General features: G+C 41.1%; 1 protein-coding gene and 1 long non-coding RNA gene across 4 annotated transcripts; one reads left to right on the top strand and one right to left on the bottom strand.

The window, feature by feature from the left end:
- Positions 1–20,317: 20,317 nt before the first annotated feature.
- On the bottom strand, positions 20,318–45,655 carry LOC103097115 (uncharacterized). Its single transcript, XR_001626107.2, has 3 exons — positions 45,529–45,655; positions 31,077–31,186; positions 20,318–24,798 (listed from the first exon to the last, which is right to left on the bottom strand). It is a non-coding gene; the product is annotated as an uncharacterized LOC103097115 (long non-coding RNA).
- C1H16orf78 (chromosome 1 C16orf78 homolog) lies at positions 32,686–52,171 on the top strand. Of its 3 annotated transcripts, none has more exons than XM_007474832.3 (6): positions 32,686–33,017; positions 35,824–35,961; positions 36,257–36,415; positions 37,034–37,169; positions 45,547–45,790; positions 51,823–52,171. In XM_007474832.3, the coding sequence occupies exons 1-6, from the start codon at positions 32,730–32,732 to the stop codon at positions 51,968–51,970; spliced, it is 1,113 nt and encodes a 370-aa protein (XP_007474894.2). In that variant the 5' UTR covers positions 32,686–32,729; the 3' UTR covers positions 51,971–52,171. The 3 variants fall into 3 exon arrangements, with proteins under 3 accessions (XP_007474894.2, XP_007474896.2, XP_007474895.2); XM_007474834.3 differs by having other exon boundaries at positions 32,686–32,959; XM_007474833.3 differs by lacking the exon at positions 36,257–36,415.
- Positions 52,172–72,089: the final 19,918 nt, after the last annotated feature.

Here is a 72,089-nt window from a genome sequence, read left to right on the forward strand (position 1 = left end):
TTTATATATATGAAGAAGCCAAGTCACAATAGTTTGTCACAGTCATTTGGATAACAACTAGCATAGCCAGGATTCAAAGCTAAGTCTCCTGAATGTCTAATATTCTTTGTACTACAATATTCTGCCAGAAGATAAGTTAATATGGGTGAAAAGGAAGGCCTTTGGCTTTCAGTCATTGAAAATGCCCCCTTTCCAAGCAAGTACCCCATCATATATTGTTGGATACATATTCCTCAATTGTTAATCATCTTTCTCCAGGCAGACATCATACTTCTCTCACACATCTATTAATTTTTATTCATTTGGCATGTCTGATTTTGCATTATAGTTATCCCTGAATATATAATCTACTCATTAGACTTACACCTTAATGAAGGTAAATCCTTATCCCCTAAATTCTCATCACTTATAGTAAGCCTTTCTTACTTGAAAATATCAAGGAACTCATATAATTGGCATGTATACCCCCCTCCACCAAAGTAGATCACAATCCTTATGAACAATGGATTAATGGTAATTAATCAATGGTAATAAATCAATGATAACAGAATTTCTATAGCCAAAACTTATCAACCTATAGTCAACCCACTGATAGGCCTTTCTTGAATAGAAATAGGCTGAAACCTTTGGAGAGCCTGTCACTGAAGCTCTTCCAGCTTTCTGGCACTGCTGGATCTCATGTTCTATTGGCATAAACTTTTGAGAACTCAAGGTCCCTACCACACCATGATAAGGCATCAGGGCAGAGTTTTAGTAAAGGAGAACTCTACACAAAGTAGATGCTTAATAAATATTGGTTAAATTAAAATTAACAAATAACCTAATATTGAGAAGTGAAATGGAACAAGACATCAAGGAAATCACAGAGGAAAAAATCCAGTCAGATGGATTTACAAGTGAATTCTTCCAAACTTAAAAAAAATTAATTCCAATATTACATGAACCATTTGCAAAAAGAGGAGGAAAAATAAATCCTTCCAAACTCTGTGATGCAGCTATGAGCTTTGTAGGATTTAAATTAATATCCAACACTCCGAGAATTATATTTTATAGAGTTTATTAATAATCTACTTGAAGTAGATAGAGTAAAAAGGAAATAGAAGTAAAAAAAAAAACCTAATTATCTAACAAAATTAAGACCACATGAGCAATAGTCTCCTGAATCTCACCTCACACCACTTCCACCAAACCAATCAGATCAAGAAAGAGCAAGAGGCAGGGCTATACACAATTTATAACCTCCCTAGTCAGCATGTAATGTGAGAAGGAGAGTGGGATGCTGGGAATTGTCGTTTTTAGGGTAATAGATTCTAATTACATAATTCCCCCTGTGATGAAAAATGAGCATGTAGAAATCTCTCAGATTTACATGCCTAGTTTCCCCTTGGAATCAGTACACATAGCCAACTTATATCTCTAAAAGATCTATAACTAGAGGTACATATAATATTGCACTTTCTAAGGGCAAATTACAATAATTTGGGGATAAGAGGGAAATAAAAAAGAAAGAGAACAAAACCAATGATTGCTAGGCTCATTGACAAAAAGTCAATTGGGGCACTCTCCTTTTCATAAGAGTGTACATTCAAATAAATGTGTTCAACCCCCCATAGTTCAATTTTACTACATCCCAAAATTCATTCTGGATCCTTTGGTGCAGTGTGAGGTTTCTGCAGGCATCCCCATGGCACCTTCTCCAAACCTTTCAGGGAGGTAGCAAGTTTCTTATCCTAATTTACTCTCAAATTAGAAAAAATTTTATAAAACTAGAATTTTATGACAATTATACAATCCACCCTGAAGAGGGTATTGACAAACACACAGATCATGCTGAGTTATGAGGTATGTGAATAAATTATAAAAGGAAGTCAAAATCATAAAGAAAATCAAATGGAAGAAAAGAAAAAAATCAAAATTAAATAGTATATAAAAATTCTGAGGGGGGCAGCTGGATAGCTCAGTGGATTGAGAGCCAGGCCTAGAGATGGGAGGTCCTAGGTTCAAATCTGGACTCAGACACTTCTCAGCTGTGTGACCCTGGGCAAATCACTTGACCCCCATTGCCTAGCCCTTACCACACTTCTGCCTTGGAGCCAATACACAGTATTGACTCCAAGATGGAAGGTAAGGGTTTAAAAAAAAATTCTGAGTAAGCAAGAATAAGCCCATAACAGGTCCTAGAATCAGGGCCTAATAAAGTGATTTAAGTCCCACAAACGTGTAGGACAATTACAGCAATATGCACTTACCAATCAGAAGCCAGGACTACAGAAAATTGCCACATTTATGAGAGACAGAAAAAGGACTAGATTTTTGCAGTAAATGGAAAATATCGTTCCCTGGTCTGATTTTACCTTCACAAGGTTATGGTGAGCCAGAATTATAGCTAAGTAGAGGTACTTTGTCTGAAACTGGCAGAGGGAAATCCTGCATCTGATGTTGTCAAACAGCTGTTTCCTCAAACCCAAAAAAAGTCCTCTGTCTTGGTGCAGATTCTCATCAATCCCATTGGAATTGGTTGGTCTCCTTTGACCTTGTGCTTCTTGACACTGTATAATGGCTCTTTTGTGGTCCCTTCTCCTGGAATCAGACATAATCATTAATCAAAGTCCCATAATATTTAACAATCAATGGCCAGTTTCCATAGTCTAAAGCTTTTGGGTATGCATTAATATTAGAGCTAATGGATATTGTAAATAGTGAAAAATCAAAAAACCACTAATACTGGCAAAGTGCTTCAAGAACAAAAAATGAGACAAAAAAGAAAACTCAAATACTCTATTGTACATACAAGTGAAAACAATAATTTTTTGTTAAAAATCAAAAGCATATAGTTCACAATCAGTGACACACTGTGTTTATCCAGGAGAGGTGCAATACATTTCTTACCCCAAAATAAGATCTATTTCCTTTTTAACTTGGCCATGATCTACAGTGTGAGTGAAAATTATTTTCACTAAGTAACAGCTTTATAAAACAATAGTATAACAGATAATGCACATTAAAATAAGTACCAAAATCCCCAAATCACAAGAGTCCATTTAATGACAGTAGAAAACAAACCCACTATTATACAGGATTCACATGAGTTGCTGTATGACAAAAAAAAAAAAAACTTTGAAGCTCATGGATATTTGTCACAGGATCTCTAGATCTAATCAATCTTTCAACCTTGGCTGAGATATTTTAACAAAGTCTGTTACTGCCATCATTCCAAAATGTGACTGAGGAGTCCAGAAAAACAACAACAAATTCTGTACTCCTTATGAAAATCTTTTGAGTCTAAAATGTCACCAAGATTCTAGATCATTTTGGTGGAAGTGTAGAGTACGCTGAAGATTTACAAATATTTTTTTTAATCTAGTGGTTACAAAGCCCCCTGGGAAAACCTTCCTACCTCCCGGATGAGATTATAACCCATTAGGTAACCAGGCCCCTTGGGAAATCATCCCTCCTTTGATATGAGACTGTAACAGCTGTATAAGGTATGTCTTTATATGTTCCATCTATTGCAATGTGGAGTAGAGGATTACAATAGTGAAAAATCACTTCTGATGTCTCATCCATTACATTTTTGTAAATGAGGAGGTGGGGAATACAATAGTGCCATTGCATTTTACTTCAACTACTAAATGGACATTTACCTTTTGTTACAAACAACTCAAAGGCAAGCAAATGATCAGTCAGAGGTAGTGGCGCTCCTAGATATCTAAAAAAATCACTTATGAAAACCCCTTAAAATCAATTTAAAATTTTAGGTCATTAAATTCTCCAAAGGTTGTATACAGATTGCAACCAATTTGTTGGAGTCCATCCATCATCATCTATGTGACAATTAACAAAAACAAAAAGGAACAAAATGCTGTTTAGACAACATGTGATCTCAGTGGATCTGGTGACAAACCCAGCATCCATAAGGACCTATGATTTTGCCACTGAAAAGGTTTGTCCAAGTAGACCATGGGCTTTTACAATGGTATTTTCTCTGGGCTAGTCTTAGGGGGAGGTACAAATAGAGACAATGTAAGAGCACAAATAGCTAATGGCCAAAACACAGTAGCAGAAAATGACACAGTATAACAGAATATATTAGATTAGATCAATATGTGAACTTAAAAAACAAAATTAAATCATAAAACAATCAGAAATACAATATATGTGACAGGATACAGGCACTGAATTCAACAGTCCTTTTCTCCAAATTTATTTACAAAATGTAGAAAGAGTAATGTAAGAAAACCAGAAAGAGGATAGAGTAAGATATCTAGCTTAAACACTAAGTAATTTACTCCCAGCCCAAGGCAGGGAGAGTTAGACCTTAGGCTTACTGAGGACCTAGGGAAATCTCTCGCAAGAAGTAAGTCTCTACTGATGTTAGTTGTTTGTTTTTTTCTTTGTTTGTTTTCAGAAAATCCAGCAGGTAAGAGTCAGCTTTTCACTCACCACGTGTCAGTTCAAAGGAAGAGATTTTAGAACAGCCTCACCAGGAAACAGGGTCTCAGGGTCCAGTCAGCACATTCTTCACCAGCCTCCATTTCAAAGAATGAATGACTGCCAGTAGAACTCATTCAGGAATTTGTAACTCCCTTTTAAAGACACTTTCTCTTGTGTCACTTCCTGTGCTTCCCCTAATTCTACCTCTACAAATCACAGTTGAAGTCCTGCTTTAGGACTGCCCAGTAGGCAGTCAGTCAATTCTGATTCATCATCCTCTATCACACACTTGGGTCACAGACCTCCCACTTAATGATTAAATGGGATGTTTACACTTTTGGTGATTAGATGTAAAAATAGGCAGATCTCCATACTCAACTTTTAAGTAGGGTGTTTACACTTTCGGCAATTAAATCTAAAAAATAGAGTTACAATTTTATTATGAATTATGAAATCAGGGGAGAGTTAATTTTAATCTTCACAAATTCCAATAGCTGTGTTATAGAGACTTCTTTACTATTTGGAGGGTGTTATAAGGAAATGAGCGGGAGGCAGGAGCCGCTGAATAGGCAGAAGCAGGAAGGTTCTGGAATTCTGAAGAAGTGACAGGGATAATCTTCTTCTAACAGACAGTTAAGCTGGAGGTTGAGTTTTGTCTAGTCTCCTAAGGTGGACCTGGTGGACTAACTATTCTCTCTCCTGTGACTTTCCTTGTGATCCATCTTACCAACTACCTTTCTTACCATCTTACCAACTACCTGTATATCATGTTGATGCTGACTGAGAGATATTTCTACAGAGCTGCTTGAGACATCTAAAGCTATCTGTCAGTAAGACCTTTCCTTTGAACCCTGTTCCTGCCTACCTTCTAACCTTATTACCTCTATCACTATCTAAGTGGGGATTTGGGTTAGTGAAGTGTATTTTATTATAGGAACTGGGACTTTTAGGTAGAGAGGTAACTGACAGTGAAGATACCATATTTCTGAAGCTACCAGCTAGATTTGGTGGGAGGTTTATTTATATTCTTTAGTTTAGATATCCCAAACCCCTTTTCATCTTTCCCTTATTTATTAAACCCAAGCTGTCTTGTGATTATATATTGTCTGGGTTTGACTCTGACTTCCCTGGGCTAATCTACCCTTTCCAAACCAGATTACTGACCCTAAAATACCATCCCCTGAACCTACAATTATCCCAAATAGTTATATAAGTGGAAAAATAGTTATATCAAGGGGAACAAACTGAAACAGTTAGCAATGGAGTCTGAAAAGCTAAATATTCACCTCCAGACTCTTTAAGGTTCCTTGCCCTCTCAAGTATCATCATCCATTTAGATTCCTTTGGTCTCACCCCTGGGGTTCCCCTTACCTGCATTGGGCATAATGTGGACAAACCCCATATTGGAAGTGTTACAGAGGTTGGGCAAGCCAAAATGGCAAGAGGGTACTCCCCCCTGAATCTCTGGATTACTGAAGCTAATCGCAAGGACAAGGGCACCCAGGAACACTAGTAAGAAAAGACACCCCAAAACTTTGAGCTGTGCAAGCTCTGTAATACTCTCCCAGAATGGGAGTTGTTTGAGATAAGTAGGAAACTGGGCCATCCTTGCAATTCTACTTATTAAATTGGTTGCATATCTACTTCCTGTCTGTAGGTAGTACTAACCTAGTTATGGGCTAGCTAGGAATAAAAACTTCACAAGGCTAGTAGATAGTGACATGCCCTAGTCAGCCTTTGTATAGAGGGCTGCCAAAAGGCTTTAGCCCAAGGCTAAGTTAGTGAGGAAAAACAAAAACTTTCTATGTTAGGCACAATAGAGGTAAAACAAAATAAAACAAAACAAAACAAACAAACAAAACTCCTCAGAACACCTTAGCTGAGCTGGTCTAGGAGAGCAAAAGGGTATTTGAGTATAGAATACAGGCTGCACCTGATGTTTGGGTCAGGAAAACAGAGCCTAATTTTTAAAAATCTGGCTTCAGATTTTAACCCAGGACTTCCTGTCTCTGGGACTGGCTCTCAATCCACTGAGCCACCTAACTGCCCCTATGCTGTGCTGGGTTTTAGGGTCTAGAGGGTGGCACAGGAGACCTCCGTGTGGGTTAAACCCTCAGTTTTCAACCTCTCAGGGAGGAGTGTGAAAACCCCCAGGGTCGGTTTAAAATCAACCTTGGAGGTAAATAGGGTAGACAGTGTCTATGCTGCATTGTTAGGCTGTTGTTAGTCTAAAAGGTTCTCTTAGCCCTAAGTTACTACACACTTAAGACCCACATGGGCAGGGGAATTAAGAGGGTGGAAGCCTCTTCTCAGGTAAAAACCTTTAGGAGGTCGATTGTTGCCTAAAAGAAACACCTGAGCTTCCAAGGCACTCAGCTATGGCAATGAAGGGAAACGGGTTTGTACCAGCCAGAAAATTAAGGAATTAAGGGTTCTAAACCCCACTTCTGGTCACCATAAATGTAGCATTAAAATTAATACCCAACACTCCAAGAATTATATTTTATAGAGTTTATTAATAATCACTTGAAGTAGAAGGAATAAAAAGGAAATGGAAGTTAAAAAAAACCTAATTATCTAACAAAATTAAGACCATGTGAGCAATAGTCTCCTAATGACATCTCCACCAAACTGATCAGATCAAGAGAGAGCCAGAGGCAGAGCTACACAACATTTATGACCTCCCTACATCAGCACATAACGTGAGAAGGAGAGTGGGATGCTGGAAGCCGTAGTTTTTAGGGTAACAGATTCTAATTATATAGCTTGTACCTAAAACAGGAAAAAACAAAGTAGAAAAAGAAAACTGTAGAACAGCATTCCTAATTAATATTAATGCAACTATATTAAATGAAAGGATATCCCCCAAATAAAAGGATACATGTAATAATATTTTTTAAAGTTTATGCGTTATGACCAGTTTATATTTTTACCAGGAATACAGACCTGGTTTAATATAAGAAAATGAATATATTGTTAAAAATATTTTTAAACCATATTATATCAACAGTTGCTGAAAAGTTTCTTTTTAACTTTTACAGTCCTTAGAATCAGTACTGTATATTGGTTTCAAGGCAGAAGAAAGTAAGGGCTAGGTGATAGGAGTTAATGACTTGCCTAGGGTCATACAGCTAGGAAGTATCTGAAGTCAAATTTGAACCCAGGATTTCTTGTCTCTGGAAAAGCTTTTGAAAAAATCCAGTGTTCCTATTAAAAACATTAGAGAGTATAAGAATAAATTTGACCTTTCCTTAATATGTGGTAAGTTGTATCTCTCTAAAAACAAGTTGTGATTATAAATAACAGAGGCCTTTTAATAACATTAAAAGACCCATTATCACCACTATTATTTAATGTAATGCTATAAATGTTAGTTGTGGGAATATAAGTAGAATAAATTGAGAGAATAAACATAAGTGAAGAAAAAAAAAACAAAGCTATTACTACTGCAGAAAATATGAGATTGTATCTCAAGAATCAAAAAAAGCAACTAAAAATTAATCAAAATAATTAACACTTAAGCAAAGTCACAAGATATCAAGTCAATACACATAAATGGTCACCAATTCTTTATATTACCAACAAAACCCAAAAGAAAGAGATAGAAAGAGAAACTACATATAATATATAAAATATTGAAGAGTCCATCCACTAAAACACACTCAATAACTGTATGTGTACAAATTCTAACTATTCTTACAGAAAGCCTTAACTGGAGAAATATTAATTGTTCATTGGTAGGTTGTATGTCTATAATAAATATGATGATACTACCTAAATCAATTTGCTTATTGAATACCATACCAAACTACCAAAAGCATTATTTTACAAATTAGAAAAATATTAATGAAATCCACATAGCAGAATAAGAGTCAAAAATCTCTAGCAAAATACTATAATGAATAAAGGGAGGTATCAACACAAACTGGAAAAGAATATTGGGCTTAAAAAGTCAAAGGATCCTGGTTTAAATCCTGCCTCGAGCAAATTCCTTCTCTTTTCTAGGCCTCGGTATCATCCCCTGTAAAACAAGCAGGTCAAACTAGAGGATCTATAAATTCCCTTCCAAATATGACAGTCTGTGATTTTGTTTAAAGGGGAAAGGATTCATTACAAAAAGGTAAGAAGGAAAGGTGCCTACTAATTCTAGATCTCAGTCTATACTACAAAGCATCAATCATCAAACTATTTAATACTGCTTAAAAAATCAAACTAATTAGGTACATGACATTCAGAAGCACAGAAACACAGTAGCATAGTGTTCAGTAAACCCAAAGATCCAAATTCCTGATCTAAGGATTGAACAAAAACTGCTGGGAAAAACTGGAAAGCAGATTGGCAGAAATTAGGCAGAGACCAACATCTCATACCATTTTCCAACATGAGTTCCAAATAAATACATGACTTAGACATAAAAAATAGATTAAGAGAGTAAAAGAATATATCCTTCAGACCTATTTATGGGAAAGAGTTCGTAGAAAAGAATGAATAGTGAGTCAATCATTTTTCTTAATGTGCAAAAAAGAACAGAAAGCCTGAAAGCATCATAAACAAATAGCATAGCTTTGAAAGTTACATGTTAAATTTATTATATACCTAAAGGTACATAAAAGTAAGCTCTACATAATATTCATTTGCAATTTCACATTAGTCTTTTTTCTTCTATATGGAAATGTCACTTTTTTTTTTAATTTGGAGCTTCTATAGTTGTAAAGTTCAAAATAAAAATAATAAAATTCTAAAAAAAAAAATGCTGGTACACAGGTGCCTCCACTGATGTTGTCTCACAGGTGCAACCAACTCCTTTAATAGATCCCTTCCCTTTAAACAAAATCATAGACTATGAGATTTGGTGCTTAATCTGCCCATTTTATAGAGGAGGGGAGAAAAGAGAAGGGGTTTGCTTAAGGTAGGACTGAACCAGGAACCTCTGACTTTGAGCCAAATATTCCTTTCCCTTCTACTTTGATGCCTCTCTTTACCCCCAGTCTGGTTTATATTACCTTTGCCTGAAAATGTGCCTGATATATTTTAGGACTATTTTAGACAAACTTATCAGTTTCCACTGAAGTAGCCAGAATGGCTCAACCATTCCACTATTAAATAGACCCAGTAAGTGTCATTTGAAGTAGACCTGGTAAACTCCAGATGTGAAAGAGGCCATGTCAGAATGGCCTGTCATGAGCAGCCCTAGATAGCTGTGGGTGCTGCAAGGGGAATTATAAGGAATGAGTCACTCCTGTGAGTTATTATTAAGTTGCATTCAGAGTGAGCCATTTACTGGGGCTTTTCTGAGGAGGCCAGCAAGGGGGAAGGATGCAGAGGATCCTGAGTAGTGTGTGGGCCAGAGAAGCTTCCAGAGTAGTCTTAACACCTTGAATGAGGTCTTCACAGTGATGGATGAGGGAAGAAGTGAACAATAATTGTCTGAGTAATTTTTTTATTATAATTCTGATAATAGGGATAAAGATGGTGATTCACTTCCCTTCCCAGGTTGTGAGGAAAGTTCCTTTTAGAATTTAAAAGTTATAGAATGAACAAATATATTTATCTCACTGAAGACTCTATGAGGGTCCCCATGTCAGGGTTATTTCTGGACTTAGTGAGTAGACCTACCTTGAAAATTCAGTTAAAGCTAAAAATTTGGAGATCAGTAATGAAGGAAATTCATCTTTCCTCAAAGTGGATTCCTTCTGGTAAAGACGTCACCTGATACATACACCTGCCTCCTCCATTTGTCCTAGACTGATATTAAGTTAAAAGAAAAAGAAAAATCTGATCAAGATATTAATCTCAGCTCATTAGGAACTGAGGTAGTAACTGATCTGGCCTCTTGTCCCTCAGCAAAACAGCCTAGAAGACAGAAGCCCACCAAGAAATGTCTCAATAATGGAGTGGGCTCAGACCTCAGGCAACTGCAACTGATGGGACTAATTAAGATGAATTGGTCCTGGAGGCAACACAAAACAATCACCTTCTGCATCCAAATCAGAGGCCTCCTCCCTCTCTTATCCACACTGCCTAGAGTCCAGGCATAATGCATTGCTGGAATGGCTAAGAGGTGTCCTAACCTTCTCTTCTCTTAGTAACAGGAAAACTACAGAGACTGACCACCCCAACCATACACTAGCACTGGACATCAGGGGACTACCCAACCACCAGGAGAAACCAGTGGCAACCCCAGCAGATGCAAACTTGCTCAGCCAGGTAGATGGAGGAAAAGAGAAACACCTAAGGCCACAAGATAAAACAAGAAATATGACAGAAAAGATCTTTAGGATTTTAGGTGGGAAGTGAGGATGAGGGCCAGAGAAGGAAAGGGAGAGGATGGAGGAGCCATCCATCAATCAATCAATAAGTGAATGGGGTAGAAGACTGAGCAGGTGATATTGTAGATAGGGTTCCTCATTCCTCAGAGGAAGAAGCCAGATGAAAGAACCCAGGAATGCTCAGCGCCTAATCTGTCTTTTTACTGTCACAACTTGGGCAGAAATTTAATCCATTTGTTCAGTTGTTTTCTGTTTTATCTAGCTCTTCATGTCCCCATTTAGGGTTTTCTTAGCTGAGATACTAGAGTGGTTTGCTATTTCCTTCTCCAGAAAAATTTTATAGATGAGGAAATGGAGGCAAGCATGATTAAGTGACTTGTCCAAGTCTTGGATAGCCAGCAAGTGTTGGAAGAAAGAGATAAACTCCAGACTTCCTAACATAAGATCTAACATCCTATCCTGTTTACCCAAGACTCTCTCCTGCATTCTGCCATTTTACTTGGCTGCCTACCTCTTTCCTTATCCTTCTCCTGCACTCAAATGAAGTTTTCCTCCAATTTCCCAACATGCATATTTCTACCCTGTGCATGAAACTTCTCTGGTCTCTCCTACTCACAAAAACCTGATTTTTCACTTACCTTTTCAATTAAAAAAACATACAAACCCTTACCTTCTGTCCTGGAGTCAATACTGTGTATTAGTTCCAAGGCAGAAGAGCAATAAGTAGGCATTGGAGGATAAGTCACTAGTCTGGGGTCACATACCTAGAAAGTCTTTGAGGTTAGCTTTGAACCCAGGACTTTCTATCTCTAGGTTAGCTTTCAATCCACTCAGCTACCTAGCTGCTCCCTTCAAAATCCTTCCTATGCATTATTGTGTGCTTTAACTATAAGCTATTTCTGATTGGATCTTTAGATAAAGGAGGGCCAGGGACTGAATCCTTTCTGGAGTGGGCAGGATCCTTTCCTGGGACCTGTACAATTATTATGAGTATAGTATGTACTTAATAAATGTTTGAGCAGCAGTTAAATGGTACCATGGATAGAAGGCCTGGAGCCAGAAGACCTGAGTTATAATCTGGCCTTGGACACTTACTAGCTATGTGACCCCTGGACAAGTTACTTCACCCTGTTTGCCCCAGTTTCTTCATCTGTCAAATGAGCTGGAGAAAGAAATGACAAAGCTCTCCAGTATCTTTGCCAAAGAAAACTCCAAATATGGTCACAAAGAGTCAGACACAACTGAAAACAACTTAATAACAACAAAATTAATGTTTAATAAAATGTATATAAGGTTCTCTTTCACACACACACACGTACACACTGAAAATGAACTTAGAAGTCATCTAGTCCAACACCCTCATTTTGCAGATAAGTCCAAAGGGTCCTCTTCCAAGATCCCTTCTAGTTCTAAACTTATGATCCTATGATAATGAATGATTGAATGAAAATTCATTCATTAAAAATTTAGTATGCACTAATCCCTAGGGATATAACTACAGAAGTGTAGATAGGTCATTGTCTTCACTTAAAAGGGCTCACATTCTACTAGGAGAAGATCATACATATAGGGAGTGACAGCCAGGGAAGGCAGCTGTGCTCTGGGAAGCCACAGGGATGGAGAGTTGGTCCATGGGGCAGTCAATTGACATGCTTTTTCCAAAAGCAATGGTATTGATTTGATTACTACATCAAGAGAAAGAGATAGAAAGGGGGGAAGAAGAAGGGATACAGGGGTAGCTACAGGGCAAAGTACACAATAGGCTGGGTGGCCATCTGGATGAGGTGTGAAGTATCTGGTGGACTAGATGACTTTGCTGTCCCTCTCCATTCAAGACATCTCAGCCCCAAGGCAGATGAAGGGCATCTACTATGACTGAGAACAAGGAAGAGAAGGAAGTACTTGAGACCCAGACCCATTCTTTTTTAATGGTTAAAATAGTTAGATATAAAGCACTCATTAGGTGCTTCCTATGTACTGGGCACAATATAAAGAACTAGGAATACAAATTCAAGCAAAAAGAAGACAGTGCCTCCCCTCAAGGAGCTTTCATTTGTTATATTTAAAGGAATTGTAGGGATTGAAGGACAGGGGATAAGAAAGGTTTTGTAACAGGGAATGGAGTGGTTGAAGGGCTAGAGGCCAGTGAGGTAAAAGGAGAGAGACACCCCTGCTGAGAAGCTACCTTTGAAAATTGGGGTTCCTGAGAAATGGACCACTATGATAGGCTGAGTGGATGTCTTCTCTGTTGATTGATGTTGAAGATACCCCAGAGCAGGCAAACCCGAACCCCCTGAGGGGCAAGGTCCCTCCCCAACAAGGTCGCCCAGCAGGGGTCCAATAAGGACCATTTATGGTTGAATCGCCATCCTTAGGTTCAGCTCCCTATATGTCCCCCTGAAATAATAGTCCTCTTATCTGACACTGGTTATTTAAATAAAGATGAATTTTAATAACAAGTTTGGATTGGGCAGGTATCAGGGAAGAGGAAATAGGGATTTCCCTAGATTGGGTTTGAGTCTCTCTCAGCTTTTAAGCCGAGGCCAAGCCTTGCAGGCTGGTGGAGAGTTTCTTTTATTCCTGTCTATGCTAATCTGTGCTAGTTTTTAATAAGTTCAAAATCTTTAGCAGTAGACAGCAAGAGGAAGAAACGGTTCTGATCTTCAGTGCTGGTTGGGCCTGTCTCTTTAGGCTGATGCCCCTAAAGACTGGCCTTACAGTTCAAACTGCTCCCCTTCAATCCTTTTGTTCTATGACACAGATCACAGGAATCCAGGTAGAGCACACAGTTGGGAAATATCCAGGAATAGAGATACTTCTATCCCGAGACAGAGAGAGAACACTCCTTCCAGTCCAAGGGCCAGGAAAGAAAGTCTCCTCCGAGAGCAACTATCACTCCAAGTTGCCCCTCCCCCCACCAACTGCCATTGCTGTTCATCAATTTCACTCTAACCTTCCAGCTGCTCTTTGCTCCACTTCAGTAGCAGAAAGTCTAGAGCTTGATTCAGTTATCCTTTCCACACACTCTAGGGGGAAAGACATATTTATAGGAGCTAAAAGGGAGTTTTGATATACAATCAGTCATTTTTAATTGTCTCTGACTTTTTGTGATATCATTTGGGGCTTTCTTGGCAAAAATACTAGTTTTACATATGATTGATCACATGGTTTGATGGGGATATGACTGGGGAAGTTGATTTTAAATGATCACTCTATTGCAAATATTAATAATATGAAAATAGGTTTTGAACAACGATACATGTAAAACCCAGTGGAATTGCTCATCGGCTCTGGGAGGGGCAAGGGAGGAGGGGAAGGAAAGAACATGAATCATGGAATCATGGGAAAATATTCTAAATTAATTAATTTTTTAAAAATACTAGTTTTAAAATGGCTTACCATTTCCTTCTCCAGCTCATTTTACAGATGAGGAAACTAAGGCAAACAGAGTTACTTCTTACTTGCCCTGGGTTGTGTTTCATGGTGGCTAATAAGTAGAATGAACTGAATTTGAACTCGGGTCTTTCTGACTCCAGACACTTTATCCATGGAGCCATGTAGGTGCCCCATGAGTATGGCATGAGAGAAAAGTCAAAAACGTGGAGAGTCAGGAACAGAAGTGAACACAGATATACTGGGCTCTTCTTGAAATGACTGTCCCCGGCAGAAACTCCTCAGTTGTCAGAGAAACCCTAGGGGCAGATGTATTCTACATTTAGCCTGTGTGTTGACTCTGGTGGATTGGATCAAATGCCTCCCAGTACCATGTGCAAGCCTTACCCATCTCCTCCATGCACTTGAGGCCCTGTTAGGAAGACTGAAGCTGTTATCTTTGGCAGCTCTGGTCCCTAAAGCCAGACGAGGAGGCTCAGGTGCTGAAACTGGCGAATCTAGTAGGTCAGATTCTCTCTGCTCTGTGGAGGAGTCCCTCTCCACATCTGAGTTTCCCTGTAAGGTCACTGAACTAAAGAAAGGAAGTAAAATTCTCTAATATCTGCCTGGCCTACCACCTCCACCAGACTTCAGAGGCTATCTAATCTGACCCTCCATTTTAGAGATGAGGAAATTGAGGCTCAGGGAGAAGTGATTCGCCTAAGATGATACAAAGGAACATTAGCCAACAAGAGAAATTCCTAGAAAATAGAACAGAGGGCTAAACACAGAGTGAGAGAAAAACATGATTATCTCTTATCAAAATTTGTAAGTTCAAGTTATTTCAATAGAGTCATAGTCAGCCCATAGGCCTGTTCAGTTTATGCCACAAGCCCAATTCTGTTCTGAGCTGAAAAAAGAGGTCAAAACCCTTCTAACCAGGACTGCCCAATAACAAAGACTCCAGGCCCAGGCTGATAGAACACCTCATTCCAAGCATCCTTTAGATACCACAAAAATCTAGCACTAGGAAGGACTTCAGGGAGTCCCTTAGAGTTCACTCTGATAGGATATGAGCTGCACACCCATGATGACCAACACACCAATATAATGGGGAAAGAATCCTGATCCATGATCACTGGATCTGGAGGCGAAAGCCTTTTAAAACTTTTCTCTATTATTTTGTGACCTCTCTGGATCTCAGTTTCTTCAAATGTGGTGATTAGATTAGATAAGATCAACAATTCTCAAAGTATGGTTTAAGGACCATGCCTTAGTCTGAGGGACTTTGGGGTCTCTGAGAACTTTCCTGAGGTCAAAACTATTTTCATAACAATTTTTGTTTTTCAATCACTCCAGTTGTGTCTGGCTCTTTGTGACTCCATGGGGCGGGGGAGGGAGAGCACATTTCCTTCTCTGGTTCACTTTACAAACAAGGAAACTGAGGCAAACAGTGTTAAATGACTTGACCAGGGTCACACAGTTAATAAGTGTTGGACTAGTCAGGTCTCTCTGACTCCAAGCCCAGTACTTTATCATCTGCCATCTAGGTGCCCCCATATGATACCATATTTCATAAGAATAATACCAAGACATAATTTGCCTGTTAAAATACTCCTCTCTTTTCTAGCTGCATATTGTGTGTCCAGATTTTTTTCATCTGCATCAACCAAGGCAACATACTGAATGTAGAAGCAGATACAGAAATCTAGCTATCTTCCACTAATCCAGACTTCAAAGAGATTTGTAAGTCTATAAAAAACAAGGCCATTTTTCTCCCTGATTCTTTTTGTTTTAGAAAGTTATTTTTTCATAAAATATATTATTACCTTAACATTTAATGGGTTTATTATTACTTTAGATGGATTAATAAATATTTTTTAAAATTTATCCATCTTAATTTCTAATACAGTAACTATCAAGAGAGAGTAGTAGTAGTCTCGGTAACCGAGGATGACGATTGTCTTTGTGCGTTTTCATCTATGATGAGTGTGCACAAAGACACTTGTGCGTGAAGGAGATTTACAGATGCACAGAGACAGTCCCACTCTCTCGGCGTTGGAAGCCTGGGTCCAGTGGCATGAAAAATCATTACACCTGGAGACTTCCTCAGCTGCAATGGATGGCCGTGTTGTCCTTTGTGCTCCAACACGCCCTGAGCACTCCACAGTGCTTTGCTGCGTCGCCATCTCAGCTGTTGAACCTTCTTATTGGTTTCTTCCTTCTGTTCAGCCCAAGCGGTCTTCACATGCTGGGTGAGCAAAGTCCTGGTTCACCAGGGGTCGATGACCCGATGGCTACCCTCACAAGGTTTGGCCAGCCTGTCGAAGCCGTTGCCTGGGGTGTGGCCGCTGCCGCATGCTAGCAGCTACTGGAAGCCACAAGTGAGAGCTGGGTGTCAGGTGGGGGTCAGAGGCTGGAGAGCAGCCCTAGGAGGACATGACAAACTCCTCCCTGAGCACCCCATACACCAAGAGATACATGCATCAAGAGATATATGCACCTAAACACAAATTATTTGGCATCCTCAATAGTCTTAATGCTGTGGAGGAATTCTGAGAGCAAAAAATTTGAAAATTGCTATCCTGGATAAAGCCTAAGGTCCCCTCTAGTTCTAATGTGCTGCATATGTGACTTTAACATTATTTAAAATCAGAGGTCATTACCCAAGGCTTAGAGATAAGTGTGAGGGGTTAGGGAAAGGGGCCAAGATTATGATCCTAATAGGTTTTTGAGCTGAAAGACATTAGGTGGAAGGACTTACCCAAAAGGTCACAACAAGTCAGTGGCTACACAGGCCAGGAAAATCCCTTAATGAAATGTTTAACAACCAGTTCTCTGAAAATGTAGGGCATATTTTGAAGTTTAATCTGAATTATTCACATTTTCTTCACTTTCTTGAATTTAGAGAATCAACAAAACAATAAATCAAGCCTTGATTTGTATCATTTCCCAATTTCCAAGATAAAAATCCTCACTCTGGAAATTTAACAGTTGGGGACTGACTCCTTACTCTCCCTTACCTTCAAGTCTTTATCAATTGTCAAGTCTAGTCAATTCTACCTCTAGGCCAATTCTCTCAATTGATCCTCTCTACTCAAATGGCCCCCTCCTTAGTATGTTACAACAGATGGAGCATAGACTGAGGCCAAACTGGCTCCACCCAACACAGCCCTGTATATATCCTAGGCCAAGGTTTTTCCTACCGCATAGATTAAAGATTAAACTGTATTTACTTTTTGGAACCAGGCCAATTTCAGTTCAAAGTTCTATGATTCTTAAAGTCCTGGGTTCAACTCCTTGCTCTATTTGCTCTAGCACTCCCATGGGCCTCAGCTTCCTCATAGGGAGGAATTCAGGGTAAATAGATGGATGATCCCTAAATTCTCCAGAATAGAACTTAGGTTCTATAATTCTCTTTTCACCCACTCAGGTTCCCTACATTTGTGACATCTCTGTTCAGAGTCCCTCTGAATTACCACTTACCTCAAAGGACTATGGATCATAGGTTTATAGATGTGCAATACCTTAAAGCTATCTAGCCAGATTAATAAACATTTATCAAAACCTACTCTTTGCCAGGTACAATGTACTAAGGAACACAAAAATGAAAATGAAACTGTCTCTGCCTGCAGTGAGCTTATAGTCCATCAGGGAGAAGCGTGAGGGCATAAAATACCCAAGTTAGAACCTTGAGTGCACCCCAAATTCATTAATAATGACAGGGCAAAGGAAACTGGAAGAGCAACCAAAGAGATAGAGGGAGACCAAGAGAGAAGAGTGAAGATGGCTTCCATTAAAAACCAGAGAGGAAAAGTCATTTTGATAGGGTGGTACAGGTTCCCCCCTTGATGCCCCAAACTCCAGAAGTGTTCCAGGTCAAAAGGGACTCGGGAAATTCCTTTCTGGTCCCAGTGAGGAACATCCCCCTAGGACTTTCCCCTGGATCTTCAATTAACATTGATATGTACCTCCCAGTCCCACCCTGAGAAGCATTGGGTGGTACCTAATCTAATCATCCTTTGAATTCCACAGATCATCCCTTATACCCCACAACCCAAAGAATTACAGTGGTCCCCCACTCTACCACATTACACTTATTGCGGCTTCACTGTATTGTGGGTTTATATATATATATATATATATATATATATATATATATATATATATATGCTACTTGAACAAATTTGCCTATATGAGATTGTACACTGTTGGCTGATGGAATGAAAGGTGACCAACCACAGCACTGTGTTCTGTATCCCAGATGCTGATTGGCTCAGTAACTGTAGCATTGATCTGTTTGCTCTCCTACTACTTTGAGGATTTTCACCTATTGTGGGGGTCTCTGGAACATAACTCCCATGATAAGTGAAGGATCACTGTACCTCATTCCTGATTCACTCCATCCCCCTTTTCTTATCCTATAACCCCTGTTGTCAAAGGAGTATAAAAACTCTAGACCCCATCTCCTTGAAGAGGCAGTGTTCCACCTGCACACTGTCTCCCAGCCATTCAACATTACCTCCAAATTAATAAAATTCTCTTTTAATTTTTAAGCTAAGTTTTGGAGTCTTGAATTCTTGCAAAGGATAACCTGTCCCAAATTGGGTTTTCACCTCAAAGCTCTCCCACAACAATTTGAGAGGATAGTGTGGCCCAGCACCTTTATTTTACAGATGAGAAAAGTAAGGTTTTTAAAAAGTCAATAATTGGCCCAAGAACACAAGGATAGTAAATAGCAAAGCCCGGATTTGAACCCATGTCCTATGACCCCAGATCTAGCACTCCTACCAAAACATCACACTCTCTCAATATCTTCTAAACTGACTATTTATTGTAGGATCACAAATTTAGATCCAGAGAGGATTTTAAGAAGATAGGGATCTGGGAAAAGCTGCATGACTCAGTGGATTGAGAGTCAGGCCTAGAGACAGGAGGGCTTAGGTTCAAATGTAGCCTCAGATAAGTCCTAGCTATGTGACCCTGGGCAAGTCACTTAACCCTCATTGCCTAGCCCTTATCACTCTGCTTTGAAACTGATACACAGTATTGATTCTAAAACAGAAGGTAAGGTTTTAAAAAGGAAGAAGATAAGGATCTGAAGGAACTGATGCAGAGCAAAATAAGCAGAACTGGGAGAACATTGTATATAATAACAGCAATATTGGTTGATGATTATCTGTGAAAACTTGACTTCTCTCAGCCATGCAATGATCTGGCACAGTCCTGAAAGACTTATATTGGGAAATGCTCCAGAGAAAGAACTGTTGGAGTCATCTTTCACATCAATGAAAAAAAAAAAGAAGATAGGGTCCAAGTCAGGCCGAGAAACAGGAGGTCCTGGTTTCAAGTGTAACCTCAGACACTTCCTAGCTGTGAGTCTCTGGGCAAATCACTTAACCCCCAAATGCCTACCTTTTACTCCTCTTTTGCCTTGGAACAGAAATTTAAAATTCATTCTAAGATGGAAGATAAGGGCTTAAAAAATGATACAGCTCAACGCCTAATTTTACAGATGAGGAAATTGAGGTCTAAAAAGGTTAAATGGCTTCCCCATCGTCATTGAGAAGTTAAGGGGCAAAGCCACTGAGGGGTCCCATGGCTCTGAATCCATGATCCCCATTTCCCCGAGTGATCTTGCCTTCTCAGCCAGCCCTGCTCGAGCAGAGCCTCCCTTGCAATCTCCTAGGCTCCTATTTGCTTCTCCCTCTTTAAGTTTTAACTAAGCCAGGCAGTCGGGAACACGCTAGTCAAACCACTCCCGTTGTCTCTGCTGGTGTTGCTGAAACAAACTGCTCCAGGCCGCCCGAAGGCAGACATTCGGAGTTTCTCGGTTGAATCCAGCAGAGAAGTTTCTTGCATCACTGTTGAATGCCATCATGCTGTGATTAGTTAATCATTAAGTACATGGTGCTTTTAATTAACTGCCAACCCATCTCGGGCAGCTGTTCTGCGAATCACATTTGATCACGCTTCCCCCAGTCTGTGGTGATGGAGCACTTCAGAAACACAATTGGTGCTTTTGGCTCGTGCTGCTCCGGCTGTTACCGCTGCGACTGCCACCACCGCAGAGCATCTATCCCGGCCCCCGGTGCCCAAGAAGAAGGGAGACATGGGATTGGTGAGCTCTGGCGGCGGCGGTGGCTGGTGCTGCTGCCGGCTGGTCCTGGTGCTGCTGCTGCCCTGGAGCCCGCCCGTGGAGGACTGCTCAGAGCGGGGCCTGTAAGGCATGTGTGTCGTCCAGTCCCGTCTGGCTGTGCCACAGGTAGAGAGACAAACAGAAGACAGACTGACAGACGACAGAGACAAGACGGCGAGACAGGGAGACAGGAGGGATTTCTGGGTGCCTACTGGTTTTGTGTTTGTGTGGATTGAGTCACTAATGGTTACAGTGGAAAGAGTCCCAGATCTGGAGGCAAAGGACCTGGGTTCAAATTTCTACAAAGCACATGCTGTTGACCTCAAGCACATGACTTAACCCTCCTGAGCCTCATTTTCCTTCTCTGTAAAATGAAGTTGGACTAGGTCGCCTCTAAGGTCCCCTCCTCCAGAGAACCTGTCATCCTAGATTTAGAGCCAGAGTACTTGGGTTTGGGGCTTGGAACGGCTAGTAAAAATCAACCTCTTAACTGCTTCTATGTACTAATATCACCTTCAACTTCTAAAATAAAGGCAGATCACCCTGATGGCACTGAACCCCTGTAAACAGGGGGGGGGGGGGCCAGGCCATCTGATCTCAAATCTCTCTAGCCTAGGAATCCTCAGAATGTGTGCGCACAATGGATATGTGTGTTTACAGGGACAGTGAATGCCCTTGTGTGCAAGGCTTTGTTTACTTGTATGCATGGATGTTCCTGTCTGAAGACTTTGCAGCACTAAGATATATAGCAGGACCACGTGTGTGTCTATATGTTAGCACATGGTTGGTGCTTACGTCTTCATTACTAGGTATGTGTCAGTGCATGGGGTCTCTGCATGGTCCCTGAGCACCCAGAATTCAACAGGAAGTGATATCAATCAACATAGTTACAACTTGGCCAAGATCACAACAGAGAGCAAGTAGCAAACTCAACATTTGAACCCAGGCCCTCTGACTCCAAATCAAGCATACTTTTCCAGGATGATATATCCCACCCAACTCTGTTTTTTCTCAGAGATATTATTATCCTTCACAGTCCTAATGCCTAATTTTCAAACTGAGAAAATCTCAGAGCCAGATAATGAGAATTTGCTTCCTTTAAACACCCATAAATTACATATTTAAATGAGGAAGTCAATGAAGAAACTTGTATTAAGTCCTTACTGTGTGCTGGCTCTAGGCTAAGCTCTGAGGATGCAGAGGTAAAAGTGAAATAGTCCCCACGTTCTCATGGGGGAAGATAGCAAACAAATAACTATATCCATGACATATAACCAGTCAGTTAGTCAAAGCAGCATTTATTAAGTCTTTACAAGGTGGCACTTACAATTTATTAAGCACTTACATGGCACATGCTATGTAATAGAGATAAAAAGAACATTTCTTAAGATAAAATAAAACAGTCCCTAATCTTAAGAAGCGGACAGCCTAAGGGAAGACATTTGCAGGCAAGGTGGGAGGTGGTGAGAGAATGGTGGAGACTGAGAGGAGGCTAGGACTGCAAAGATGGGGAGAGGGGCTGCTAGTCAGTTTGTCCTCAGGAATCTGTTTAGTTCTGGCCCATGGAAAGACAGCCAGTCTCTGCTAATTCTCTCCCTGGGCTGTCAAGGGCAGCACTTCCGCAAAAGGACCCAGATCCTGGGCCAGATCTGTAACAAGTCTGCAGAAAAGTGCGCTGTTTCTCAGGCAGTGTTATAATTGAATCCTAGAGGAAAAGGGGTGCCATTGGAACTCCCAAATGAGAGAGTGAATAAGACATTCCTGGGCTAGCAGGGCTTCACTAGAAGAAGGTCTCTATGACCACCACCAGCAGTAGTTTATAGGTATCCAGGAATTTACAAACATTATTACATGGATATGCGTGTCAGAGGCAGCTGGATGGCTCAGTGGATAGAGTGCTAAACCTGAGTCAGGAAGACTTCACTTCAAATCCAGCCTCAGACAATTCCTAGCTGTGTGACTCTAGGCAAGTCACTTAACCTCCGATTTCCTGACAAAAAGGATCCACTGAATCCACCAGAGAAGGAAATGGCAAACTACTCCAGAATATTCTTGCCAAGAAAAAAAACCCATGCACAGCTACAGTTCATGGTGTCTCAAAGAGTCAGACATGACTGAACCACTGAATAACAGCAACAGATATCATTTGTTCCTCTCAACAGCCCCATAATGTGAAAAGTGTATATGTATTATTTCTCCTATTTTAAAGGTTTGGAAACCAAGGTCCCAAAAAGGGAAATGACTTACCCAAGCTAACAACTCATAAATTAAGCTAGAAATTTGATGGATAGATCATCATATTTACTGTTGAAGGGGATCTAATACAAATCCCTCACTTTACAAATAAGAAAATTGAGGACAAGAGAGGTTAAATGATTTGCTCCAAGTCACATGGGAAATAAGTTAAGACTAGAACACAGGTTCCTTAGACTCCCAGTCTAAGGCTGTTTCCATTATGCCACTGTAAATTACGTCTGACTCTCAAGCTACTCCTCTCTTTATCATTCCATGGTCAATCAAGGCTAGAACAAGATAACAAGCTAGAGAATAACTATATATGGTGACCCAAAAGTCATCATTCAGTTTTAAACTCTCATAACTAATTAAACTCAAAATATTTAAGTTATTAAAGCTGTGATTTATGGGACACTGTGTTTCTAAATCTTTTATCCCATCATCCTAAATATAGATAGGATAAATATAGATATAAATATAGATGGCATATATATAGATAGCCTATATATTAATACACAGATATTATCACCTGGGTTCTCTTCATCTCCGTTTCTCTCCATCCCCCAAAAAATACACACGTGTGTACTCTCACATACATACGGGGCCCCTATAATTTTATAAATGTCAATATCTTCATTACCAATTGAACCAGAGAGCTCTGACCATTTGAAGAGTACATTTAAGGTTCGAGTCACCTCTTTCCTTTACCTAGTCCCCCACCAGAGAGGCCTTTTCCTAGAGAGAAATGCAGCTTCGTTCTCCAGCTTTTTAAGAATGGAGATGCTACTAGGACAATCTCCTTCTGGACAGAGGGAAATTAAATCGTCTCTAATTATCGTTCTCAGAGTGCCGTGTCCTCTTTCCTACAGATCCACGCTCTCCCTCCTCTGGCCCCTTGAGAGCTAGGGTTTTATTCCTATTTAAATTACAATTATAATAATTAGGCTGGAAAGGAAGTTGGAGCTCAGGGGCTGGGATGTGCCAGACGGCCCCCTGGAGGTATGATTTGGGACTAGCTCATTATGGTCAGTGCTAAACTTTTCCATTTAATCGAGTCACTCTGTTCTTGAGGTCAGGAAACCTAATGTCCTTAGACTCTATTTCCTACAAGGCTTAAGCCTACCCAGGGAGGTCTGGCAAAGGTAACTAAGTCCTAGTTTGATATTTCTGGGCAGTTGTGGCAAGTAATACATGATGGCCCAACCAGGCCAATGTGGTACATAGTTACTCCTTTGCTGTTCTCCCCTCAAAAATCAGTTTATGATCTAAAAATGCAGAGGGGAGACAGTGGAGAAGGTGTAGTGCAACAAGATCTGGCAAAGCCCTCCCTGCCCTGGTCTAGTGATCTTAGAAGCCTGGTAGGCATTGGTAGGTAGAAGGCCTGGAAGTTACTACTCATTCTTTAAGCCACACATACCAGTCTTGGGCATTGTCTGAGACCAAAACCACTCTCTTGTTATAGCAGTCCCTTATGAACTTTTTCCCTTTTGCCACACACTTTCAAATCTATTATCTTGTTAGATTGGCACAATATTTTCTATGAGGAAGACTGGAGAGGTAGCATAGCTTCTTTTAACAAAGGAGGAAACAGAAGCTCACAGAGATGAAATGACTAACTCAGGCTCACACATCTTATCAAATTCAAGTCTGGTTTCCTGACTTTAAATCAATTTTAGGGCTAAAGGGGCCCTTAGCAGATCATTGATTTCAATGTTCTCATTTTAGAGGTAAGGAAACTGAAATTCAGAGATCTTATCTTGCCCAAGGTCATACAGGGACCTATATGTTCTTGAATCAGAATTTGAACCTAGGTCCTCCAAATCCAGCCCTCTCAACCACAGTATACTGTACCCCACATAGAAAATATCACAGCTAGAAGGAACCTTAGAAACCATCTAATCTGACCTCATTTTGTGGATGAGGAAAAACCGAGGCCCAGGGCAAGGTTCTTTCAATATCCACTGTTGTGTCTCAGCCATACCCACCTCCAAAATATCCAGTTTTCAGTCTTGACCCTCCTCTCTAGCAGGCAAGGAGCCTTTGGTGCCTGTCCTCCCAGAACCCCTCCAAGGACGCCAGCATTCTCTCTCTCTTCCCAGAACTAGAAGAGATGTTCCCTCCAAGAAGAGACTGTAAGTTTCCGAATATGTAAATTGTGGAACATTCTCTGGCACATTCATTCAGTGACTTAATTGAGACATTTGCTTGGTGTGTCCTCAAAATCTAGGGCAGATACGGTGCTTGGAGTGTCTGTCAGCAGCTCCACTGACTCAGGCTCCATGCTGTGACTTCGGGGACTTAATGGGTTTTCGATGGAACTTGGTCCAGCAACAGGGAAGTCAGTTCACTCTAATAAGATAATATATATTTTAAATGACCCCTGTGAATTGCAATGATATTGGGTATTAAAATACCAAAAAGTAGGACAAAATAAAAACTCCCAACCACCATCCTTCCAGTAGCTACATGGAGAGAACAGAAATCTCGGTAGATTTCACCCACATTCTATTGCCTGGCAGAGCACAGGCCAATCCAGGTGAGTTTTGTACTTTTTTGTCATCCCTAGCATTTCCTCTGGGCTTCAGGAATGGAGCCTCTTTCCTCTAGCCAAAGGAGAAAAGAAAAGGCACCAAGAAAGGCACTAAGTTTTGTTTTTTTAATCTCCTCTGTTACTAATTCAATGTATGACCTTGGACAAGTCACTTATCTCTGTGACTGCTTCATTAGCCATCAAATGAGAGATAAGACCATCCTATATAACTCATAGCTATGTTCAGGTTTTGAGGATACATTTAGTAAACACTTATAAATAGCTTCTGTTTTAAAGCAAATTGTTAGACACAATTGGTTGACAAAAATCCTAAAACATAACGGGTCCTGATCTCAGATTCCCTTTCATCCAACCTCCTGTCTTACCAATGAAAAATCTGAGGACCAAAAGGCTAAGTGACTTTTCCAAGGTCGCATAGGTAATAAATAACAAGAGATGGGATTCAAACTCAGGTTGCACTAACACCAAATTCTTACAATCTGATAGGTCAAATAAAATAATGAATATAAATGCATACTATTTATGTGACCCTGGGCATGTAATTCCCCCTCTCCAGTGACTTAGTTTCCTTTTCTGTAAAATAAGAGGTTTAAACAAGAAGTTTTCTAAAGTTTCTTTCAACTCTATATGATATAAAATGTTTCAAAAAGTTTACAGTTCATTTCAACAAGGCTTTTTTAAGACTTTTTGTGTCCATGGAACTGTAGTAGCCAGTGAGGATGGCAAAAATGAAATAGCCCCTGCCCTCATGAAGCTTACTTCTCCCATGAGGATACAAAATGTATCCAAGTAAGTAAATACAAAGTAATATACATTTGCACAAAGTAAAACATAATAATTCCAAGAGAGAAGGATGGGGGAAGACTCCATGTAGGAGCTGGCACCTAAAATGTCCTGTTTTTGTTTTTGTTTTTCTAACCCTTATCTTCCATTTCAGAATCTATACTGTGTATTGGTTCTAAGGCAGAAGAGTGATAAGAGCTAGGCAATAGGGGTAAAGTGACTTGCCCAGGGTCACATAGGTAGGAAGTGTCTGAGGTCAGATTTGAGCCCAGGACCTCCCGTCTCTATGCCCGGCTCTCAAACCACTGGGCTATCCAGTTGTCTTCCTGAAATGTACTTTGAAGAAAGCTAGAGATCCTACATGCAAAGGGAAGGAAGGCTTACAGATGTTAGGGATTGCTATTGTTAAAGGAGCTACTTTGCCTGTCCTTGATCAGCACTTGGAACCTGTACTCTGGATTCTGAAAGAAAACTCCTTAGCTCTGCACTTCTGAGATGCATATTCACATTCATCCTATTCTGTGCTGAATTGCTAGTCACTGTCCCCTTGGCCCTTCCTGCCTATTCTTCATACTCAATGTGACCTCCAGTCCCTCTACCCCTCCATCATTCCCCAAATCATCAACTGCAGTGCCCTGGCTACACTCTCCTCTCTTCCAATCGACCCATTTGATAAATAAGGTCAACTCTACAATGCCCTCTATTGTAAATCCCTTTCCCCCCATTCTGATCACCAGTCATAATTTAGCAAATCCCAACTCTGGATTGCTCCTACCATCTTGCCCACTTTGTTTCTACTCAAAAGCTGCTGAATGAAGCTGGAAGAAGTCATAGAACCATGCTGGTCTGGTCCACTACAAATTTCTGTATCTAATCTCAACCAGGTCCTCACCGAAACAAAACAATCCTCCTCCTCTTCCCTAAATGATTCTCTATCCCACTCAAAACAGCAGTTACTTCAAACTTTCTCTTCTCTACTCAAGCATCCTGTGGTACCCCCTCCCAGGCATCCTCTGACCTGAAGACTGTGCCTCTTCATCAAAAAATGAGCACCTTTGCCAAGATCTCCTTCGTCTTCCCCTTTCATCCTCTGAAATCCTCCTCCCTTGCAGCATCTGATGAAGAGGTAGCCCTTCTCCTCACCAAGGCCAACCTTTCTACCTATAATATACCCTTGATGCCATGCTCTCCCATCTCCTTTAGCAGATTTCCCTCACCATTATCCCTACTCATTCTCTCTCCATTCAATCTCATCTACCTACTGGCTTCTTCACTGCTACTTACAATATGCTCATGCAAATGTCCCATGAATTCCCCTTGCTTAAAAAAAAAAACCATCACCCAATCCAGATATTTTTGCTAGTTATCATCCTATATAAGAACCAATCTTTCTTTCTCAGCTAAACTCCTTCCTCTCCTCACTGTCTTCTCAGTCCTCTGTAATTTAGATGGCAACCTTATCATTCAACAGAAACTTCTCCCTCTAAAATTAGCAATGTTCTCAGAACTGTAAAATCTAATGGCCTTTTCTTGATCTTCAAAGCCTTATTGACCCCTGTGCTGCCCTTCACCCTGTTGATCTCTCTCCCTCTGGATACTCGTCAGTATTTTTGCAACATTGGCTCCCCTCCTGTGTGAACACTTCTCAGTTCCATTTCTTGGAGCTTTATTCATATCACACAAACTAACTGTTGGTGCCCCCCATTCTCTGTCCTAAACCCCGTACCCTTTTGCCTCTGTACTATCTCATATGGTGATCTCCTCACATGCCATGGGTTCAGTTATCATCTCTCTGCAGATGATTCCCAGATCTATATACTTGACCTTAGACACTGTATTATCTGGTCCTTGACATGCTCCTGAACTGCAGTCCCACCTAACCTAATGACTATTGAACATTTAGAACAGGATGTCCTTAGAGGAACCTCAAATTCTATATCTTTTACCCCAAACCCACCCCTCTTTGGAACTTCCCTATTACTATCGAGAGTACCAGGATCCTCCCAGTCACCCAAGCTTAACTGGGTGTGTTACCAACTCTTTACTCTCACTAACTCCACATATCCAACCCATTGTCAAATCTTGTTAGTTCTACCTTTATATCTCTCATAATACCCCTTCTCTCCATCTCAGTGCCAGCCCTCATCGCCTCCATAACTCTTGCAATAGCCTTCTAGTTTATCTCCTTGCCTCAAGTCCCTCTTCATTCCAAGCCATACTCCACAAAACTGTCATAGGAGTCATCCTAAAGATTAGGAATGAGAACTGATGCAAAGTGAAGTGAGCAGAACTAGAAGAATATTGTATACAGTGAGTGAACTGCTTGATGATCAACTATGAACTGCTCAGGGACAGCTAGGTAGATCAATGGATTGAGAACCAGGAATAGAAATGGGAGGTCCTGGGTTCAAATCTGTCCTCAGACACTTCCCAGCTGTGTGACCCTGGGCAAGTCACTTAACCCCCATTGCCTAACCCTCACCACTCTTCTGCCTTGGAACCAATACACAGTATTGATTCTAAGGTGGAAGATAAGGATAAAAAAAAAGGAAGAAAGGCTTAGCTGCTCTGATCAATGCCATAATCCAAGACAATTCCAAAGGACTTATGACGAAAAATGCTATCCACCTCCAGAGAAAGAACTGATGAACTCAGAATGCATGTTGAAGTGTACTTTCTTACTTTATTTTTCTTGCCATTCCCAACCCCACAACATGGATAATATGGAATTTATATGTTTAATATAATGCTTGCCTTCTCAAAAGGTGAGGGAGAAGCTAAAAAGAAGAGAATTTTGAGCTCATTTTTTAAATAGATGTTTAAAAGTATTAAAAAAAAAGATTTTGTATTGGCCACGATACCCCCCACTACCCAATAACTCTAGGAGCTGCCTATCACCTCTATGATCCAATGTAAAATACTGGGGTAGGAAGAATTTGAAGCATTTTACCACCTGGTCCCTTCCTCTCCTAGAATTCATACACACCTCCCTAGACTCCTTATATGCTATACAGTCAAGGCTACTTGCTTATCCTTGAACATGATGCTTCATCTCTCACCTCCATGCTTTTGCATTGGCTGTGTCATCCCCCCGTCCACCACCACCCTCTATCCCCCCTATTCCTGGCATGCAATCCCTTCTCACCTCCATCTCTTAGAATTCCTGAATTTTTTCAAGATTCACCCCAAAAGTCATCTTTTACAGGAGGTCTTCCCTAGCCCCCTGACTGCTAGAGCCTTCCACTCTAAGGTTACTTTTTATGTTCTCTATATGTAGCTTCTCAATACCTATTTATATAAACATTTCCCCCTTTAGGGTATAAGCAAGAATTGGGATGATTTTTCCCTTTCTTTGTGTCCCTAATTCTTAGTACCGTGCCTGGCACATAGTAAGTGCTGGACTGACTTGATTTATTGATTATTGGGAAAAGGACCAATGAGGGACTTAGAGACTTCCTGGCCCCCTGCAGCATAGAGGAAGATGCCCTAGACTGAGCCTCCTCACAGTCTCCATCTGCTTTCCCTCTCCAAGATGACACATAGAGCCCTGAAGTGGCCCAGTGGTAGCAGGGTATTATTTGTGAAGCTATGTTTCTGTGGTCCCTCATGTGCTTCTTTGGACCAAACCACCCATTGTCCCCCTTTCACTATCAAGGTGAGACAACTGAAGGAATTGAACTCTGTTCTCTGAAAGGCAATCACTGGTTATTTGGCTCCCCTGCCTCATCGTTAGATTAAGTTTAGCCTCTGGTTCTTGGGAGGGAAATAATAGGAATCACCAACAGGAAACAAGGCAGGATCAAAGAATCAGTTCTCTGTGTCCCTAACTACAGGAAAGGTAGGCCCTGCAGAACAAAATTGTGGTGTTCTACATTAATGACAACAATCCTAAATCTGGAATCAGGCATTTTTGCTATTTAATACTTATCTGACCTTGGATAAGGCACTTCAGCTCAATCGCCTCATCTGAAAATTAAAGAATGGCAATAGATAATCTTTAAGGTCCTCTCCAGTTCTAAATCCTATGATTTTCAGGTTTTCTACTGTTATCCTCAAATTTCCTATTCACATGTTGACTTCAGTTCTGTTACATTTGAGCCCTTGGGTAATTTCTTCATTCTGCAGCTCTCATGTGTGGTCATCCCATGCCACCACCTAAGCCCAAGAGAATTCCAGGTCAATCCTACCCTATTTCCAGCAACAGACTCCTGAGCGTAGCCTAGCAGAGTGCAGCTAAACTTTTCCTTTCATTCTCTTGTCAGGCCCATTAGAGAACTATTTGTAGGTTAGTGACTTTCCTGCTGTTGCAGAGATTTCTAGTTTTAATTTAATGCAGTTGTGAACTTGGCATCAATTTTCTGTTCCACAGAATGAGAACATCTGGGAAAAGAACAAAAGTTGGGGGGGGTTATCAATCTACTCCCCTGAACTTGCCAGCCAGTATAATCACTTGACAATGACACCAAGCCCAAAATCTTTGAAGTACAACATTGCCTCAGAGCAGTCTTTGGTTTCCTTACGAAGACATGTGGCACAGTGAAATGAGCATTAGACTAAGAGTAAAAAGACCCAGGTTCAAACCCAGAGTCTGACACTTGTGGGCTCTTAAAACAATTGCTTCTCTGAGTCTCAGTTTTCTCATCTGAAAAACAAGAATACTTCTTGCTCCATGTGGTTATGAGGTCATTATGTGTCCTCAGCATCACTGAGATCACGTATGCAAAAAGTGCTCTATAAATGCTACCCATTAACACATTGAAATCAGATGGTCAGGGTCCATATCCCAGCTCTGCTGATTACTTAGCTATGAGAACATGAGACTTAACCTCTCTGGACCTCAGTTTGCTCCTCTTGTAAAATGAGATAGTTGGGGTGCTCTCTGAGGACCCTTCTGGCTCTAATTCTGTGAACTCATGAAATCTGTGGAAGTGAACTTAGAATTCATCTAATGCAATCATTTTTCAAAAAAGCAAACAGATGCCCAGGGAGGCAAAGGGTCTTGCCCAACATCCCACAGGTAGGAAGAGTCAGGATTTGAACCAGATCCTATTTTCCAAATCCATTTTCCAAATCCATTACTCTTTCCATTACACTGATCTCTTAGAGACCAGCAAGCTTAAAATCATGGATCTTCAAAATAGCAAAGTATTATTGTTATTATTAATGATTCTTTGGGAGTCCAAGTTACAAAACCTCTGTGGGTCTTGGTTTCTCCATCTAGCAGTACTTAATGAAAGATTCATGATCATGTAGTGGAAGAAACTTCTAGCTATTAAGTACCTAGAGGACCTACCTCAAGACTGGTTGTCTTCCTCCTTGTTATGTCAGATCAGTGCCTTGTACATAGCAGCTTAATACATATTTTCCATTGAAAAAATAACCTAAACTGGAAGCCAGGAGGATCTATGGATATGAAGAAGAGGAAGAACAGGTCTGAGCACTGGCAAAATTATGAAATGAGTGAAGTTTTTCTTTGGTCCTCCCCATCTTCCATTTCAAGGCCAGCAGGCTCTCGGTATCTTTTACCCAGAGTCAAGTGCTCAGACACCCTACTGTCCCCCAGCAACACAATATCCTGCCATAATTTGCCTTCTCTGAGCAGTTCCCAAGCTCTATTCTCCTTGCTCAGAAACAGGACTGTTATATTCATCTCACTCCATTATCGGATCTAAACAAACTGCCCCTATGAGAAATGATCTGAGAAATTAATGCAGTGCAAAGTGTTAATAGCCTTAAGGAAACCACTATATACCTTTGTTTGAAAGCTGTTCTGATTGTTTATATTTGGTTTTAAGATATTCTGAGGAAAAGGCCCTGGCCCCCTTAGGATTTAAAGGCTGGTTTTTATTGGCAGAAAGGCTACAAAACCTTCCATGCCAAACAAAGAAGGAATTCACTGCTAATGGAATATTGAATACTGATCAAGGAGGAGGAAGAAAACTGAGCAGCAGAGGAGGAAAGGTTTAAAGGATCTCAGAGTTGGCAGGTCCTGGTTAGAGGCCATCCAATCCCAACTGTACCTTAGCATCATTCTCTCCCATCACATTTCTGCTAGCAGTCATATGGCCTCTGCTTGAGAGCGCCAGTGACAAGGCAGCTTGTTTTATCATCGGACAACACCTAGCAGACTATCTGGCACATAATAGAAAATATCTGATTGGATGAGGGTGATACAGTGGAAAGAGTACAGGAAAATTAGGAAGCTTTGAACTCAGAACTTGGTTGTACTGATTCTATCTAGAGACTGAGCCAAGCTAAGAACCTAATCCCCCTCCCATCCCAAGAGACTAAGGTGGTATAAGGGGGATTACCTTTGCCAGATGTTGGGAAAAATATTTGAAGATTTGTTGCCATAGCTTTGAAGTAAATATTCCTTCCTAAAAGCTAATCTGACTGTTAAGTAGATAAATGAAACTGGGATACTTGGGCCACACAAATGGTGAGGACTTGAGCCAGTGATAGAGACTAGAGACCCACCCCTCTTCAGCCTCCTTAAGGGTACTAGAGAACCCTAAGGGAAGGGTAGACTATTCACAGACCTGGCATTCAGCCAACAGGGGCCAGGGTCATTGATCTGAGATTACAGACTAGTGCAGGAGATAATACAGCCTAATTTTGCATTAACCCTAACAAACCCTAATTTTTTCCTAGAAATATTTTTTCACAATCCATCATGATGCATCTACTCACTGTCCCCACTCCTACAGATAACACTGAGCTTTGGGGAGAAAATGTTCCTCAGAGAAGAGACTGATTAAATGACCTTCACCACCAGGATGTCCTGTCCCAAAGGATAAATAGTGAGGAGGTTTAAAGTCAGTTTCAACTTTCTCTCTATCCAGGTTGCTGTCCCAAAAGTGACCTCACAATTCCCTCTCATGTTAGTCTACCTGGCCATGAAGGCCCCACACAGTAGGCAAGAGGGATTGTTAGCTGATTCTCCAAAATGTCAGGTATGGCACCATGGTCTTCCCGCTCTCCTAACCCTCACACCACTGGAGAAAGACCTAACATTTCATCCTGGTCAGGAAAAGAAAAAAAAAGAGCAAGTGTCACTCATGGAAATGCAATAGAAGGTTCAAAGAAGGTGTTACACTGGGAGCCTACAATAGAGAAGACAGGATGGAGGGCATCCAAGGAAAGGAAACAATCAGATTCAACAAACTTCGTGGAGAGGTTAGAAGGGAAGCATGGGAAGTCCGTGGCTGTCGCTCACAAGAAAGAGAACCACCAAGTATGCAAATAGGACACATAGAGGGGAAGCCTCTTAGAGGGCTTGCATTCTAAAAGTTATGAGATTGGGACTCCCTTTCACTTAGAACACTCTCTGACTTACATGTGGTGTATATGGGATAGACCCGAACACAGGGCTCCTTGGCCTTGAATGGCCATATGCCTATGAAATTTGATCTTTCTATGAAGGCTGCTGCCTCCTTGCCCATTCACAAAACTCCCGTGGAAAAAGGCCTTACAGTTCAACCCCCTGATTTTATAATTGGAGAAAGCAAGGTCCAGAGAGGCAAATGACTTGTTGGAAGTCACAGAGTAAGTTTGTTCCAGGGCAAAGATTAAATCCAGACCTTGGACCCACACTTACATCATCTTATCACTGCACAAAGCTGCCTTATTCCATATTCCATATTGCAGATCAGTGAAGTGTGTTTGTACCTCTGGCTATTGTTTCTTCACTCCTTTCCCTCCCATGAGCACCCTCTCCTCTTTTTAGACAAGCAAACAGTACTCTCTTGCTACCAGACCTGTGAGAGAGGAAGGTCTCTGTTGAACTCTTTCACAAAAACTTAGTGACTTGATGGTATCATGAGGTTGGGAGTGGAAGGTGGTAAGGGAAAAAAGGAAAAATGTCATTTATTTAAATTTCATTTTAAAAGAGAGCTATTCTTGGGCTCAAAGAATTTATTGTGAAGAGGATGCTTGCAAGCATCAGCTAGAGATATGTTGGGGTAGAGAAGCCTCTTTACCATCTCTCAACTCATATTGAAAGCATGGCAGAATGAAAAAAGCATTGGTCTAATTAGGGTCAAGTAACTCAAATTGGACTGTCTTGATTCTATTATGTCCTAACTGTGGACTATGAACAAATCACCTGCTTTCTGTAAGTCTTAGTTTCCTAATCTTTAATATGGGAATTGAGATAGATAGTACCTACCTCTCAAGGCAATTAGGAGGATACCTTCAAAGACCATAGAGTGAAATGGAATTATGAACTCTTATTATTTGTCCTCTTTCTCCTTACATTCTGTCTTAAAATCAATACTGTGTATTGGTTCCAAAACAGAAGAGAGTGGTAAGGGCTAGGCAATTAAGATTACGTGACTTGCCCAGGGTCACAGCTAGGAAAATTCTGAGGCTAGTTTTGAACCCAGGATCTCCCATCTCTAGGCCTGGTTCTCAATCCACCGAGTCACCTAGCCTCCCTTATACTGTTTTCAATCCAGCCAATCCTAATAATCAAGTACTTTTTCCTGTCTTATGTTTATGTTTTCCTAGCAAATCACCTCCTGGTATATTATTCAGGAAGGTTTTTCAAACTGAACAAAATTGGTATTTTCTGTAACTGATCACTGGAGCATCAAAGAAATTCAAATGGGCCCAATAAGATTGAAAAGGCCATAGTCACAGAGGTTCAGAATAACTAGAAGCTTAGTTGTCAGTCTTGCACTGTAGCTACCCATTAGCCAAGACTTCACAACCTTCCAGGCTTACGGAGACTGATAGTTCAAAAGGCAGTCTATCCTTCACATCAATGGAGTTAAAGTTTGGTTTTCAACCTTGGTGATCTGACTACATTCACAGAATCTCTAGATACCCACTCAAATGTTATTTTACATTGTCTAGGTCAGAGGCAGCACTTAAACCCAGCTCTTCCTGATTTTTCTATTCATCTCATTCTACACCATCCAGGTTCAACTTCAGCCACTGCTACATATAAGCTACTTGAAGCCTGGGTAAATCACTGCTTCTTGGAGCCCCAGACAAACTCATTCAACTATATTTATTTTTTAAACCCTTACCTTCAGTTTTAGTGTGATCCTAAAACAGAAGAGTAAAGGGCTGGGCTATAGGAGTTAAGTGACTTGCCCAGGATCACAGAGCTAGGACCCAGACTATATGTTGCAAAACAACAGATGGATGGATGGAGTGAAACAGACACTTCAAAGTATCCCCTGTTACAAATTGAATAGCCTGAGGTAGCCACTGAGAGTCAGTCAAGTTAGATTGGTCCACTCACTAAGGTGGGCATCAAAAAATCAAAGGTATTTTGGGTCATGTCATTCTTTTGGTTGATTCTTCCTGGGTGTCAAGGACTCAGGGAGCAGAAGGAATTGAGTTGCTGCCACATAGAAAACAGTTTTTTTTTTTTTCTGGGTTACTCAAACTCAACATCTCCTATCTTTCTGTCCATGCTCTTCTCATTAATCCACATTAAACTCCCCCCCCCACTCCCTTTCTGAGGGGTACAGATGGGCGATTCTCTCAGTGGACTCAGTTCTTCCATGGGCAAATTTCACAAGGGAAGGCAACGGCTCAATGTCCCCTTTGATAAAGGAGAATGTTTGCTCCTGCTCTGTAGTGAAATGGAATTCCCTCACTAAGTTTCCTATACTAATAAAATCATAAATCTGATACAAAAAAAAAAAAAAACTTAAGCTCCTACACTTAGAAGCTCAAGGAGCCTCAGAGGCCACCCATTCCAACCCTGTCATTTGACAGATAAGGAAACTAAGATGCAGAGAAGTCTCAAGGTGCTAAAAATAGGAGAACCAGAATTGAAAGCCAGGTCCTCTCACTCTAAATCAGGATTCTTTCCATTATACCATTGCATCACCAGTCAAATTTATATGTTGCATCATTGCAGCAGAATACAAATTCCTGGAGGGCCGGGTCTGTATAATTTTTCTCTGTGTACTGCCAGTACCTTGTACACATTAAACTTTTAAGAAAATGCTTATTGAATTGGCTTGAATTGGGCTGCTTCCAAGCCTTATGACTGCCCCTACTGTGTTCTCTCTTTCCCTTAGCTCACTAAAACCAAACAGTCACTGGAAAATCTGAAACACCTTCAAGACCACAAGATAGATCAAGAAGAAAAAAAGCTCAGAAAATTATTACTGAAGCCCTCAGCAGATGACGAAGTGGAAAATTTGACCTTTGTCCCGGTAATTCAGTTCCTTCTGCTTCCCGATTCCTAGGCACTAGCCAGAGAGAGCAAACCAAGAGAAACACATGGTCAGTTCTATACCACTGGCTTCTTGGAGCCCGCCTCAGTGAAAGACTAAATGCTCCAACTTGACTCTTTATTGGCTCTCAGTGGCTACCTCAAGCTATTTGATATGTAACAGTGTGCATTTATTTAGAAATGTCTACTTTATTCCATCTATCTCTCCATTTATTTTGCCCTTTTCCTTCTGATATCACAGATACCCTTGTCTAACTTCCCTTCTTATCCCCCAGATCCTCCCATCCTCTCCCCCAAGACGACCATCAGCAGGTAGAATTTCATTCCTGATACCATCTCACACAAGTATGCCACAGCTCATTTCTCAAAGCACTTCGACACTTTATTTCCCAGCATCCCTTATAAGGTATCCTGTTATAAACCCCATTTGGCAGGTGAGTGTCAAGGCCTACAGAGGGAGAATGATTCATTCAAAGAGTGATTCATTTAAAGTTATTCAGCTAATAATAGTGACTCAAATCCATTATCTCCTATCTCTCAGCTTATGCTCTTTCCACTAATCCACATTCAAACCCTACTCCTACCTGGATGGGCAGTACTCTCAAGTGATTCAGTTCTTCCCTTGGCAAACTTCAGAAGGGAAGACAGAGGCCCAACATCCTCTTTGTTAAAAAAGGATGCTCTCTTCTGCCCTACACACCTTGTATGTTTATCATAGATGGTTCAGACAAGATTCTGACTGTAAAAGGGTTTACAAATAGTTTCTTCTTCAAGAGAGGGAAGGGCCCAAGTTCCCTGGGTTTGTAAAACTGAAAAGGATTAAAAACCATCCCACTTTCCTGGTTCCAGTGGAGACATCTCTTGTTCTGAACCCCTCTGGTATTTCCTGGAACCCCTGTGAACTTGTCTTCCTAAGATCATAACTTTGAAATTAAAGGAACAACCAAGGGCATCCTGCTTAGCTTTACTTTTGAATAGGGGCAAAGTATGATCCTTCTGGGGCATCTCTGCCCCCTGACCAGAGTCATGATTCCATTTTCTTTTGTACTCAGTCCTTCCTAAAGAATGCCCTGAGACAAATCAAAAGATCCTCAGATGATTTTTCAACATATAGAGATCCTGATCTTCCAAGGACCTACAGCAACTACCTCAACACTTTGAAGGAGGCAAACAGAAGGTTAATGTCTGGTAAGTGTGAATAATGTTCTTGCCTTTTTCCACAAACTTGTAGGGAAGCTCTTCCTATTTCCTAAAGAATGCCAACAGTTTCCCTGAGTCTTGCCTCTATCTGTGGATTTCCTTGATCTGAAGAAGTGAGGGTTCAAGTACTCTGCTCCCCTTTAGCTCTACTGCCTATAAGCTGCCCACCTTATCCTCTGTGCACTGGGCTGCTGGGAAGAGGGGCAGAGGATGTGAAAAATGTCATCAGGCATGGTGGAGGGTGCAGCTCTGACTGAGTCCCTCTGCCTTTCTAGTAACAAACTTAGGAGGGAGGGGTGATGTGCATGCCCACAGAGCGTAGATAGTAGCCTACATCATTTGGATGATAAGAGATTAGAAGAAAAACGATCACCTTTGGTGGATGTCAAAGTTCTCAGTTGAGAGTATGAGCAGAGGGTTTGAAGAGAATTGAAAAGTTTTGAAAGGGCTGCTCTGGTGAGTGGGATAGAATTAATTAAGCATGAGTAAAAAGGATTGCCTTGCAACAGGGAGAGCCCAGTTAAAGTGGTACAACAAATTTTTAGTTAATCTAGTCAGTATGGTTTGCTGATTTTTTTTAGCTTCATTCATTCTTTAGTATCTCATGTGTAGGAGCAAAGGCAACAGATGAAGAAAGTCACCTAAGATTTTCCATTCAGAAAGGCAAGATACAGCAAGGAATTCATAAGGATGGTATAAAGTTGGACTGGTTTCTCAAGGGGTCAAGATGAGGAAAAGAAGAGCATGTAGCTAGTGCAGAAATGATCGACTGAGAAAGAACTGAGGGTTCTAGGGATTGGAGGTCATGGTGAGGATGAAAGATTAATGATTGCAAGGCAGAGGGAAAGTGTGATGACAATAGACCAGTGATGGTGAACCGATGGCACTTACCTCTCTCTACTCCAATCCATCCTACCCCTCCCAGGTGCTCTTTGTTCCAGTGATACTGGACTCCTTGCTATTCTTTGAACAAGATACTCAATTTCCAGAATTAGGGCGTTTCCACTTGATCTCTCCTATTCCTGGAATACTCTCATCTTTATCTCCTGACTTCCCTGAGTTCCTTCAAGTCTCAACTAAAATTCTACCTTCAACAAGAAGTATTTCCCATTTCTCCTTAATTCTAGTGCCTTCTCTCATTTTTTTCCAATTAATCTTGTATATAGCTTCTTTGAATGAAGTGATTTTCATGTGGTCTCCCCCATTAGACTAGGAACTCTTTGAGATTATTTGTCTTTCTTTTTATCCTGAGGATTTAGCATAGAGCTTAGCACATAGAAGACACCTAACAAATGTTTATTGGCTGTTTGATATACCATCTATACATTCATTCCTCAATTGATGGACTCTCAATTTGTTTCCTTTTGGACTACTATAAATATTTTTGTGACTTGTGGGACCTTTCTGTCTTTGACCTTCTTGGGGTATCAGGGTCAATCACTCTGTTTGAAAGAAATAAAAACCAGGGGTCAGAGAAGAAAAGCTAGGATCAAACAGTGAGTTTAGTAACTGAACCAGATCCAAACTCAAGTCAGATACCAAGATTCCTTCTACTATAGTAAAGTAAATTTTATCTCATGTTAGCATTCTCTCTATATATTAACTCTACGAGCTCCAACCTTGTCTAGAAAAATAAAACTGATAGACATTGTTGTTGTGAAGAGATGGTGATAAAGACAGAGGCCAGGGAATATAGCACTTGAGTCCTGAGGACTCATTATGGTCTGGGTCAAGAACTTGTTAACAGTCAGGAAGCTTTGCCCATCCATCAAAAGGTTGAGTTCTTGGAGATGGCAACTCACTTCTCTTTTTTTAAGTTTCAAGTTCCTTATCTGTCTGGGATTTGGTAATCTCCAAGATCTCTTCTAGCTCCAGAGCCTATGAACCTATGCTCCTTAGGGTCACTAGCCAAAATTACAAGAAATCCAGAAACTGGAAAGCCCATGTTAAGTTACAGTGAGATGAGGCACCAAAGAAGAATGGAATAAAAATAATATAAAAACTGACTGACGAAGGAGCCAACATGCCTGTGTTCTAACTTCGGTTCTTCCTCTTAACTTAGTGTAGGAGACCCTTCAAGTAACTTCATTTTCTGGACTTCAGTTTCCTCATCTATCAAATTAATGCATGTATCCCTTCCACATCACTTTTACTTCCCCCATCACAGTTTCAATAAATTATTAGTTGGCATAAGAAATTAAATGAGAATTTGGAGAGGGTTTTGCTGAAGCTGCAGATGACACACCCGAGGCTCAGCAAATGACACAAGAAAAGTTTAGAAACTCAGAAATGCATAAAATATATGCATAGTATTATATAACATCAACATATTTTATTTTTAATACCATAAATATATGTGATTTATTTTTTAAAGTTAAAATAATTAAAAAGTTAAAGTTTGTAAAAAGAATGCAAAAGCCAAAAACTTTTTTTTTCAGATTTTCTATATCCCAAAGATGCTGTGCTCCTAACCCTACAATGTAGAAGGAATACCTATAAAGATTAGTTGGTTTCTAAATTCCCTTCCAGCTCTGATATTTTGTATCTTTGAATCTACAAGAACAAACCCAAGGATTAACACATAGTTTTAAAAGAGTTCAAAAAAGAATGGGCAAATAGACCACTGTATTCTTGTTGGTCAACACCTTACCCCCAAACACTGTGATACAATGACACTGGCCTCTGTACTGTCCCTCAAACAAGACACTCAATTTTTCTCACCAACTATCACCTATGCCTGGAAAGCTTTTCATCTCATATCTGTCTCTTGGCTTCCCTGGCTTCAAGTCTTGGCTAAAATCACATCTTCTGGGAGAAACCTTCTTTTCTGATCCCTTTTAATTCTAGTACCCTTCCTCTGGAATGATTTCCAATTTATCTTATTAAATTCAGAGTTTTCAAGTTGATTCCTCCATTAGAGCTGCTCCTTAGACTTCACCTTAAGAATAGGAATTTTTACATTTCTTTATATTCCTAGAACTTAGCATAGTGTCTGGCAAATGGTAGGTACTTATTAAATGTTTATTGACTTACTGATCAACAAATGCTGGCTCTTCTACTCTTCTTTTGAAACCTTCTTTCCCAGTCACCAAAGCCCTCTCTGTCTACATTTCTTTATGATTAACTTGGTACTTTTTCTAAGCTATATCTTCCATTGTAAACAGCTCATTTCTCTTTAAGGGAGGTCCTTTCATCTTCAGAAAGTGCTCCTATCTTATCCTCATCACATTTACAAGCTGTCTCCAAGGGAGGATGACTCTTGTACATGGCTACGTGGCTAATCTCAGTCATTTCAGGATGATTTTTATTGCGAGAATATGATAACTTTCTGATTTCACTACTCATTTCTGAGGATGCCTCTCACTCAGAGCTTGGAATTCTCAATGTATTACAGGGCACTGTATCTATTTTATTCATCCCTTATGTTCCCAACCCTGGGTCCCACTACATGCCAAGAGTCCCACCAATTGTCAAAAAATATTCAGCACACTATGAGCTAAAATGGACCTTAAAGATCACCTTGTTCAACCCTTCACCCTCATTTTACAGATGGACTGTGACCCAGAAAGGGACAATGATTTGCTCAAGGTCAGATAGGTAGCAATTATTTGAGAAAGTTTTACAGATGCCTTTTAGTTTTCAAATGCATTTGCAAAAACACCTAAAAGAAACATCTCTCCTATTTAACTTTCCCTTGTAACAAAGAAAAACAGTTAAATAAAATCAAGTAACAAAGATATGACAAATATGAAGCATTCTAGATTCCTAACCCTCCAACTCATGAAGAGAAGGAAAGGGTATATCATCATTATCTCTTCTATCTGATTGGTCACCATATTTCATTGCCTTGAAGTGCTGTTTTCATTTACATTCGTCTTTTTCTATATTTTGTTCTCCTGATTTTTCTTTTTTTAATTTTTTATCAGCTAATACAGCTTCCCATTTTCTGAATTCCTTCTGTTGGTCATTTCTTAAGATATTTTTCACTGTATTTATATATCACAATGTTTTTCAGACATTCCATAAATCATGTGCATCCACTTTGATTTCATTTTATGTTATCATTGAAAGTACTGGTGCAGATATTTTGGTGTATATGGGATTTTTCACTCTATCTTTAACTTCTTTGGATTATATGTGCCAGAATGGGATGTTGGGTCATGCGAGTGATTTTGTGATTTTCTCCAATTATTCTCAATTGGTTTTTTTAGAAGTTGAACCAATTCACAATTCTACCAAAAGTTACATTAGCGTGCCTTCCATCTGCAGTCTCTCCAACATTGACTGTCTCTCTCTTACATTATCTTTGCCAGCGTGCTGGTATGAGGTGAAACCCCAAACTTGTTTTAATTTCCTATTTCCCTTACTATTAGTGGCAATGCATTTTTCATATGATGATTGACAGTTTGCATTTCTTCTTTTAAAAACCTCCTTTATATCCACTGACCATATATCCATTAGAGAATGATTGCTTAGTCTTACATATTGGTGTCAAATCCTCATATATCTCAAATATCAGACTTGTCCAAAGTCTCAATAGCATTCTTATTCTAACCAAAATAATTTTTCTTTGTGAAGAGGTTTTTCAATTTTGCATAAATTAAAACTGTCCATTTGATCTTTTGTGGTCTCTTTTGCTTGCTTGGTTTTGAATTCCCTTTCTAAACATAGTTTTGAAAGCTCAGAGATAAAAATTCACAGAATTAGCATTGGAACTCAAGTCCTCTGGCTCCAAATCCAGTATTCTTTCCAACACATTCAGACAAGTGTTGATCTAGAGAATCAGGAGACCTGGCTTACCTGTCCTGGCTCTGCCCCTAACCGTAACCTTTCCTCACTTTCCATTGATTTGTAGTTACAAAACTTGAGTTCACATTTTGGCTATGAAATTTACAGTCTGCATGAACTGGAGCAAATCCTTTCACCTCCCTTGGCCTCAGTTTGTTCACCTGGAAAATGAAAGTATTAGAACAGATAATCTCTCATTTCCCTTCTAGATCCAAATCCTATTTTTTTTATCCCTAAATAATCTATAATTAGGCTATAAGTCTAAGTCCCTAAAAGACCCAGGGACCTCGGCATAGTTTCCTCTTGAAGTGTAGGACATCCAAAAAGAAATGAGTCCAGAGGAGTCCTAAGGACTATTGGGGGTGGAGAGAATGCCAAAAAAAAACCAGAAAACTGCCTCCCTTGACTGACCTCTTCCTAGCATCATCGAGAAAAGACAGACCATAAGCAGAACAGATTCCTTAGTCTCTCGTAGTCTCTCATCCCATCTCTCAATTTAAGTCTCTGCATTCTAAGGGAAAAGACTGGGGCATATAACATTTTTAAAAAGAGAAGACTCAGGGGTAAGGGGAAGGGGGAGGGGACCACACTGCAATCTATAAATACCTGCAAGGTGACAATATAAATGAAGGAAGGGAATTCTGCCACCTCAGAAGGCATAGGATAAGGAGCTGACAGCCTGGGGCCAGAGGCAGGCTGAGTAGGGAGACTGGAATGAGGGCCAAAGGGACCCACAAGGCAGGAGCCCTTGGGCATTAGGGAAGAAAGCTGGAGGCAAGAAGGCAGGTGCAGTGGCCGCCTCCCTCAGCCACAGGGAAGGGGGAGCAGAAGTTTGTGAAAACAGGGGTGGGAGTAAAGCAGCCACAGTCCTCCTGAGAACTCACAGGGCTCCTCTGACTTGACCTATATAGCAGTTCTCAGCCCTTCCAGCTGCCTCCATCTTCAAACGCAGGGAGCCACGTGGGCTCAGGAGTGGGGAGGCCTTTCCTATGCCTTTAGAAATGATGTACTCTGTGGGTTTGGGGAGGTACTGGCAAAGATAAGGGCAGATGCTGCTTTCCTCCTATCGTTTTACCTTCGCTCTCCTCCACCCCCTACTCAAATGTTCAGGCAAGAGGCAAAGCCAGTCAGAACCTTCTATAGTAAACATAAAGAAGTTACTTTCCAGAAATAAAGGACTCAAGTCATCAGGAGAAAATCTGAATTGGGGAGAAAAAGGCCTGTTTCAATGGATTCTTTGGGGCACTGAGTTGTGAGTTCTTAATATCAAAGAGGAAATGACCAGAGAATGACTTCTAGACTTAAGGAGTAGAACTAGAACAACCACATGATCCTCAAGGAGGAAAGCAATATGATATAATAGAAAGAGGACTGTAAGAAGAAATATATTCAAGTCCTTCATTCTGTCACTAACTCCCCACATGACTTTGGAACAAATCACATCATGCTCTCTAGGTCTCGGGTTCCCCCTGTGTAAAATGAGGGATTCTGGGCTAGATGACAAAACATTTGAGTTGGGAGGGACCTAGTAGCTGTGTAATTCAACCCAGCCACCAAGGAATACCCAGCATAACGCACTGTCAAAGGGTTATCCAGCCTCTTCTTGAAAACCACCAAGGAAGGTAACCCACCTAGCTCTCAAGGCATCTTGTTCCACTCAGGGCCAGGTACAGTTAGGATGTTTTTCCTAATATTAAACCTAAATTTACCTTTTTTGCAACTTCTACCCATCATTCCTGGTTCTGCTCTGGGGAGAGAGAGAAGAAATCTAATTCCTTCTCCACATGACAGCCCTTCAAATGCATGAAAACAGTTAATAATCATGTGTCCTCCTAAGTCTTCTCTTTTCCTGGCTAAATATGTTCCTTTAACTGGTCCTCAGGTGTCATAGACTTAGGACCCTTTTCTGAACATACTCCAGTTTATCAAGGTCATTCTTAAACCACAGCACCAGGAACTGAGCATATCATTCCAGATGAGGTCTGATGAGGGCAAAGTACCATCATGACTTCCCTGTTCCTGGAAGTTCTACCCCTCATAAGAAGTCCAAGATGACTTTAGCCACACTGCATTAACTTCAAGATGTCTTTAGAAACAACTGTTATCTATCCATGATTCTCCTCTCGTACATTTAGGAAGCTATTTTTTGGCACTCAAAGGCAAGACTTAGCATAAATCTTTTTGAATTTCACCTTCTTATTCATCAGCCCAATACTCTAGATTATCAAGATTCTTTTGGATCTGAATCCTTGGCATCCACTATGTGGTCTATCTCTTCTTAGTTTTGTGATCATCTGCAAGTGTGATGGGTATTTCATCTGTGTTTTTATTATATAAGTTTATAAAAATGTTAAACAGCTGAGGGTCAAGCACAGAGCCCTGGGACACTCCACTAGAAACCTCTAAACATGCTCACATTGATCCATTGACAGTTTCTTGTGGAGTCTAGGCATCCAACCAATTCTAAATCCATCTGATCATATTATTGTTCAATCCACATCTGTCCATCTTCTCAATAAGAATAGTATGAGACATTTTATCAAAAGCTTTTGGTTAGCTATATCCACAGCGTTCTACCAGTAGAACAAGCCCCAAAAGGCTACGTTCTTAGTGAAACTATTCTGGCTTCTTGTAATTCCTGCTTCCTTTTCCAGAGGTTCACCAGCTATCTCTTTAAAATGATCCTTTTGAGAATTTTCTCAGGAAGCAAAGTTTCCAACAAGCAAAGTTGCCAACCTGTTGTGTACAGACTCTATTCTCTTTCCTTTTTTCAAAAACTGGGACAACATTTGCATTTCTCCAACCTTGTGGCACCTCTCGGGTTTTTTATGATCATTCAAATAACTCTGACAATGCCTCAGAAATCATATCTGCCAGTTGTTTTGAAACCTAAAGATATGATTCATTTAGGCCAATTGATGATTTGAATTCAAAAGAAACAGCTAGATACTCTTTTACTATCTTCTCATTTATTTGGGGTATAAACAATTTATTTTGGGAACTCAACTGTCATTTACAATAAATGTATTCTTATCAGAAAAAAAATGACTTTAAAATGAGTGGCATTGTTTTCTTTCCAATTGTCAGTTATCCCACTGACCCTGGGTAATGGTCATATTCCTGCTCTGATATTTCCCCTTTTCTCTCTACCCACAAAACCCCACCTTTTTGTCATCCTTAGCTTCCCTCACCAGCCTCAGCTCATTTTGAGTGTTAGCATTCTTGATATTTCTTCAGTATCATTCCATTTAAATTCATTTGCTGTTGCCTAAACTTGCTTCTGTCTTCTTTCCATTTCTTCTTCTCACACACACACACACACACACACACACACACACACACACACACACACTTTACCATGTGTCTTAGAATCAGTACTGTGTATTGGTCCCAAGGGAGAAAAGAGATAAGGGCTAGGCAATGGGGGTTAAGTGACTTGCCAAGGGTCACACAGCTAGGAAGTATCTGAGGCTGGATTTGATCCTAGGACCTCCTATCTCTGGGCCTGTCTGAAAGCCTTTAAAGTAAATCCAGAAAGAGATATTAATATTCTTCTTACTTTTTTCTTCCTCTTCAGACTCAGACGGGCCAGATAATATGGCGTCAACAATCCCACGGCTGAATATCCCACGTAGAAGCAGCTTAGACCCAACCAACCAGTTTTTGCAGGATTCCTTCTCTTCCCGTAAAGGACTGAATTCAAAAGTGATAGACCCATCATCTGGTTTCCAGACGTATGATCGAAAGATGAAGAATTTAGTTGATAGGAGTCCAATTGCTGTTGCCCCGCTGTTGAAGCCCCATGAAGTCCTGAGCTGTAGGTAAGGAAATGGAGGTAGGGAACAAAATTTGTCAAGGAAACTGGGGTGGACACTGACAGCCAAAGCCCTGTTAAGGTAGCTTTGTTAGCCAAGTGAATTCCTAGAGTGTATTGTGCCTAGGTACATTCTCTTCCCTTACAAATTACCAACCAAACAGAAACAGAAGACACCTGTGAATGGTTTGACTCCCTAACAGATATACTAATAGAGGCCATAGATTTATTCTGCCTGGTCCTAAAGAGAGAACTAGTTGGCACGGTGGATAGAGTACTAGCCCTAGAATCAGGAAGATTCATCTTCCTGAGTTCAACACACATCTAGTTGTATGACCCTGGACACGTCACTTAACCCTGTTTGCCCCAGTTTTCTCATCTGTCAAATGAGCTGGAGAAGGAAATGACATTATCTTTGCTAAGAACACCTCAAGTGGGGTCACCAAAGGTTAGACACTGAAATAACTGAACAACGACAGGAGGAATTTGGTGGAAAGATCAGGGAGGACTGTATTCCTTCAGTGTAAGAAAAGACCCCCTCACAATCAGAACTGTGAGACAGTGAGTTCCCCATCACTAAGCCTCTTCAAGTAAGAGGCAAGTCGCTCTTATCAAGGACTGTAAGAGAGGATTTGTGCTCAGGAGGGAGGTTGGGAGAGATGGCGGTGAAGGGGCCCGTGGATCAAGACATTCTATGACTGGTGACATCATAAAGACAAACAAGCTGATCCTAGGCTGTCTGGTTCACTGAAGTAGACCTAGCCTTAAAAGCGGCACTTCTAGAGGGATCTCCAATTCACCTGATCATTCTTCGGTAACACGACTGCTGTATGCAGGGAATGTTGTGGACGTTGGAAGGCAGATCCCCGACTCTTGTTTAGCCCTGCTTCAACTGTAGAAGGTGACAGCTTCAACAAGTCACCAACTCACAGAAAACATCGACCCTAAAGGAAACCTCAGGAACATTTATGATGCAGAACGTCTGATAGCTATCTAAAGAATGAATTCTTACCAGACTCTAGAATGACTCCAGATAAACTTAGATGTTATTGCTGTGTCCCGCCAGGCCTATAACTAGCTTCTAATGGTTTCTGGTCAAATAGTCTTAAAGCTCCAATTTCCATACTAAGCACATTGTCCTTATATTCCTAGGACTGTGTTTCACTGAGACTAGGTGCTAGTTGCTCCTGAGATGATCCAATTATTGCAGGTTTTAGCTAGATTGGGAAGGGATCTTAAGCATCATCAAACCCATTTAACCCATGCCTATTCAGCATGGGACCTTAAGCGGTCCAGTGGATAAAGTTTCCATCTTGGAGTCTGGAAGACCTGAATTCAAATCCTACCTCAGATACTAATAGACCACATATGACCATTGGCAAGTCACTTGAACTCCTTGGGCCTCTGATTCCTCGTGTGAATAAGAGGGATGAAAATAATAGCACCTACTTCACAGGGTTGTTGTGAAATCCAGATGAGTGGTGGAGCTGTGAATTGATTCAACCATTCTGGAGGGCAATTTGGAACTGTCTGCCCTTTGATCCAGTCATAGCACTGCTGGGTTTGTATCCCAAAGAGATAATAAGGAAAAAGACTTGTACAAGAATATTCATAGCTGCGCTCTTTGTGGTGGCCCAAAATTGGAAAATGAGGGGATGCCCTTCAATTGGGGAATGGCTGAACAAATTGTGGTATATGTTGGTGATGGAATACTATTGTGCTAAAAGGAATAATAAAGTGGAGGAATTCCATGGAGACTGGAACAACCTCCAGGAAGTGATGCAGAGCGAAAGGAGCAGATCCAGGAGAACATTATAAACAGAGACTGATACACTGTGGCACAATCGAATGTAATGGACTTCTCTACTGGCAGTAATGCAATGATCCAGGACAATTCTGAGGGACTTATGAGAAAGAACACTATCCACATCCAGAGGAAGAACTGTGGGAATAGAAATGCAGAAGAAAAACAACTGCTTGATTACATGGTTCAATGGGATATGATTGGGGATGTAGATTCTAAATGATCACCCTGGTGCAAATATCAATAATATGGAAATAGGTCTTGTTCAATGACACATGTAAAACCCAGTGGATTTGTGTGTTGCCTATGGGAAGGGGTACAGGGAAGGCGGGGGGGAGGGGGATATGAATCTTGTAACCATGGGAAAATATTCTAAATTAATTAAATAAAATTTTCCAAATTAAAAAAAAAGAAAATCAGATGAGGTCATAAATGTCAAGCACTTTGCAAACTTCAAGTGCTATACAGATGTTAGGTATTTTTGTCCATCTAGCTCCTCCTTCATTGTATATACAGAAAATCCAGGCCCACCAAAGCTTTCATTTGAACTCAAGTTCTTCCACTTCAATTCCTTCAACTCTTTCCTCTAGAAAATATTGCTGTTCTTGGACCACCAAAAGCAAATAACCTCCAACCTTTGGGTATTATGTGGGGGGAATTGATTCTTATAGAGAAATTATTGTTTGGGGATTGACTAGGTTCCTTCTCTAGTCTTTTTCAGGATAGGGAGAACAGCACTGTTTTTTAAATCAAAGTCATAATCTCACATTAGCCTCAATCCAGTAGTGCTCTCTCCACTCCTCTATGTCTGATGAAGTCCTACCCAATCTTTCAAAGCCCACCTTCTCTGAAGAGCTGTCTTTATCTGCTCTGTCCCTCCCTGCTTTTTCTTCTTACTCCGATTACCTCTGATACTTATTGTGGTTAGAATGAGGTAGATAAGTTTGGGGAGAGAAGGCTGCTGACTAGATATGCAAGATGAGCCTTTGGCATGTCTGTCTGCCTATAGGCTTCCCAAGGTCTAAGAGCTCCACTTTATTCATTCACCCAAGGCTGATCAGGAGCTACAAAATCAAATCCCAGTTACCAGATTCATCAGAGGTTAGTTTAAAAGCTAGAATGCCAATTTATTCCTTTATCATGGTGTGCATGGAGAAGCAGAGTACATTGTGCCTGCTATTCAGGGCACCCTTTCCTGATAACATAGTACTTGGGCCTCTGAATTTGTATTTATTTCCATGTGCTTTGACATCTCTTGCCAATACAGTGTAAGCTCTTTGAGGGCAAGCAATGACTATTTTTGTCTTTTGTATCCTTTAATGTCTCATCTGGAGCCTGGAACATAGAAGGCCCTTGATAAATGCTTGTTGGTTTGAATTGAATTGAACTAGTTATCAAAAAAGTACTTGGTGAGCTGGGAATCAGGCCAAAAAGAGTAACCATTTCCCCCGGCCTATGTTGGAGCTTAGTGCCTCTTTTTAGTTTCAATGAAAAGTAATAGCTTACATTTTTAGAGGCTTCAGGGTTTACAAAGCACTTTACATACCTCGTCTCACTTGAGGCTCACGTCAAACCCTGTGAAGGACGGGTATTATTATCATTTCTGTTTTACATACAGAAACCAGGGCTCAGAGATGTAACAAGGTCACATAGCTATTCAGTGTCAGAGGCAGCTTTCAAAATCAGCTTTCCCCTGAACTCCATATTCACACGCTTCCTCTCATTTCAGAGGATTTTCTGACCTGCTTCCCAAATTTTTGGGAGGGTGCCCTTTGTTTGGAGGGTACCCCAATTCTCATCCCTTTCCCTGACTGCCTTCATGGTCTGTACTCATCTTTAAGCATTTATACTTGCAAATACTACTTTGTAGTGTCATTAGCTGTTTACTGACTGCTTGGATGGTGTCCCTTCTCCTCAACTCAACTACCTCTAAGCTTCTGGAGGTCAGGGACCATATCTCCCATTTTCTCCCAGGCCCTCTCGGTACCTAGCACGCGACTTACCATGCAATAAGTATCTGTTGAGTGAATGAATGACTGTCATCCAGGTTAACTCCTTAGGAGCCAGCTAGAGAGCTCCCGAGTGCTATTTAGCACCCATGGTATCCCTGCAATAGCCCATTAACAAGGGCTGGCCATCATTTATCTCTCTGCTATCCTTGCTTCGAATATCCATTATGCTCAGTAAAATACAAGTAGCCCAAAGTGTTTTGAGGTCACAAAACAGTCTAGTCAGTCCCTCGGAATTCTGGAGAGCGATTTCAATTCAACAGTTATATATCAAGGCCATGACATGGGAAAAAAACTTGTGTAACTTTGGGCAAGTCATTTCTTCTCTCAGGGGCTCAGTTTCTGCCTCTGAAAAATGAAGGTGGATGGATGAGATGGCATTCAAAGAGCAAACAAATCTGATGTGGTGTAGTGAAAAGAGTCCTGGGGCAGGGGGGGCAGCTGGGATGCACAGTGAATAGAGTGCCAGGACTGGAGTTGGGAAGACCTGGGTTCAAAGGTGACCTCAGACCTGTCCTAGTTGTGTGACCCTGGGCAAGTCACTTATTATCAATTGCTTAACCTTTACCACTCCTCTGTCTTAGAACTGATACTAAGATAGGAGGTAAGGGTTTAAGAAAAAATGCTATTGTTATATTTAACAATGCATAGATATATGTGGGTGTACATTCATCCCAGACAAGGTCCCTGCCCACAAATAATTCACCATCTCTAAAAATGAGTGTGATATAGTACATATCAAGATATGGAAATCGATGCATTCAGGTCTCAGAGAATAAGTGCTCAGGAAGTGGAAAGCCCAGTGCCAGTTGCACTTATTGGAGATTCCTTCCTGGAAGGACTAGGCCCCCAAAGATGGGGAGGTGGTAGAGAATTAGATGGCAAAGGAGGGAGGCTTATTCTCTTTGTAGAAAATGGCGTGAGATTTGATCATTTCCTCTTCTGCTGCTTAATGCAGACAGCCATATCTGTGGAGGAAATCCATTTACTTAGGGAAATACAATAGCTCCCCATTACAAAGCTGGGGGCTGGCAGCACCAGAGGGAGGGAGAGAATACATAACGATGGAAGAGAATCTTTGTAAAGGGGAGAGGGACTGGACTCTCTATATAGCTGATACTTACCAGCTAAGTCCCATGGGAGGAGAGTCTTCAAAGAGGGACAAATAATATCGTTGGCACCTATCCTCCCCCGGGGTTGTTGTGAGTTTCAAATGAGATAACATATGAATTTGGCTTTATTAACTTTAGATCTACGTCATTCTTTATCATCATTAGAGTGGGAGCAATTATAGCCTCTGCCACTTGTTATTTGTGAGAGCTTAGGCCAATCATTTATTCCTCGGTTTCCTCAGTTGTAAAATGACTGGATTAGACTAGATGGCCTCTTTCTTTCCAGATAGTTTGTATGCATGTATTATACACACACATATATGCACAAACATGTAGAGGTTGGAATCAAGGAACCCTCGAGGCTAACCCTCTCATTTTATAAGTAAGGAACTCAAGACTTGCTTAAATTCTTACAAGTAACAAGTGGCAGAGGCTAGAAGTACTCTCACTAGAAAATAATTATATGTTAATTTAAAAATTTTAAATATAATTACATATATATATATATATATACACTAAACTATGGGACACATGTATATATGTATTTTTGCATATGATTTAGAGCTGGAAGGGAACCCTAAAGCTTCTAGTCCAATCCCCCATATATAAGAGATGAATAAAGTGAAGCCAAAAAAGGCAAAGTAACTAATCCAAGGTCACCCAACTGAGGTCTTCTGCCTTTTCCTGTCCAGCATCCTGTGATTTAAAGTGTTCTTTCAGCACCGATATCTCAAATAGCATTCATTTGGAAAGGGCCCCGATTTCTCAGCAACAAAGTCCATACTTTCCAAAGGGCACAGAACTTATATGGGGCATTTCCAATAAAGTATAAGGCTACTGAGATATTTTCACTTTCATACCCTCAACCAAAAATCTTTTCCTTTTTTAAAAATTTCTCCTAGGGGGCAGCTAGGTAGCTCAGTAGACAGAGAGTAGGACCTAGAGACAGAAGGTCCTGGGCTCAAATTAGGTCTCAGACACTTTCTAACTGTGTGACCCTGGGCAAGTCACTTGACCCCCCCCTTGCCTAGCCCTTACTACTCTTCTGCTTGGAATCAATACACAGTATTGAGTCTAAGACAGAACATAAGGGTTTATTTTTTTTCTCCTATAGGTACCTGCGGCTTTCCAAGAACAACATTCAGACCTTGCTCAAGCTGTGTAAGGAAGCAGGAATGGAAGTAGACATTCATCCTCACATGAATGAATCAGAAATGAATGCCAACAAGATATTCACCCAAAAACACAGCGTTGCCCTCTGAGTCACCCCTTCTCTTTTAGTAATTCAGATCTACTTGGGAGGTGACACTGATCATCAGGTGGCCACAAGCACAGCCCCTAATTTGGGGACAGGCCTGGCATCCTAATTTAACAACAACAGCAACAATCAACAAACCAATAGTAGGTTATGGTATTTTTATATTATAATGCTTTCAATGATGGAAGCTCTGTACACATCTGGATTGGCTTCAGATTTGCAGGCTTCTTAATTGTAGGTCGATGGTTCATTTTGCCTCTACCCAGAATTCTCTCTGGGAATATTAGGATCTGGCTTGTGACTCTCAAGATATGCAGTTGCTCATAAAAAATCAAGGCTACCAAAGCATTAGTATAGGTTTATTCAAAGGCACGTAAAAAAAAAAACCAAACAGAAAGGGCTAATCACCTTCAAGACATCGAAGATCTATAATTTCAGAACTATGGGGCCTCTCTCTCCTGATTCAGACCCCTCAAAATAAGCCAGCTTGGTCCTCAGTCAACAGAAACTCTTTTTTCCTTTAAGCCATAATAATCTCATCCTAACATGCAAGTTTTCCAGTGTGGGTTTCAGAAAGATATAGAGTATGGAAAATGCAAAATCAGTTACAGGAAGGGCATCAAAAGACTTAGTCTTTTCTTGTCATGCTCACTCTTGTGCATGTACTCTCAACTTTGTGCCCAAGAATGTCTGGTATGAGTCTGACATCTGCTTGAATTGCCTGGTGGTGAGTCTGCCTCCATCACTAAAACCCTGGTCTCCATTTTGTCTCCATTTATAGTAGAGAAGGTCTGGGTTCCCTTTTAGGGGCTCCAAGAATTGATTGACCTGGACCTTTCTAAAACCTAGGAAAACCTCTACTTTGGATAATTCAGTTGAGGGGCATCAACTCTGTCACTTTCAAACACACAGACAATAATAATTTTATAAAGGAAAACCAACAATTATTAGCTATCATAGAGCACAGAACATTTTTGCTGGAAGGAGCCTTAGTGATTATACAAACAAAAATATTTTACATAAAGGAAAATTGAAGTGCAGAAAATGTTCCCCAAATTGTACAGCATATTAATATAATTATTAATATTCATATTAATATAACATAATATAACCTGTACTAAAAACATCTAGCACACTTCGACTGCACTATATAGCTTTTCATTTATGGTTTTTTTTATATAAATCCTATAATATAGATGGTAGGAACTGGACATGGTCCTTTTTTCCTCAAAAATTTCTAGGACCATGTTTCTTCTGTCAGAACCTCAATGATATTGGAATGTAGATATTAATAATATTTTAAATCACCATAGAACCATTGAACTACACAATACCAGAGATGGAAGGGATCTTAGCTCTCGTTATAGCAGAATCTGCTTATTTGTTAGATTTATTATTATAACAACTGCTCTTGTTGTTGTTGTTTTGGTCCATTAAAGGGAACTGGTCATCTAGCTAGCTATGGATGGACAGAACCCAGAATCAATGTTTAGTTTAGTTTAGTTATGTTTTGAAAGTCTAATACTCAATCCATTGCTGTGTTAGAAATTTCCATTACAGGGGACAGCTAGGTAGCTCAGTGGATTGAGAGCCAGGCCTAGAGATGAGAAGTCCTAGGTCCAAATATGACCTCAGACACTTCCTAGCTGTGTGACCCTGGGCAAGCCACTTAACCCCCATTGCCTAGCCCTTACCACTCTTCTGCCTTGGTACCAATACATAGTATTGATTCTAAGATAGAAGGTAAGGGAAAGAAAGAAAGAAAGAAAGAAAGAAAGAAAGAAAGAAAGAAAGAAAGAAAGAAAGAAAGAAAGAAAGAAAGAAAGAAAGAAAGAGAGAGAGAGAGAGAGAGAGAGAGAGGAGAGAGAGAGAGAGAGAGAGAGAGAGAGAGAGAAAGGAAGGAAGGAAGGAAGGAAGGAAGGAAGGAAGGAAGGAAGGAAGGAAGGAAGGAAGGAAGGAAGGAAGGAAGGAAGAAAGAAGAAAGAAAGAAAGAAAGAAAGAAAGAAAGAAAGAAAGAAAGAAAGAAAGAGAAAGAAGAAAGAAAGAAAGAAGAAAGAAAGAGAAAGAAAGAAAGAAAGAAAGAAAGAGAAAGAAAGAAAGAGAAGAGAAAGAAGAAAGAAAGAAAGAAGAAAGGAAAGAAAGAAAGAAAGAAAGAAAGAAAGAAAGAGAAGAGAAAGAAAGAAAGAAAGAAGAAAGAAAGAGAAAGAAAGAAAGAGAAAGAAAGAAAGAAAGAAAGAAAGAAAGAAAGAAAGAAAGAAAGAAAGAAAGAAAGAAAGAAAGAAAGAAAGAAAGAAAGAAAGAAAGAAAGAAAGAAAGAGAAAGAAAGAAAGAAAGAAAGAGAAAGAAAGAAAGAGAAAGAAAGAAAGAAAGAGAAAGAAAGAGAGAAAGAAAGAAAGAGAAAGAAAGAAAGAAAGAAAGAGAGAAAGAAAGAGAGAAAGAAAGAGAAAGAAAGAAAGAAAGAAAGAAAGAAAGAGAAAGAAAGAAAGAAAGAAAGAGAGAGAGAAAGAAAGAAAGAGAAAGAAAGAAAGAGAAAGAAAGAAAGAGAAAGAAAGAAAGAAAGAAAGAAAGAAAGAAAGAAAGAAAGAAAGAAAGAAAGAAAGAAAGAAAGAAAGAAAGAAAATTTAGTGCTATACCCATTGAACTACCAAAAAACTTCTTTACTGAATTAGAAAAAACCATAACTAAGTTCATTTGGAAGAACAAAAGATCAAGGATATCCAGGGAAATCATGAAAAAAAATGCAAAGGAAGGAGGACTTGCAGTCCCAGATCTCAAACTATACTATAAAGCAGTGGTTATCAAAACAATTTGGTACTGGCTAAGAGACAGAAAGGAGGATCAGTGGAATAGACTTGGCGTAAATGATCTCAGCAAGACAGTTTATGACAAACCCAAAGACCCCAGCTTTTGGGACAAAAATCCATTATTTGATAAAAACTGCTGGGAAAATTGGAAGACAGTGTGGGAAAGATTAGGCTTAGATCAACACCTCACACCCTACACCAAGATAAATTCAGAATGGGTGAATGACTTGAACATAAAGAAGGAAACTATAAGTAAATTAGGTGAACACAGAATAGTATACCTGTTAGACCTTTGGGAAGGGAAAGGTTTTAAAACCAAGCAAGACTTAGAAAGAGTCACAAAATGTAAAATAAATAATTTTGACTACATCAAATTAAAAAGTTTTTGTACAAACAAAACCAATGTAACTAAAATCAGAAGGGTAGCAACAAATTGGGAAAAAATCTTCATAAAAACCTCTGACAAAGATTTAATTACTCAAATTTACAAAGAGCTAAATCAATTGTACAAAAAACCAAGCCATTCTCCAATTGATAAATGGGCAAGGGACATGAACAGGCAGTTCTCAGCCAAAGAAATCAAAACTATTAATAAGCACACGAAAAAGTGCTCTACATCTCTTATAATCAGAGAGATGCAAATCAAAACAACTCTGAGGTATCACCTCACACCTAGCAGATTGGCTAACATAACAGCTATGGAAAGTTATGTTAAATGCTGGAGGGGATGTGGCAAAATAGGGACACTAATTCATTGCTGGTGGAGTTGTGAATTAATCCAACCATTCTGGAGGGCAATTTGGAACTATGCCCAAAGGGTGATAAAAGACTGTCTGCCCTTTGATCCAGCCATAGCACTGCTGGGTTTGTACCCCAAAGAGATAATAAGGAAAAAGACTTGTACAAGAATATTCATTGCTGCACTCTTTGTGGTGGCCAAAAACGGGAAAATGAGGGGATACCCTTCAATTAGGGAATGGTTAGGGAATGGCTGAACAAATTGTGGTATATGTTGGTGCTGGAATACTATTGTGCTAAAAGGAATAATAAAGTGGAGGAATTCCATGGAGACTGGAACAACCTCCAGGAAGTGATGCAGAGCGAAAGGAGCAGAACCAGGAAAACATTGTACACAGAGACTGATACATTGTGGCACAATCGAAGGTAATGGACTTCTCCATTAGTGGCAATGCAGTGTCCCTCAACAATCTGCAGGGATCTAAAAAAAAAACTATCCACAAGCAGAAGATAAACTGTGGGAGTAAAAATACTGATGAAAAGCAACTGTTTGACTACAGGGGTTGAGGGGATATGACTGAGGAGAGACTCTAAATGAACACTCTAGTGCAAATACCAACAACATGGAAATGGGTTTGAATCAAGAACACATGTGATACCCAGTGGAATTGCGTGTCGGCTGTGGGAGAGGTGGGGGGGGGGAGGGAAGAAAAGAAAATGATCTTTGTTTCCAATGAATAATGTTTGGAAATGACCAAATAAAAATTTAAAAAGAGAGAGAGAGAGGAGAGAGAGAGAGAGAGAGAGAGAGAGAGAGAGAGAGAGAGAGAGAGAGAGAGAGAGAGAGAAACAAAGAAACAAAAAGGAAGGAAGGAAGGAAGGAAGGAAGGAAGGAAGGAAGGAAGGAAGGAAGGAAGGAAGGAAGGAAGGAAGGAAGGAAGGAAGGAAGGAAAGAAAGAAAAAAGAGGAAGGGAGAGAGAAGGGAAAGAAAGAAAAATCCATTACAGCTGGTATGAATAAGAGATTCCTTGTTTGCCTTCTGAGAAATAAGCAACAGATAATTTAAAATGTCATCTAGCAAACAGCGAGTCCTTCAGGGAAATGGCTTTGCCTTTTATGAAGAAAAAAATACCTTAGGAGGATAAATTCAGCCTTTTGGACTTTCCAGTCAGGTTAAAACTATTTTTCTCCATCTTCTTTGTATATACATATAGATGCTTCCTTTTTAGTAACATCCTTACCTGTAAGAAAGTTCCTCATATCTATCCTAATTTTCTCTTGCTGCAATTTAAAATGGTTTCCTCTTAACCAGGCCTCTATGGAGGAGAATGGGTTAGGATCCTCTTCATAATTATTGTGGGGGGAGCAGAGTTTTGTATTTATCAGATGAGTTCTTGAGGGTTAAAGGGCTTTGAAAAGTTACGGGTAGACTTGGGTTCAAATGTGACCTTAGACACTTCCTAGCTGTAAACCCCCATTGCCCAGCCCTTATTGCTCTTCTGCCTTGGAAATAATACTTAGGATCAATTCTAAGACAGCTGGCAAACTTTAAAAAAAAAGTATATGGAGAACCTTGAGATGACAAAAGACACAAGGTAATTTCAAGATATTAGCGATCACAGGCCCTCATTTCCAGAGGAGGAAGCCAGGGCCCAAGGAAATAAAGACTTTTTCGAAGCAAAGCTAAAGCTTAAATCCAGACCTTGTAATTCCCAAAACACTGTTCTTTCCACTATATGTCATTTCATTTCATTTTATTTTACCAATGGTAAGACATAGCAGACATCCCCTCACCTTGTGGTCCACTGAGAAGACAAAGTTCTTCTTGTTGAACTTGTACTCCTTATTGTTCTCGTACAACCTGTCTGAGTCTACTAGAATAGGAGTAAGAGGACAGGAAAGATTTAGTTCCAAATATCTGTGATGTCACAGAAAGCCCTTTCTTTCTGTCTCTCTGATCTAGAGTTTGCCTCTCTGTCCTTTAGTTCTGTTGGGAGTTCAGGACAATTGGTCAGAGACATTGAGAACAGTTGTGAGCTGAACTCCCAACCCCTAAAGCAGAACTAGGGGGAAGTTCTGAAAGTAGTAAACTTTGAGAAAGGACAACCAAGTGTTCACATTTGCCACCCCTCAACCCTAAAGTTCCAGGAAGAGTAAAAGGATAAGACATTGGCTCCCTACCAGAGCTAATTCTCTAAAATCCAGTTCACCTCACGGGCAAAAAGGACCATGACTGAAAGGAGGACATAGGGGTCCACAGTGCATAAGGAGGACATAGGGGTCCACAGTGCATCAAGGATACTTTCCTCTGGTCCTTTTAAATCTAAAAGATAACCTTTAAGTAATCTCTGTCTCCTCAAATTTCTTGGAAGACTTTGTCAGGACCTCACATTGATCTCTATTACATTCTACATTGTATTATGTCTATTTGTTTGCATTTCAGGTCTCCCAATCCCTAATACCATAAAAATAAGGTGAGGGCATTTGTTTTATCCATCTTTGTTATCTCCTGGAAGGAGTACAGTGCTCCCAAGTCCAAGGCACTTAAGAAATATCTAGTGAATTGAATCAAATCAAATTCACTGACTCATTGATTTTAAGGCAAAAGAGATCTTAGAGGTCATCAAGTCCAATCCCCTAATTTTATATAAATGAGGAAACTAATGCTCAAATAGATGAACTGACTTGCCCCAAATCACACCGGTGGTTCAAGTCAACAAATATCTATTAAGCACCCAATATATGTCAGACAGTGAGAAATGTTGGAGCTACAAAGAAAGGAGCAAATAATCTCTTAGTGGCAGGACTTATAAGATGTAAGCTCTTTAAAAAGGACAGGCTTTGGGATTTTAGCTTTGGATTCCCACCCCCACCCCCTGACACTGGGTAGTGTATTTGGTAGACTCGTAATAAATGCATGTTGAATGAATGAATGACTATGCTACCATTCAAACCCAGATCCTCTCTGCTGAAAGTCCAGCACTCTTTCCAAGTGTCTTGGTACAATGAGACTAGAGTTGGTTTGGGGTTTAGCAGAGCTGAGCTCAAATCCCAGCTCTGCTATTTAAAATAACCTCCCTGGCTTTCAGCTTCCTCATCTGTAAAACTGGGGAGCAGGAACTATAGCCCTATATCAATAACTAAGTTCCTGTAAATTAAGTTGAGGAAGACTTAAGTCAGCGAGTTGGGGATGGGATCATCTTTTCTTCGGCATATGTTCTCTTTGACCATGATTCCCAGTGTCAGATCCTTCCTCTCCCTCTGCTCTAGCCAGGACAGCTCCTGGAGAAATAATTTTAGAATTGGCTGGACTTTTTCCTCAGTTTTCTTCCACAATAAATCAGTTCCTGAAATCTACCACCAGGTGGGGCTCAGTTACAGCAGAAAATCCATCATACTTTCTAGATCCCAGGAAAGAGTTACTTTCATTACACGTGTTGACATTGTTCCTAGCCGTCACATACACATACACACACACACACACACACACACACACACACACACATACATGCACGCATGCATGCCTGCACAAAGGTTCCCTCTCTTCCTTCCTAGACAGGGCAGAAATGTTATCGCCAAGTTCCAAAATCATAGATAGAGTCAATAAAAGTGAGATATTGAATAGCACAGAGCTGACTCCCACTATGGTTGAGTAACTACAAAGCCCAACTCATGGCGTACTGACCAACTCCAGTTCTGGAAGAGGCTAGCTGAGAGTTCTGAAAACTCTAAGGCAGGCCCAAAGAGAGAGATGGGAACCAATGAGCCAGCATTTCCTGAGTGCCTTCTAGGAGTAAAGCACTGTGCTTCTCCCTGGGAATACAAAGAGAAACAGGAAACCATCCCTACTAACAGGCGACCACATGGACATATCCAGCAAGTATCCACAGAAGATTTACAAAGCAAATAAAAGATAATTTAGTGAGAGAGGACACTAGAAACTGGGGATTCAGGAAAGATTTCCTGCGGAAGATGCTCCCTGAGCTCAGTCTTGAAGGAAACCAGGGCATCTGAAAAGCAAAGGTGAGGAAGGAATACTCCTTTACTCCTTCTTTGCAGAGCTGGGGGATCATCGCTGGGGAATGCCGCATACTATGTCAGATTTTTTTCTTCCATGTATTGATTAATTTTGGTAAACTAGTTTTTATTTTCCTCTTTTTTAGTTTTTGTTCTAAGGGCTGATTCGGGGGGGGGGGAGGACAGAAAAAAGATATATTAGAAAATAAAAACAAAAGATATAAGTAAAAATTAAACAGAAAAAAATTCCATAAACTGCTTCTAAAGCCAGGAGGCTAGTGCTCCCAGTGCTACTAATTCCATTGGATAGCCACTGTGACATTGGCCATTGGGGAAAAGGTGCCAAAGAATGTTTCGAATGCAGTATTCACCCGGAAATGTTGTCCCAAGAGAAATGTCATTTTTCTCTGTTCTAGGCAAACTGAGTAGCAAAACTCAAGGGCAGAGGTCCCTTGGCAACACTTGAGGGAGAGATAGACTTAGAAGTTCTCAACCTATAGTTATAAAGTTTAGGAATGGAAGGCACAGATCATCTAGTCTGACCCTCTTCTTTAAGGAAAAGGAAACTGAGGTCCAAAGGGATTACACTATAGTATCACTACCAGGACTTAAACCCAAATTGTTTGATTCCACACATTGGGTGTTTTTTGGCCCTATTCGCCATACTGGATCCAATCCAAGTAAGTCAGAACATTAGATAAGAGTATCCAAGAGTTTGACCCAGTCGCAGATTCACAGAAATTGAGTTGGAGAGGGCCATTGGCAGTATCTAGACCAACCCATACATGGTGCAATCTTTTCTATAATTATGTCCCCCCATCACCTCTTCTAGAAAAGGCCAGCACAACAGATTCATTCCCATTCCCTCCATCTAGATCTCTAGGCATTTAGGGATTCCCACTCCCATCCTACCTCCAGTTGACAAAACTTGCCACCAGTTAGCTGATCTGTACTAGGCAAAACTGAGAAACAGTGAAAATAGAAAATAAAACCATGTATCCAAGAAACAGCAAAGAGAAATCATAGTGACTATATAGATTAGAATATGCCAGAAAATACACAAAAGTGAATATGTTCTTTGGATGGGAGTAAGATAAGATTTCAGCTCAAAGAGTCTCTGAAATCTCTATAAGACCAGGTGGAAATCAGGAACAGGTTGAGAAGCTGACTTCAATATGTATCCATCCTCCAAAGTCTTCCTGACAAGTCTCTCCCAAAAAATATCTACACCCCCTCAAAAAAAAAAAAAAACCCTGCATCATATTGCATTCAATATTCTTTTCACCAACTCAGAGTCTCTCCTTCCATATCACAGCAACACACAAAATGCCCCAGGCTTAGGTGAAAGCCTAGTTACATTTTTTTTTAAAGATGAGAAAAATATAAAGTAATATTTGATACTAGAATTAATAGGAATTGATTGATTAGGGGAAAAGAAGGACAGACCCAAACTTTAGGAAAAACACCTTGGCTGTGTTATGGAGGACTGGGGAGAGACTTCAGAATAGGAAACCAATAAGAAAGCTGTTGCAATAATCCTGTTAAGAGATCCTTGGGGTGGATGGTGGGGAACACTAATACACTGTTGGTGGAACTGATCCAACCATTTTGGACAGCAATTTGGAATTATACGCAGAGAGATAAAACTGTGTAAACCTTTAGAGTCAGTGATATCATTGCTGGGTCTGTTTCAGAAAGAGATCAGGTAAAAAGAAAAACAACCTTTATGTTCCAAAATATTTCTATTTTGTGTCTTTATTTTGTAGCAAAGACCTGGAAAGGGGGTGTCCATCAATTGGGGAATGGCCAAACAAACTGTGGTATATAATGGTGATGGAATTCTACTGTGCTATAAAAAAACAATGAGCAGGCTAATTTTTTTTTAAAACTTGGAAAGAACTACATGGGATAATGAACAATGAAATTAATAGATCCAAGAGAACATCTTATCAGCAAAGAATTAATTCTTCAAGAATAACTTGTAAATGTTCATCTCCGGAGAATGAACTAAAAAATGGAAGTATAATCTATATATACATGTGTGGGGAGAGTAAAGGGGGGGAGCTGAGATATTTGTAAACAAATTCTATTAATTAATAAAAGATGATTAAAGGGTTGAACTAGGGTAGAAGAGAACGGAAAACACAAAATAGATATCGTGAAGGCAATAATGATGACTTGACAACTGAACGGGGTGAGTGACAGTAGAGTTGAAGGTGATACTGAAGTTGCACCAAATGTGGCCACCTCAATAGAAATGGGGAGGTTTGGATAGGGTGGGGGGGGGAATACAATCAGATTGTCAGTGCCTCTTGTAATCCCCCCATGCCTGCTCAGCCCCGGGGTCTTATTCAGTCCCACACATGAAAAGTGAGGCTTTCCCTACTGGCTGCCCAGGAAAGAAGAGTCCTCTTCCCTGGGGGCACTGCTTTAGCTGTGAGGTGATCTGGGTCAGGAGATTCTTTTCTGGGGGCAGGAGGAGAATTTTCTCAATGGTACCTATGTAGATGGCTGTGAATATCCAGTAGAAGACTGCTTAGAACTGCCTTTAGAGGCTGATTCCTTGGGGAGAAAGCTGAAGACTAAACACTTGCTCAGTGGACAAAAGGGGAGGAATGAGGGGAATGCCAGGGGATAAGGACAGGTGTAGATAAATGTGGTTGTGTTGGTGCTGGCTGTCACTGGACAGTGGGACTGGGGGCTCTTATTCCCACTGTCTGATTAGTCCTTGGGGCCAGACCACAGTCCCGACTTTGGAGATCACTGATTTGGGGTATAAAACACTTTCCTCCTAATTATCCTGGGGGAGGGGAGGGGGGAGACAGCGAGCCTTCCAGCCAAGGTCCAAAGAAATTAAATAACTTTACCTGAGAAATACAATATATGCACGTCAGAAACAGGCCCCGGATTTAGATCTTCTGTGAGAGTAGTGTCTACTTACAAGAGGCCCAGCACTGGAATTCTGGGCACTACTGAATGGCAGAGAGGGAAGGGACCTCGGTGCACATCTAGTCCAAGCCAGTGCTCTCTTGTGGCCTCTCCCAGACCCTCCCATTCAGCAGATTCCCGGGCATTGCTGGCAGCCTTTTTCTCTGCACCTATGCAGATGTTGACTGCGGAAGCCATCCCTGTATTAGCCTTCATGAAAGCTGCTTCCTGCCAAGAAGCCCTGGATGCTCCCTGGGGGCAATGTTAGCCAGTTTCCTCTGGTCTGGGCTGGTCTGGGCTGGCAGATGAAGCAGACACCCTGGGCAGAGGCCCCGGCAGAATACACAGAGGAGAGAGGACTCTGGGAGGAAGGCAGTTCCCATGGTCCGAACCAGGATGGGCAGCCCTGAGCTAGGAGGGAGGGGGGAGGAGACACCACCCTGCTGCTTCCTCCTCACAAAGAACAAGCAGGGGAGGAAGAGGAGAAGGAGGCACAAATTAAAATGCATGCGCAGAAGCAAATACATTAATAATCAAGTGCCAGAGTCAATGCACACAGCATCCCAGGGCCACCCGCCTGCAGCTGGGGAGCCTGCAGGGGATTGGGAGGCCCTGCTCTCTCGGAGGTGTTCAGTTTGCTTCAGGCAAAGGCCGGTCCATCTCCCCCACCCCCACAAGTAGCTTGCTGCCCCCTGGGACCCAGGCAAGAAGGACCTGAGCCAAAGGAGGGGAGGGAATGGGGGCTGCCTGGGCAGCCAGTTGGCTTCAAAGAGAAATCGACTTTCAAATCAAATGTAAAACTCCCCAAAGTCACCACACTCAATGGGAGAAGTTGCCTCTGAAAAGGCTTGATGGAAACCCAGAGCAAGAATGAGGGTGAAAAGTTCTGCATAAACCTAGGCAGGAGGGGGAAGCCTGACCATTCCAACAGTGGGACCCAGGCATTAAAGGAGTGTGGGGGTACAGAAGCCTGGCCCAGAAATATCTTGAATCTAGCTCTTCTCCCCTTCAAAGACTGCAACTGATTAAAATAATTGACTCAGTTCAGAGACTATCTTGGTATATCCTATTGTTGGGGTTCCTGGACCCCCCCAATTTTATTATTTCAGAAAAGATATTGCTTCCCTCCTGGCTCAGACTATTTCTCTAAGCAGGTGTGTGGTGGGAGGGAAGGAAGGTTGGCTTTAAGCAGAGGCTTCACGTTGCTTTGAGCTTTTTGTTCTGTTTGGTTGTTGTCTAAAATGGTCTCAGAGGACCCTCCTATCACTGAAGTTCTAAGGAGCTAGCCACAGTAGAATGATCACGTAGTGGGTTTGCCATCACTGGAGGCCTTCTAGCAGACCATGGGTGCCTGGAAGGATGCTGTTGCCCTGGACAGTGAAAGGAATGCATAGAAGAAGGGTAGATTGGGGAGCCACAGGGGAGATGGTCATAAGATCTTCAGTAAAGATTATAGCCCTTCCACACCTGTGCATCCTGCGTGACTCATTCTGACTGTCTGGTCCCAAATGAGAAGGAGAGAGGCACTGCTCTTTCTCTCTGGTTCCTGCCCCAGAGCACAGTGCTTTATCCAGGGTACCATCTAGCCCCCCACCGTACAACTTGTCCAAGATGTCCTGATGGCCTTTCTTGGTCAGATTTACACATTAGACTAGATGGCCCAAGGTCCCTTCCAATTCTTAAATTCTATAATCATTGGCTTCATTTGTGATCCATTGATAAAGTCACAATTGACTTCTGTTTGGGCTTTGGCAAAATAATATATGACATGCTGGTATCTGTTCAAGATGCTGTTCAAGTCTGGGAACCGCATGGGCCAGCCGTGCCTACTGCCAGTTGGGAGGGCATGGCTGTCCTGAGATCCAGAGCAGGAAGGAGCCATAGAGCTCTTCTAGTGCAATCCCTTCATTTTATAGTGAGGGAAGCTTGAGTTTCACATGGGTGAAGTGGCTTGCCCAAGAGTCATACAGGTAATACAGAGAACTCTTCTGACCTCAAATCCAGTCCTCTTTCCATAGGACTACTCCAGGGACCTCCTCTGGACCAATGGAAGGCTAGGAAAATAGTGTTATGGGTTAGTACATGTTGGGCTCCTCTATGCAAGGTGGGCCTTGTGTTACCAGATGAGGAACGGAAGGAAATCTACCTACCTTACCATCAATCTGGCCTAGGGTTAGGGAGTATTTGCAAGACTGAAATAATAGCTTAGTACCAAGGTGGTTGCCCCAAGCCCCCAAGAACACAGGCTGGCTGGCCTACTTCTATCATCCTCTGGATCCATTTGTAGAGATCTCTTAACCCACAGTCCCTCTTGAGTGCCAAGGCAGAATTCAGATTGGCACAGAATGTGGAGCACCAGTCACTCACTGGCACCAACAGTCCTGAAAGAGGAACCTGGTAACAGCACTCAGGTAGATAATCTCTGACCTCATCATTCCACCCCGTGGCAGTAAAAGAAACCTGGAGGCTAAGCAGTAATGGAAAAGGATCAAACACTGTTGCCCAAGATGAAGGAAGTGTATCTAGACAGAAGTTCAAAATGAGTCAGCAGTGTGGCATACAGAATACCTTGAGTGAATGGCCCCACATTACCTGGTATAGGGAGACAAGGGGACTGCCTCCCCATCTTCTGATTGACCGATAAGGTTAAGGTAAGAGTGGAGCATTTCATCTGCATGATGCTGATGGTAGTGGTTCTGAAAGGTGGCAGAGGCTGAAAGAAGGGGAGAATTCTTGGTCTCAACTCACTAGGAAGGCAAGAGGCAGCAATAAGGGCAATGGGTAGAAGATGCAAGAAGCAAGATTGAGGCTGGATGTAATGAAACATTTCCTAATAATGAGCAATTTCCCCATATGAAATGGGCTGCTTCTGGAGGCAGTGGTGGTCTTTAAGCAATGGCCATGTGAACTTTTGTTGGCTATATAATAGAGGGAGTTGCTGTTCAGGTATCAGTTGAACTGGATGTTCTGAGGTCCTAGCTAAGTTTGAGATTCTGTGATTCTGTGAAGGTGGTATGGGTGTAGAAGGGAAAATGAAGGTAAGTGGTATAAAAATAGATGGAGGGATTGAGGGAATTCCAGAAGCCATTTAAGACTGCATGGGAAATAAAAGCTGGCCAGGCACGATTGGCACAGGATGTCCTGACTTTGGCCAAGGAAAGAGGAGGAAGAAGAGAGCACAATATATTCTTCTGCTTCCCCACCCCCTTGCCACCCTTCACCCTCCCTACTCCCCACCTGGCATACCTAGCCAGTCAAGAATCTTGACTACAGGACTGTCAGCCCTGGAACTTGAAAAAACCTAATGCAAAGAGAAGACACCCATAAAGAACTGATTCCAACTGGGCCTAGACAATTCTTAGGAAACCATTGATATGGGGAGGGGGATAATTGTGTAGAAAGTCAACATTTAAAGAAATTTAAAGATGCAGAAATAAGTCTGGATCTGGTGAACAACAAGCACATTTCTCATCACCTCAGCCTTCATCAACAATGATGAACAGGGTTACCTTGAACAGATGCTTAATGTGAAACACTTAATGATCCATCATGAACGGAGTAATGTTCCAAACAGTGATGAGTAGAGCATTGGCTAATGGCTGGAAAGATGAAAAAGAAGGGACCTATTATTGTCTCAGCCCAGACTTTCTCTGCTATTACCTCTTCACTTAGATATAACATCTCTTACTCCCATTTTGAGGGTAGATAATGGAAGCCCAACACCTATGATCTGGTGAGATCCTAATAATAAGGGGGGGAAAGCAAGGAATCTGACCTTCAGAAACCAGTGCGGATAGCCCAGAAGGATGCTTATGGTTCTTTGGTTTAGCTATTGGACAGATGAGTGCATCAGCCTGGGGTATGTCTTGCAATGGGTGTTTGGTACTAGAGAAGCCAAATCTCAGCCCAGATCCACTAGCTCTCCTAAAGGGGCAAGGTGGCCTGTGGCTCATCGGGACAATCAAGTTTCCACTTTACCATGAATAATTCTGCAAGACTGAATGTCCCTTCACATATGGGAAAAGTTTGGTCAGTTAAGTTCAGCTGAAATCCACAACAAACAAGTAGGAGAAACCATTTCTCCTTGGTCCAGAAACCCTGATGACAGTCCAGGGAAAAAAAATAAGAACTACAGTAGTATATCACACAGGGCACAATTTCCCACCAACTAGCTAATGGTAATAATGATAGCCAGCACTTATATGTCTTTTAATATTATGCCATTTCAGCCTCACAACCATCCAGTGAGGGAAGTGCTTTTATTAACCCCATTCTACAAATGAGCAAACTGAGACCAAGGGAATCGAAATGACTTACCCAAGGTCATACAACTAGGAAGCATCTGAAGTAGAATTTGAATTTAGGTTTTATCTTCCTGGTTCCAAGTTCAGTACTTTATCCACTATGACACTTAGTACCTAGCTGTTTAACATGGTAGAATGTCAAAGAATGGAAGAGAGATTTTGGAGGTAGGAAATCCATCTCCACCACCTCTCATCACTCCATATCAGCAGCCAGAGAGGCAGCAACCTACTCATCAAGCTAGCCTTGACCTTGACCACTGTAGGGGCACTGAGATTATTTGGATTGTGACAACCTTTTCACCATCAAGGAGTTTGGGTAAAGGGTAGGGAGGCTAGATCTCACTGGGGATTTGCAGGATTGGAAGAAGGTCACACTGGGTTATGTAGCTGAGAAGGTGAGTTGCCAACTTCATTTTCTGGGTAAAAAAGTACTGCTAGGCCATAAGCTGTCCCCCCTGAACTCATCATTAATATGGAAGAGACCAAAGCAGTTTTCGTGCCAGCGAACAGCTGCAGGATGGCAGAATGTGGCCCCAAGCAAGAGAAAGCTAGCAGGCCTGGACCACAAGGGGCAGCTCAGCTTAACCCCTTGGCTGCTGGCTCTGCCTGGCAGCCAAACCTCTCTTCTTCCAAAGGCAGCCACCATGGTCTCTAGGCCAGCAGGCCAGGGATGGGAATGCTCCAGGTGCAATTCCTAAGAAGTCTTTGCTGCCACAGTTCCCAGGAAGACAGGGAATCAAGTTGAAAGAGATTTTAGATAACATCTAGTCTAATCACATTTTATGGAGGAGGAAATTTTGATTCTAAAGGGAGAAGGTGACTTGCCTAAAGAAACAAAGATGGTAAGCAGCAGAGCTGGGATTTGAACCCACTTCTTCCAACTCCAAAGCTATGCTCTTTCCACTACAGTGAGTTTCTTTTCTTATTGGGGCTGGGAGGTTTTTTACCAGCTGATGCCACTTCAGTCCCACAACAAGCCTAAAGACAAAGGAGTCAAAAATAGTCAAAAGAGAGCATGGCAACCTGGATTAGGGGGAAGTAGAGGTCAGGAAGTCTACATTCTATCAAGGATCCAAATTACATTGATTCTGTGACTTGGGGGAAGGTTCACTTTCTTTAACTGTATTTTGGAGATATTACTCTTCCCCTCTATGCCCCTCCCTATCCCATACCATTTGGGGGAAGAAATAAAGAGAACAAATACCAAAGAAAACACTTGTCAAACCTGTCCCCAAGAAACCTGACCAGTGGGTGCAGTGTCCAGTAGCTCCATCATCCAACTCTACATTTTCACTGGTTCTTCCCTAAGCCTCTCCCTCCTTATGTCTTCCTCCTGGCTCTCCTGGCTTCCTTCAAGTCCCAAATAAAATCTCTTCTTCCACAAGAAACCTTTCCTGATCCCCTTCATGATAGGGCCTTCTTCTGGTTGATTATGTCAAATTATTCCATATATGTCCCATTTGTTGATACATATGCATATTGTCTCTACCATTAGCCTATAAGCCCCTTGATAGCAGAGGCTGGGGGTTTTGCCTTTTTATGTATACCCAGCACTTAACACAGTGCCTGGCACATAGTAGACACAATAAATGCTTGTTGACCTGACTTGAAGCTCCTGGTGCTCCCTCTCCCTCTGGAAAGGGCCAATATGTTCATCTTTCAGCCTAGGTTGCAGGTCCTCATTGCTACAAAGAGACATTGCATTTGGACCAGAGACTGAGAATTAATAGCATTATTATCATAGATTTAGAACTGGAAGGTACCTCAAGGGTCAATCTGGTATAATCTCTGATTTTACAGATGAGGAACTGAAAGTCAAGGAAAGGTTAAATGATTTGTGCAGGATCACATAGCTGATATCTGAGGTCAAATTTGAACTCTGGTCTTCCCCACTCCAAGGCTAGCCTTCTATCCATCATATCATCTTGGCCATGACAAAGAACTGAGAAGCAGTCAGGTCTAGCCAAGCCTGGGGACAACATCGCCTGGAAGATTGTGGCACTAAGCAGGAGAGCAAGGGGGAAAGGAAATTAGCCTTTTCCATCATGATCTTCTGGAAAATTTTGCTTTCCTAGAGAAGGGAGATAAAAATCAGCTATCTTAATCTGTCTTTATCTCAAGTATTCACTTCAATAATTCATGGCACTGAGGGTAAGAAGATAAAATTTATAGAATTCCTGACCTCAGGAGGCTTGTTTCCTTACATTCTATTAGAATGAAAAACATTTGTTTCCTTCTTTAACAATTGCATAACATTTGAGCTTCTATTGTGTGTCTTCATTAGCTGCATTAGGAAACAGAAGGAAAGACCTGGTCCCTGTCTTCAGTATGTCTTTAATAGTCAGTGGGGAGGGGGGGGGGGGAACATAAACATATGCCAAGATGACTAATAATATCATATAATCCATGCTAATGGCCCAAGGGGGGGAAAGGCAAGAAAGGGAAAGGCCACTGGGAATTGGAGGATTTGAGGAGGCTTCAGTGAGGAGATGGGACTTCAGGGGGACCTCGGCTGGGTCATATTTGGATAAACCAAGAGAAGTGAGACTAGCATAGACAAAAGTATGGCTGTGAAGAAGGTCAAGGAGTCTCAGGGGCCAGTGAATTAAATAAGTCTAGCCATTTGAGGATAGTTCTGGTCGGACTATTGAGGATCTAGGATGTAGGCTGAGAGCCTGGACTTTACCCTGCAAACAATGAGGAGGACATAATTAACCATGCAGGCTAAAAAGCAAGGAATAGCAAACTCCATGGAAGAGAGGGGGACAGGACAGAGATAAGAGTTCCTAATCTACACCCACCCCATCCTTCATGGTTTGGGGGGGGGGTGGGCATTGGTTTGTTTCATTCTATCTTATTTTGTTTTCATAGGAAATGGGGCAATGGAGAGCTAGAGACAGAAAAATCTGACCATATCTGGCTTTAAGAGCATGTCCTTTGAAAAGAGGCTCATCTCCTTATTAGTTCTCCAAGCAGCATGTTCTCCCTAGATCAAGACTCAGACAGAAACACAATGGCCACACAAGTAGTTTTTGTTTCTTGGTTTCCATATCCTCCTGCCTCCCCCCCTCCCCAATAGATATTACACGTTATTGGTGTAACTAAAGAGCTGCGGGTTCCATTGGTGGGAGGGCACCTCTCCAGCTAACACTCTTCCCCTTTCTCCTTCAAATTTACCCGTTTGTGGGTCTCCTGAAATCTTTCATCCCATCAATATTGTAAGAATTCAAAGTCAGGAAGCACAGGTTGTCAAAGCGGCCTTGATCTGAATAGCTCCCCCCCTCTGGCCCCCGCACCCCACTTTCTCCTTAAATGAGTTGTTAACAGGAACCGAAGTGTCTGTTGAACCTAAAATACTTTATAAAAAATAATACGAAAAAAAAAACATTTAAAGGTAACTTACGGCGCACACTTTAAGAAACGGCTACTCAGCGTGGGCCCTAGCTGCTGCCTCCTTGATGCTATGGCTGGGCTGTAGGAGGGATCCAATCAGACAGGCCGCCGCTGAGGGCTGGGGAAGGAGAGCTGCAGTGATTTTTCTATTAGATTTGAGCTAAGACCATGAAATGTAAGGCAGGGGGAAAAGTGTGTGTATAGCTTGAATAATGAGTCGCACTAATTCATAGAATTTCATTTTGGTCATCACACACACGCACACACAGTTCCCTTTTTCTATAGAAGGCCACTTTGAAAATCCTGATTTCTTATGTCATTTTCTTCCCCTAGGGGGTCAGACCTTCTAAAAATATTCCCCATTTCTTGCACCCCAGAGGCAAATTATTTATGTTAAAGTAGATTCGTTATCCTGGACACATCGGGCCTGGCTTGGAAAGTAAGGTGACTTCAAGACAACGCCATTGTCAACCATTGTCAATGGCAGAGTGCTTAGGAGGAAGCCAACAAAAGGCTGGTGGAGGATTCCCTGAGAGTCTTTGGGCCCAGCCAGGTTGTTCTCAGTGAAACATGGGGTTCACAAGGGAACGCTTCGATGACCTGGCTTCACTTGATCAAGAATGAAGAATGAAGTCACAAGGGGAAATGAGGAAGATCAGGCTCCCTGCAATCCCCCATTTCTACCTCCTCTCTTTCTCTCTGTCTCTGTCTCTCTAAAAATGTAAGCCCAAAAAAATCACCTCTGAAAAGTCCATGGGGTGAGGGAAATATTTTAAATGTAGAGAAAATCCTGGCATTTATGATTTTTTTCTCTATTCTTTCATCATATGTTAGTTCTATCTCCTCTAGGTACAGAGGGTTAAGGAATCAGAGAAGGAGCAGGGTGAGTAAGAGAATGGGAGAGACAGAGAGGAGGAGGAGAAAGAGGAGGGGAGGGAGGGAGGGAGAGAGAGAGAGAGAGAGAGAGAGAGAGAGAGAGAGAGAGAGAGAGAGAGAGAGTGCTCCCTAGAGAAGGACATCCATTCTATGAATGTCCATAAGGCAATTAAGTCTTTCATTTGGAAACATGAAGGATTTTATAAAATGAGCCAATTGGTGTGTCTTTGTAATGAGAAAGAACTCGGCACTTGAAGTCTCTGTTTCCCAATGCCGTAAGTAGCTTGGTTTCTAAAAAGCAATTTTCTTTTATTCTTAAAGAAGCATTTTTTCCCTTTTATTTTTCTTGGTAATGCTTTGACATATTTTGCTTTTATACAACACAACAGATACTTCTTAACCAATACCCAAATATCACCTCCCAACAAAATAAATTTCCTCTAAGCAGGTAAGCAAAACCACCAAAACAACAAAATTGCAACTCAAAGCCCATATCACTTTCCACTTGTCATTTACTGTGTTAACAGAAAGAATAGATGACTGATTTCACTTCGATAGTGTGGTACCAGGTCTGTCAGTTGCATTTGACCCAAGCTTTGTCTCCTTTGTGTCTTTACTTGCACTATTATATCCATTGTGCATTCTGATCTTCCATGGCTTTTCTCTGCATCTCACTGGGTGACAAGTGGCTTTGGCTCTTGCCGACAGCTAGTGGGATTTCCCTGGACTGCTGAGAATCCCAATAGCTCCTATCTCATTCACCTGAGACAGCATAGATGCCGTCTGCAAAGCTCCCAAATCATGCGGGGTTGAGGGAGCTATCAAGAGGGGGCTGTGGATATTGTCTGGCCACTGGCCATCTAATAAAGAGGAGGGTGGGATGTGACTCAGAGCCAAAGCAGGGGATCTCTCAGAAGCCAGGAGCTAGGGGCCAGCAGATGAAAAACCTTCTGTGAACCAGTCCCATTACTAACTAGCTATGTGATTAAGCCTTTATTATTGGTCTAATTGGATGGTTAATTATTAGACCGTTGTGGTGTAGAGCAATGAACCAGCAGTGTAG

Source organism: Monodelphis domestica, chromosome 1 (assembly GCF_027887165.1).
Source record: "Monodelphis domestica isolate mMonDom1 chromosome 1, mMonDom1.pri, whole genome shotgun sequence".
Classification (NCBI taxonomy): domain Eukaryota; kingdom Metazoa; phylum Chordata; class Mammalia; order Didelphimorphia; family Didelphidae; genus Monodelphis; species Monodelphis domestica.

What these genes read in the sequence shown, in the direction of transcription:
- C1H16orf78 (XM_007474832.3), top strand. Translation starts at nt 32,730, where the DNA reads ATGTCAGGTATGGCACCATGGTCTTCCCGCTCTCCTAACCCTCACACC. An exon ending in AAAATTTGACCTTTGTCCCG is followed by an intron (nt 35,962 to 36,256) that starts GTAATTCAGTTC and finishes CTTATCCCCCAG; the next exon opens with ATCCTCCCATCCTCTCCCCC. An exon ending in AAACAGAAGGTTAATGTCTG is followed by an intron (nt 37,170 to 45,546) that starts GTAAGTGTGAAT and finishes CTTCCTCTTCAG; the next exon opens with ACTCAGACGGGCCAGATAAT.